At 37.5% G+C, this 72,089-nt stretch overlaps 2 protein-coding genes and 1 non-coding gene across 3 annotated transcripts; 1 reads left to right on the forward strand and 2 right to left on the reverse strand.

The window, feature by feature from the left end:
• Positions 1-8,137: 8,137 nt before the first annotated feature.
• LOC149016335 (uncharacterized) lies at positions 8,138-8,964 on the reverse strand. The gene is made up of 2 exons (XM_089156733.1): positions 8,900-8,964; positions 8,138-8,675 (listed from the first exon to the last, which is right to left on the reverse strand). The coding sequence occupies exons 1-2, from the start codon at positions 8,962-8,964 to the stop codon at positions 8,138-8,140; spliced, it is 603 nt and encodes a 200-aa protein (XP_089012859.1).
• Positions 8,965-20,397: 11,433 nt separating this feature from the next.
• Positions 20,398-22,402, forward strand: LOC149016336 (heat stress transcription factor B-4-like). The gene is made up of 2 exons (XM_089155714.1): positions 20,398-20,761; positions 20,877-22,402. The coding sequence occupies exons 1-2, from the start codon at positions 20,513-20,515 to the stop codon at positions 21,672-21,674; spliced, it is 1,047 nt and encodes a 348-aa protein (XP_089011840.1). The 5' UTR covers positions 20,398-20,512; the 3' UTR covers positions 21,675-22,402.
• Positions 22,403-30,017: 7,615 nt separating this feature from the next.
• TRNAR-UCU (transfer RNA arginine (anticodon UCU)) lies at positions 30,018-30,090 on the reverse strand. The gene has a single exon. It is a non-coding gene; the product is annotated as a tRNA-Arg (tRNA).
• Between the last annotated feature and the right edge of the window lie 41,999 nt (positions 30,091-72,089).

Here is a 72,089-nt window from a genome sequence, read left to right on the forward strand (position 1 = left end):
CGACGAACCCAGTTAAAAACCAAGCCCTCGGGATCGACCGAACGCTTGGTCTGGGGGGCTCGTGATGTGGAGAGTTTATGATCAGACCGGGTTCATACCTGGTCCGACCCCCGACCCCGGTCGAGACGGAGAAAACCGAATAGCTCCTGAGCGAACCGGATCCAGAAGATGGCTTGTTGAAGAAGAAAGATTATTCACTGCAAGCGTGCCCTAATCTTACTTATGGATTAGGGTAATCACCCCGATGACAAAGAGACTCAAACTGACGGCTGCGGATAATCATCATCAAAGGGATAACTATCGCATAACCTAACGGTTATCTCAGGAGTCCTCTACTAGCCCAAACTAGTAGAAGTCTATCGCTCAACGGATCTTACTAATGAGATCCAACGACTACCCGAAGAAGGCTTGAGTGCATCCAACGAAGGAGATTCGAAGGTACACTCTATATAAACCTCACTACCATACAAGGTGAGGGAGGGATCAATCGATCAAGGAGAATACTATCTGAGACTCAAGTTCAGATACATACTGATAGACCTAAACTATCAGCGTCCTGCTATCTAGATCACCTTTCCCGTTTCTTCATTCATTAGCTCTGTGCTTCTAGCAGAGCCGTTTGTGATTAAGTTCATCAACTGACTTAGCCTTCGGAGGTGGACTCCCGACCCCAGCGGTCGGGCCACATCTAACGCTTTCGTTTTGCAGGACATCACGTGGAGATCCAAGGGCTGAGCAGATTTTGGACGCATCACATAGGATACAACCAATTGAACTTGCTAAAGGCATCCACAAAAATAACACAGTACCGAAAACCATCAATAGAAGCAATAGGAGAGGGTCCCCACACATCCAAATAAATCAAATCTAAAGGGGCTTTAGAAATTGAAGTAGAAGAGGAGAAGGGGAGTTTATGACTCTTTCCTTTTTGACAAGCATCACGCAAAAAAACAGAATTTTCTCAGAAGTAACAATTAAATTAAATTAAAAAACAAGACGATGGACTATTTTAAAGGCAGGATGGTCAAGTCTGGAGTGCCACTGGGAGACAGAAGTGCGTTCACCAATGAAAGTTTGTGGAGAAAAGTCGCCCAAGGGCATCTAGTAAAGCCCATTACTAACGGGTCCCTGAAGAAGACAAGTCCCTATTGCTCGATCCTTCACATAAAACATGTCAATATGAAACTCAAAGATAGAATTATTGTCACGAGTAAACTTGGAAATGGATAAAAGGTTCTTTTGAATGGAGGTAACATGAAGAACTTTATTGAGAAAAATAGGAGAATGCTGTGTAGGGAGAGAAAAAGTATCAGTGTGAGTGATTGGCAAGCTTGTACCCTTACCTACCAAAACCTTATTCGAACCTATGTAAGGTTGAGCCAGTTGAAGATTGTCAAGGGCATTGGTGATATGATATGTAGCCCTAGAGTCGAGATATCAAGTGTTGTTTGTATAGGGTCCTCCAAAGAGTTCGGAAACATGCACAGAGGAGGAAGCATTGGATGTACCTTGAATAGCATGATTGTAGCGTTCATAACAATCACGAGCTTTATGGCCGTGACGATCACAAATTTGGCAAGTAATGGGATTGCTATTGTTTGTAACCACCAGTAGGGTGGAGTGGCAAGAAGTGGAGGACAATAGCTAGAAAAATGTCCACGAAAAATTATGCCTTTGTTGTGCGATCGACCCCAAAAGGGAGGACTATAATTGCGAGCATTGCTAGTCCTGAGCAGATTAGCCAAAGGTAAAGATGAGTCATAAGCTAAGTCATCCTTAAGACAATTTTTTTGAATTAGTAACATTCTTTTTAACTCAGCAAAAGTGACAGGGATGCCACAAGTTGTAATAAAAGTAACAAAGGCCGAATAATCCAGGGTGCAATCCATTGAGAACATGAAGACAAATATCATCATCTGAAACAATTTTGCCAGTAGCCGCAAATTGATCGGTAGTATGCTTAATACGAAAAAGATAATCATGAATCATAGAATTACCGCATTTCATGTTTTGTAACTAAAGATGAAGTTCCATAATCTTTGCTGTAGAGGGTGCGGCAAAGGTAGATTCAAGATGAAGCCAGACTGCTCTGGCAGAGAACATCCAACCATTTGAACATGAATGGATTCTGTGAGCGAGGCAATAAGCCAACAAATTAGAGTTGGTCCTGATGAATCCATGAATTGTAAGCAGGATTCGGTTTGCATATAGGAATGGAGTATTCTTCAATGACTGTAGTTGCAGGAGGACAAATTGAAGAGCCATCCACAAGAGAAAATAAGTCATAAGTTTTTAAGAGAGAAATAAGTTGCGACCTCTATAGTAAGTAATTGTTGTCCGTGAGCTTGAAGGTTAGCAGATTGTTGAGAGAGGGAAGTGAAGCAGGGGGGAAGAAAGAACCTAGTGCTCTGATGCCATGTTAAAGAAGGATAGTTGAATAGAAAAAGAGAGAAGAAGAGAGAAACGTTGAAGGAGAAAAGAGAGATATAGAGAGACATGAGGAGAGAGAAAGCGAGCGAGAGAGAGAGAGAGAGAGAGAGAGAGAGAGAGAGAGAGAGAGAGAGAGAGAGAGAGAGAGAGAGAGAGAGAGAGAGAGAGAGAGAGAGAGAGAGAGAGAGAGAGAGAGAGAGTGCATGTAAGAGAGAGAGAGTATTATTCACATTAAAAATACAAGGAGTTAGTACAAGGCTTTATATAGAAATAGAGTCCTTCTTCCTCAGTGTTCTAGGACTCTTGTAGTTGTGGTTCTAGGATTCTTGAGTTACAGAGCTTTGATTTAAATGAAGGTAGGTGTTTCAGATTACATAAAATATTAACTAGGGTTTTGTACCAATCAGCATCAAACTCTTCTTTAGGTTGATTAGAGTCTTTGTGAATACCAATTGTAGAGTTCTTCTTGAATGTAGTAATTAGTGTTTGATCAGCTGTGGGACTTCTAATAGCAGTGGAACTTTTGGAAGCCTTGAATGTAGTAACTGGTGTTTGATCAATTGTGGAACTTCTAACGGCAGTGGAACTCTTGGAAGCAACCCTAGCCGCATAAGCTTGCGATGAAGTGGCAGCTAGGGTTTTGGTTGATTTTCCAAAAATATCCCTAACATAACTTAATCCTATAACTCATTAAGCACACTCATTGGAAGATTTCTTTAAAAAGAAAGGAAACCAAATACATTTCTACTTGTGTATGGATAATATATTTGTGTACCATTTATAGCTACCAGCTCAGTAGCTTAGAAATAAAAACCATGATTGGCAGATGAAGAACTAAAGAATGCCTACCTGCCCACTTGAAACGAAGGCTTAAGAACTGTTGTTGTTACCCACTTACTGCCTTATTGCATATGATGTCCTGACAATCCTTCTATGCTACAGTTTCCCACTGCGTGTGTGTGCGTGCGTGAGAGAGAGAGAAATAGACTACACCCAATGCAAAAGTAAGCAAAGATTCCAAGTGCTTCAAAAGATGCAGACTACATCCTCTCTTTCCGTCTCTTGCTAGATATATGTTTGATTTTTAGAACGATAGTGATGCTATTAATATAATGTATTACTATGATTTTAACTATATTTGAAGATGCACAATTTTCTGCCATCTTCATGATGGAGAAGAAAGAAATAAACACATAGAGACAAAAGGAAAAGGAGCTGAGGAAGTCGGCAATGGTGTGTGGGGCTAGGAGAAGTTCTAGAAAACCCAGGTCTTGATTTCACGTCGTTTTCAAGAATCCTTCTTAGAAGGAGAAGATGTCTTAATCCTTCTCTCTATCTCTCTCTCATAATTCATACACGGTGAAATATGTCTTTTCTCTTTTCTCTTTTGTAACTCTCATCTTTTTGCCATACAGCAATACCCTTCCGGTTTCAAATAAAAATCTGGAACTACTCTACATGCATGTAACTTAGTCATTGCTGAGAAGTACCTGCTACAGAAATTACAGTCGTGCTACGACTGTAAAGTTTTAATTCTGTCTTGTCGCAGTAGACGTGGGGTTTGATATATAACCATGAAATGATGGAAGGAGCGTTGCTTGTGGGTCGATCTGATAGATGGAAATCCCTTGGATTGAGGGCCATAATATGTTTGTGGTTGTTCTGAGGGAATTACCCCACCTTCTTTTGACGTTACTGGTTATTTAGAATATCAAAAGAAGAGAAGAGAAAGAAGAAAAAGAAGGTGATGTGCATGTGATCAACAGCCTTTTGTGCTTCGAGAAAAAAAGACATTCTTAAGGCCAAATCTGCAAACCACCAATTCCATCTGTTGCTTTATTGACATTCCATCTCTATCATCCCACTCTTTCTGATCAATTTTCCTTCTTTTTCAAACTCTAAGGTCTTTTTCAGATTGCACATACAAAAAGGGTGGTGCAAATGCCTATGATTTAAATCATGAATATCCATGGACCTTCCATGGCCCTCTTCAGATATCCACTCACAAAGAGGTGTGCAAGAAGGCACTGAAGATCCACTTTGGTGATGGCGATGCTGATAATGATGTGATGAAAAACACAGGGAGCAATGTTCTCATGAGCTAAAAGCTGAGCCTCACTTGCAAAGATCAACCATTCATTTGGTACACACAGCAAGGTTACACTAATACATGTTAATTGAAGTTCCTAGGGTCAGGTTGGATCTAGGTTTATAAAGATCTATGATCTAGCTTGACCCAAGTCAAGATCCTCTGTCTAGATAGAGAGAAAATTTTCTATCCTACATGGTTAGATTGATCACACGTCATCAATCTAAGATGAAACATTTTCTTTCGAGTGAAGGAGAGAGAAGATTTGGGTTCTTACATTTTAGAAATTTACTAGAAAAACAAATGTTTAGTTTATAGATTAGACACATATTATGAATCTAAATTTTCCCTTCATGTGAACGGAAGATCTAAACTTGATTTTGCTTCTGCTAAGCCAAGCCAAGCCAAATTAGGTCAATCAGTCACCCTGGTCTTGATCTTGACCTTGGTCCTGAAATTAGACCATAATCAACCGCAAACAATCTAACAACCCATTATATATCTCTTATAGGTTCAAGGCCACTATTTTTAACCAAGATTTCACTCAAACTCTTGACATGGTAAAGAAGGTACAGTCCATCAGAACCAAACTTGCATTCAAGAATTTAGAAGAAGCCTTTTGAAATCTTTTATCTCTTTGGTTTGTCAAGCCAAAGAAAAATGATAGGGGACGAATTAGGAAGAAAAGACACCTATTGTAGGTGCTCTCTCCTTTTAATGTGTCTCATTTCTGCCCCCAAAAAAAAGTGTATTAATTAAATTGCACTTTTCTTTTCTGATAGGAAACTATAGGTCTTGGCTCGAGCTTAGCTTTATTCTTTCTTTAGTGCGTGGAAACCTGTTTGCACCTTTAGCAGAGTTGCATGGATGCATTAATCTCGAAGGTGCTCTTTTAAAATGTTTCCAACTCTCTTTAACAGAAACTTTAAACTTTAGCATGCACATAGGCCCTCTATTATTGTAATCAATCTCTGACACGTTAATCAACTGTCTCTTTCAGTTAAACAAATAGTTAAATTACTTCTTGCCTGTATGTCTTGGTTATATTAGGGTTTGGTACTTCTGAACATCTTTGGTATAGAAAGCCATGCATGCTTTCCATATTGTTACTTGCTAGGTGGTCCATCATCAAGACTTTCCCAGCTAAGTTTTATAAAGCTCTAAGACATGCATACTTCATATCTGGGAATGTCAATTTGTAGATGGATGAGGAGAAAAATAAATTGCAATGTCGAGGGGAAATGTGGCGTATCATATCCAAACTTACAGTGAAATACTAAATTTGTGTAGCTTTCTCTCTCCCCCTCTCAATTGATAAACTATGTTCTCTCCATCAACAGAACATGCATGTGTTAGGTGCTTGGTAAAACAGTTTTTATTCTTTAAAAATGGATCAATATAAAAAGTGGTCTGAAGAATGATTTTTGCAGAACATGTAAGATATGATTGTTGAGTAAATAGTGTTAGAGTATTGATAGTTGAAGAGAGAAAGAGAGAAGAAGAGAGAGAGACAGAGAGTGCATGTGAGAGAGAACAAGTATATTATTCACATTAATTTTACAAGGAGTTAGTACAAGGCTTTATATAGAAAGAGAGTCCTTCTTCTCAATGTTCTAGGAGTCTAGTAGTTGTGGTTCTAGGACTCTTGAGTTATAGTGTGGGTTTACATAAAAGATTAACCAATATTTTGTACCAATCAGTATCAAACTCTTCTTTGGGTTGACTAGAGTCTTTGTAAATACCAATTGTAGAATTCTTCTTGAATATAGTAACAAGTGTTTGATCACCTGGAGAACTTCTAATACCAGTAGAACTCTTGGAAGCCTTGAATGTAGTAACTGGTGTTTGATCAGTTGTGGGACTCCTAATAGCAGTAGAACTCTTGGAAGCAATCCCAGCCGCATAAGAGATGAAGTGGTGGCTAGGCTATCCCTAAAAAATAGGAACTTGATAAACTGGTCCTATTGATGAAGGATCTCTCAAGTCCGCTTACACCTCTGCTCATAAACCCCCTCCCATCTTGGTCTCTGCACTGCATCCATGCTTGAAACAAGATCCTCCATATTATGTGTGAAACTAAGAAATATTTCTAAAATGAGTTTATCAAAACTTCCATTTCTAAGTTATAAAGAACAATATCCTATCATATAAACATTTAACATCAATTGTGATGGTAAGATATGAGAATCTAGGATCTTCTAATGTGATATTACATTACTTTAACTCGAATATGATGGAACTTTTTCTAGTCTTGATAGAGATGCTTATGGGTGTGCCAGCCAAAAAAGATTGGCACTCGTGGGTGGATGCATGTTGAAAGATCTCAATCATCAGGACTGGTCGGGCCAATACCCAATTATAGATTGTTCTAGACCATCACCTGGACCCAGCAGATATGATTAAACAGACCCGGTCCAGGCCTGGGTCAGATTTGAACCAGCAACAAAAGACAATCTCTTGATATGGGCACTCATAGACCAGACCCACACCATTATATTGACACCCCAAATGATTAATGGAATCGAAACAGAAATCATTCTACCTTGGACTAATGCACATTTGAGTTTTAAATTATGGAGAAAACATCAACCCTTAATTATTGTTAAACCTTTTGCCTTTGGAAAGATGATTTAATTAACTTTATGTAAAGGAAAACAAATACCATTACTTTTTCGGTTAGCTTCTTTGAAAATTGAGGAGAAACTAACTCTGTGGACCTATGTGGAAGACTATTTCTTGGAGAGTGTTGATTGCCGACATTAACATTTTCTTATTATCTAATCCAAGATATTTATGAGAAATCTTCTTCTATAGTCTAATTATTAGAGATGCACTTTTTATGATGGTCATAATTTTATCATGAATACAGCCTGAGAAGTTACTTAAAACAAAAACCACTAAAATTTAAGGACCTTTTGCAATACTTCTTGTTTGTGCTAATAGAAGAAAGAATATTCTTCAATAAAGAGCAAAAAAATAATAATAAAGAAAAAGATTTTCATTTTGGGAGTTCGTTATCTGCAAGGATAAAGTATTATAAGCAGGTGGTATATTTTCAAAGAAGGTATACATCAACTTTATCGAAACAACCCTTAAGATAAAGTAGTGCATGAATATCAAAAGCTAGCAACTAAATAAAGTGACTGTAAAATGCAAAACTTAAAATGATGGAGTAGCCGTTTTGTTGAGGGTCTTGTTAAACTCTATAGTATTTCCATTGATTATGAGATATGTTAGATGTTATATATGATATATGGTTATTCTAGGAGGTTTATACATAGAGATATTGAAATTAGGATCTCTATCTTCGAGGTAGAAAATAACCTTTCTTTCTATCAAGATGTTATATATGATATATAGTTATTCTAGGAGGTTTATACATAGAGATATTGAAATTAGGATCTCTATCTTCGAGGTAGAAAATAACCTTTCTTTCTATCATATTTTCAGGAAGGACGTCTACCTCTAAATACCAATAAGTTGGATTTTTTTAATTTTTTTGGGGTAAGAAACTCATCCATTCATTTCATTAAAAGAAAGTCGCAAACAACACATGAGGACATATGACTCATCCAATCACGGAGTGGATAATAGCCAACTCATCCATTGCGGCATTGACTATGTCTCCTTTGCTAGTTTATCAACCACACTATTGGCCTTTCTAGGAACAAAAGCAAAATTCAACACATTAAACTCAGCGGTGATCAGATATCCTATATCAAACACAATAGGTTGTAGGTTTAGCGGAGCTGCCTTTCTGACATTTGTTAAATAGGATATGAACTCTTGATTATCCAACTCCACCATCACCTGAGAGATTCCCAAGGCCCAAACATCTCTTAAGCCTTCATGTACAGCCAATGCTTCCCCTTCAAGAATGTGATCAAATTGCATTGGAATGGATGTAGCTCCTAGAGTAGTACCCAATCCGTTTCTCACAATGAATCCCAAACCAGAGTTGCTGTTAACTTTACTTTTTGCTAAGTCCACATTTACTTTATACCCACCCATTTGAGGAGGCACCCACACATCGTTCATCTGTATGCTTGGCTTAAGATGTGAGTCGGTTACCACCTTGCTGTCCAGAAATTCCTGTGATGAACGAAGAGCTTTTTTAATTACATCATCTGGTTGCATAGTCCCCTTGTTGAAGACCCTGTCATTTTCATGCAAGCCATAAAAACCACACAAGGAAAGAAGCTAAACATTCCAGCCTTTCCCCTTCCTTCTTTTCCAGATCATAGAAATTTTTCCATTTGGAGAACAATTCAGTAACAGTCATATTTGGGTTATATCCAAATGTGATTGACAAGGGACTTCCAAACCAAGTGGCCTATGCGAAAGGGTAGTGCATAGTTACATACTCAATAGTTAACATACCATCTCCACAACAAACGCAAGCAGGGTCTATCTTCATGTTTTGCCTTTGGAAGCCCTCCCCACATGCTACACCATTTGCTAAAGCCCTCTATATAAGAAGTCTCTCGCTTTTGGTAAGGTGGGACATCCCTATAGGCAAACGAAGTCCAAGTAACATTCACTCATATTCATATTGTAGGAACCTAACAATAACCCTATTATTCCTGTCTGGCCAAAAGCCAAACTGAATATAGTCAAAATTTGGCAGAACAGTAAAATCCAGAGATTTCTTTGTTTCGTGTTTGACATGGCACATGTGTTACTTTCATCCTTCATATGAAGGCTTCCATGGGATATATGATTACTACATTCTGGTAAAGCAACAGTTGCAAGTGAAGAGGGTATTTCTCCTGTCATCTCTTGTTGATACATAAATAAACATCTCACACGAATCAAACTAGCTCAGTGACTCTCCTTGTTATTAAGATTTTCTTCCTACTGTATCATCTCTTACTGCACGAACCTAAGCAGTAAGAACATGAGTTGTGCTTTTCTAACTGATTTTTATCAGTGCTCTATTGCTCAATTTTAGCAAAATAATACAAGAAGGAAATATAGATGTTTTATTTCCATGAAAGACAAATTAACTGGTCTCCTCTCCTGTCTGATCGATTAAATCAAGGTGGACATCACCTCGTGACCCATGTATATAAAGTTTCAGATGAAGCGTTTGCAGAAGATGCTCAACATGTTTGACTGACACCCACATGAACATCTATCAGAGAGTGTGTGAGGCTGAATATAATTAAAGACAGATACGTATATGAGTCAGGTGTTTCTGGCCTTACGCAGGAGGGGATCATTGAAAGAGACAAACAAGAGTGAAAGAAGAAAAGGAAGCTAGAAATTATTGATTCCTTCTTGAGAGAGAGATTTCTGTATTATAATGTGTGGCAGAAGAGACAGTCCTTGGGGGAAGGAAAAAGAGAGAGAATTGTTTTATCTGTTTTTGATTGATCTATGCTTTAAGTTGTCTCTCCTTGAAATCCTCACTATTTTAAATCTGATTTAGCTTATCTTATTACTTTATGTAGAGTTCTTTATAGCTTCCTTCTTTCTATTTGTTTACCTGTTTATGAAACAGTGGTCATGTGAGGAGGTGGGTACGTTCACCTTGCTGTGATTTAGAAATTAGAATAGAATCTTCTTGATTTCTTCAGCGACTTGGAGGTGGAGGGGGGCAGTGGGCTCTGCAGGACCTCTAGGGGTTTATGGTGTGACTATGAAGATCTTCAGCCGCCTCAGCTCAATGGACAACAGAAGAAAAGAAAAAAAAGGAAAAAAAAAAACATAAATTGTCTCCTAATGGGAAGAGGATCCTCTAATCTCCCTCCATTAATCATTACCTTTCTGGTAAGAGAATACAATAAAGCTCAACACCATTTTTGGTGTGTTGATTATATACAGCAGAACTGTCGAAGATGGGAAAATACAATAAAAAATCACAATATTCATTCAAAATTTATCAATTTTATGAACTTGGGTGACCCCATTTTGGAAAATGAGAACTTAAATTACATAGAAAAGAAATGTAAGTAGTAGACCCATCTAATGGACTTATGGACGCAAGGATTTGCATGGTTGGACATGCTTGTTTCTGTTTATGATAAGATGAAATATCTATTTATGGAGAATCAAGTTTCAACCACTCGTCTTCACCCTTTTTAAGATTGATTACGAAGAAGGAATCTTATCTACAAAAACTGTGGTGAAACCCAATAAATAAATATGGAGTATATCAATAAAATACCCATATCCCCTGAAAGTGTCCTTCATAATTAGTTTATTTTGCGAGTGAAAGGATACAAGAGCTAGCTGAAGTCCCAAGATATATATATTGGATCCTTGACAATATTCAGATCAACACGACTTTGGTCTAACTAGCAAGGATCAAAATATACACCGCTTTACCTTTAGGTTCAATTCAAACCCACAACCATTATAATATTATATTATAATAGAATAATTTTATTAAAAGAAAAATCTGTCTTTACTATGTGTAAGAGATTCGTGAAAACCTGATAGTCAGTAAAGTCGCATGCACAGGGAAATACTGATGGCTAAGACTTCACGATTTAAATCTCTTACAATATTAATAGGACTTGCGATTGTAATGTGAACTTGTGGTGTTTGGCATTTAATATAGAGCACGGATTATGGTGTATTGTTGTTTTTCTAGGTACAAATGTTCAACTAACATGCAGCCACTGCATACAAAATGCTATGTGAAGCCACTGAATGGTGTGACACTGTTAAAAGTACTTCAAAATATTTGATAGAAAACAATGAGAATCACGAGAATGGTCATACAACAGAACCCTACAACACTGTTTTCATGTCAGACGCCGCATCTCTGCAGGGTACACAGGGTATGAGCTGTGAAGGAAGGTGGTAGAAGAAAATGGAAGAGAAGAGAAGAGAAGGGAAGCAGAGAGAGCAGATCTAGAAGATGTGGAAGCAGTTTGGAACAGCATTTGAAAATTGGGACTCGAAGGTCTGACATAGTCATTTTCTCCCCTAAAATATTTTCACATTCAAGTGAAGAACTTTTAGTGTTTTCTGTACATCAATCTTTTTTGGGAACTTGGCATATAAGATTTGAGATAAGTAATTCATGGCCTGAGGTGTTCTTTAAATACATGGATGACTGGAAAACCATACATGCAAGATAGAGAAATAAAGATGGATGCATTTTTCCCTTTCTCCTAACTAAGTGTTTCATTGGCACTTACAAGTGAAAAATCACTTTAGAGATGAAAAAATACCAAAGATGTATCTGTTAATGCACCCTCTCAAGATGGACAATCATGATAATGAATCTTCAACCTGTTAAGTAAGACTCGGAAATAAGATGTGATCAAGGATTCAATGAAAATATTTTAATCTTTGAGATGGAGATATATTGAAAATAAATTGCCATTTTGCCACATTATCATAAACAAAATTAAAATTAATTTGTATGGGTTTGAAAAATGTAAGTGCTACCAATGTTATTACACCATGGCAACTTGGAAAAGAGAAACGAGTTCCTGGAGCTTCATAAGGCATGTCACGAAGGCAAAATTGAATATAAAACAAAGAGAATCATAGATATCTTTACTTCTTGATGATGAATAATAGATATTTTGGTAGTTACTTTGCAGATTGAGTCCTGATCCTCTAAAGTACTCAAGTAGCAGACTGTTCATCCGTCCTCTCACCCTCACAGTGGGTTTGACACAAGCTTGTCGTGATATACAGGTAAGCCCAAGTACGGGGAGAAGCCGGGAAGACAGGGAGGGGGGGGCCAGGGGCGCGCCGATCCGGTGAAATTGTTCAATGTAATTTTTTCTCTTTCCAATTACCTTAGTTATGTTCTTTAGGGCGTGTCCTTAGCATCATGTTCTTTACCATTGGTTATACATAACAGGTGGATAGAAAAAACTATCTTAGAGTCTAACGAGAGTAAGACTTAGAGATCAGTTAATCCCTTAAGAAAGAATTATCAGTTTAGAATTTGAAATTTCATTTCACATTCTATAATGGTGACGAAATTAGAATAAGCACCTTATATATGTATTTTATCTTTTCCAAAAAATTTGGTGAACATGATTACCCAACTAAGATTTCAAAAGTAGAATTTGTTAGTGTAGGTGGAAAGTATTAGGAATAGGATAAGATATGATTACTTGCCAAGGATTTCAAATTTTCATTGAAAGTGGAAAAGAAAATGAAATCATTAATCATTCTAGGGTTTAGGGTCACTACAGTTTAATCTTTTTCCTTTAATAATTGGTATCATAGACATATGATCAAAGTAACCACTTGGGTATCTTTGTGAAATAATTAATCATCATTTTCCTAATGTGTTCTTTGAACCTAGTAATCGCCCCCACCCCCCACTACAGAGAGAAAGGGTGAAAGCAAAAGCCCAATACTCAGTAACATGTTTGTGTTTTTTTGGTGGATACTCAATCATTGATGATGATTTTTTTTTTTTTTTTATCTTGTCATGGCTACATAATTTGTACTTTTTTATTTATTAATAAAAATTTCAACTTTCTAGCCAAAAAAAATGAAGATATATAGTTGTTAGAAACAACACTAATAAATTTCTAAAAGAAAAAAAAAATCAAGAAATTATAAATGAAAACAAGAAAATTTAATTGAAGAAATACAAAATTTTAATATTGAAGAACAACAACAACAAATTTCATTATGTAGGAAGAAAATTATAATAGAAATCTTTCAACTAATCGGTCATCATTATTAAAACTCTCACAAAATTTCTAAGATAAAAATTCAAAATATCTCACAATGACCTAATATGAGAACATTCATATATATATTTATAAATTTTAATCTAGTAAACGGGTTGATTCACTAGATAAACGGGTTGGTCCAAGCCCTTTATCTCCATCATAGACCTCACAAATCGGATCATTTTGATTGCAACTAAAATATGTTATATAAAAATCTATCTTAAATCAAATACTATCTACGGATATCTATATTCTATACACATACTATGCCATTCGGGAAGCCATTCCCTCTCAAAGATACACGAAAAGAAGAAAGGAGGGGGTGAAAGCAAATCTTTCAACTAATTTTCAGCATTATTTAAACTCTCATTAAATTCCTAAGATAAAAATTCAAAATCTTGCATGACCTAATAGGAGAACATAGAATACATAATTATAGATTTTAATCCAGTAAAGGGTTGATCCAAACCTTTAATTTCCATCATAGACCTCACAAATCAGATCATTTTAATCGCAACTAAAATATAGATACAAATCTATCTATGAATATCTATATTCAATGATTGAGAACACATAAAAGGTCCAAGGTAAACTATCCCAGAATAAGATGGTGGAATTTGAAAGGAGAGTACTCTAATTCCTTTGTTAATGAAGTAGTCAAACAAGGAAAATGGGATTTTAAAGGGGATTCCAATGCAATGTGGAATGAGATGGCTATGTGTATTAAGAAGGTAGCTAAAGATGTTTTAAGTGAATTAAAAGGAAAGCTCCATTCTTATAGAGAGACGTGGTGATGGGATAATGAGGTTCAAGTTGCCATTAGGAATAAAAAAGCTAGTTTTAAGACATGGCAAAGAACAAAGGATGTTGAGGATCTTCAAAGGAATAGGTTGGATAGAAATGAAGCTAAGAAAATTGCGAGAGCAAGGGAAAAGAAGTATGAAGAGTTATACAATAAGTTGGGCACAAAGGAAGGGGAAAAATATATTTATAAAATAGCTAAGATGAGGGATAGGAAGATTAGTATTAGTTTGTGAGGAGGACATTAAAAAAATATGGGAAACCTATTTCTCTAGTTTACTAAATGAGCATTCTTCAAGCACTTATGTTTTGAACGATTAAACCTTTCACCAAGGCACCAATGTTCGAACTTATATACGTAGAATTTCAATGTCCGAAGTAAAAGGAGCTTTAAGGAGGATGAAACTCGGCAAGACACAAAGTCCTGATGAAATCCCAATTGAAGTATGGAAGAGCTTAGGAACCCATGGACTAGTTTGGTTGATTAAGTTGTTTAATAAGATTATAAGCACAGGAAAAATGCTAGATGAATGGAGAAGAACTGTTGTGGTTCCAATTTACAAAAATAAATGAGATATTCAAAGTTGTAATAACTATAAGGGCATTAAATTAATGAGCCATACGATGAAGTTATGGGAGAGAATAATTGAAATCCGTTTGAGACACTTAACTATAGTTACAGAGAATCAATTTGGGTTTATGCCGGGAAGATCTACAACGGAGGCTATTTACTTAATTAGAAGACTTATGGAAAGGTATAGAGAATGTAGGAAAGAACTTCATATGGTATTTATTGACCTAGAAAAAGATTATATTAGAGTCCCTAGAGCGTTAATTTGGCAAGTACTAGAGAAAAGCAGTTTTGCAAGTAAATATATAGATATAGTTAAGGATATGTATGATGGTTCGGTGACTAGTGTTAGAACAGTGGGGGGACAAAGTAATGAATTCCCGATAACAGTTGGGCTACATCAAGGGTCAGCTTTAAGCCCATATCTATTTGCACTGGTAATAGATGAATTAATCAAAGACATTCAAGATGAGGTCCCCTGGTGTATGCTTTTTGTAGATGATTATGTGTTGATTGATGAGACCCAAGTGGGGATTAATACCAAATTAGAATCATGGAGAGTAGCTTTAGAATCAAAAGGCTTTAAACTTAGTAGATCGAAGACAGAATATGTAGTTTGTAACTTTAGTCATGATCGGGTAGATGGTGAGGTGGTGATACTTGACGATAAAGAGATTCCTCAGAGTGATTATTTTAGGTACTTAGGTTCAATCATAAGTAAAAGATGTGATTTAGAAGATGAGGTTTCCCAAAGAATTAAAATATGGTGGATGAAGTGGAGAGGTGCGTCCAGGGTCTTATGTGATCGGCATATTCCATTAAAGCTTAGAGGAAAATTTTTATAGGACCGTTGTTCGACCAACTATGATGTACGGTGCAGAGTGTTGGGCTGTTAAAAAGAATCATATAGATAAACTTAGTGTGACAAAAATGAGGATGCTAAGATGGATGAGTGGCAAAACTAGGATAAATAAGATAAGAAATGATCATAATAGAGTTGGTCTAGGAGTTGCTCCCATAAGTGATAAGCTTCGAGAAAGTCATTTGAGGAGGCACAACCACGTTCAACGGAGACCTATAAATGCCCCTGTACGGAGATGTGATATAATCCATATTGAAGGAACTAGAAGAGCTAGGGGTAGACCTAAGATAACCTTAGGAGAAGTGGTGATAAAGGATATGTATAGTTTAGGCCTTGTATTTAGCATGGCCTCGAACATAACTGATTAGAGGGCAAGAATCCATGTAGCTGACCCCATTTAGTTGGGACAAGGCTTATTGTTGTTGTTGTAATGATTGAGAATACGGCGATATACATACTATCCCATTCAGGAAGCTTCCCTCTCAAAGAAACACAAAAAGAAGAAAAGAGGGGTGAAAGCAAAAGCTGAATATTCAGTTATGGTATAAGAAACTTTTAGTTCACATTTCAAAACATCTTATGTGCATGCTCATCTGGGATCTAGGTAATGGGAGAGATAAAGTGGAGCCGATCCGAAACGCTTACGTGAGGTTGAAGGAGAGGAAGGCAAAGAAGCGAAAGTCACATATAGTCAGTAAAGCTGAATATTCAGTTATGGTATAAGAAACTTTTAGTTCACAATTCAAAACATCTTATGTGCATGATCATCTGGGATCTAGGTAATGGGAGAGATAAAGTGGAGTCGATCCGAAACGCTTACGTGAGATTGAAGGAGAGGAAGGCAAAGAAGCGAAAGTCACATATAGTCAGTAAAGAACATTCAATTTTATATGGCATAGAAGTTTGGAACATACAGCAATGGAGGCGAAGAACGAGGGAGAGAGAAGAAACGTTGGGAAGGTTGCACGAAGAGAAGAAATGCCCACACTATTATCACGGTGATCAATGTTCTGAAACCTGCAAATAGAAAATGATGGTGATTCCTTTGCTGGGGAACTGTGCTTCTGTGGAGACATTAAACAATAAAGTGAAACCCTACGAAATGAAGGTGTGAAGAAATTTATCTCGGTTGACGTGAAACCATTCATACAATGATACAACACGAATTTTGCTTCAGTTGCTTTATCAATGGCACTGGTTTCGGCCATCGGATCAAGATCTCTGTCGAGATTTCGTCAAACCCAAAATCTGAACTAAAATATCGATCCAATGATTCAAATTATGTTGCTTAACAGTTTAGCGCAATTAATCACACTGAATGGAATCAAACCCTAGCCATACATTCCCTCAGCCTTCACTCACATTCATGTGTCTTTGTTATCGATAATGTTACTTTTCTATTCTTTTTATCACATATTTAGGATAGGTGAAACAGTTTTCCAGTCCAAAATTGTTGGGTAAGATTGGGTAGAGAATTGTTTTCAATAGTGTGTTTGTGGAAAAGCCATTGATATTTAGAAAGAACACTATTTTAAGTATTAATAAGTAGGGTGTAAATAGATAATCGAAATACGCTTCTAAATTCTCATTCGAATCTGTTTAGGGGTATCTGAATCGGTCCGATTACTAATATTATGCGGATATGGTATACCCCTTTCGTACCGATTATTATCCCTCATTGATAAAATTATACAATCAAGTTACTTATTTAGATTTATTTTTCTTATTTTTATAAACTTTTACGTATGATATGTGACTATTTTTCTAGACTTTCTACTAAAATAGCTACCAAAGTTGCTAAATTATTAAATTTCAAATCCGGCCCTCACAAATAAAATGGTAAAGATATAAACAAGTAGTCAAAAACTTATATTCAATTGGTATTCATGCTCATTTAGAATAATCTACTTAAGAAAACAACTATCTGATTATCATCTGAATCCGCTCGAAAACCAATAGGATGATATTATCCGAATTCGTCCAAATATAATAGGATGTGGCTATGGTATTACTACTATCTGATCCGAATCCGATTTGTTTACACCTCTACTAATAAAGATTTACCCAAAAAATAAAATTTATGATAAAGAAATACAAAAATAGTTAGACGATCCATACTTCATGTTGTCTTGGGCGATTTTCATGCACATAGATAAACTCTTTTGATCTCTAGTTAAATCTTTATTAACCAGTGAGTGAAGACTACATAGACTGTTGTCAAATGATGCATGCGCATTGTTAAAATAAACACCAAGAAATCACGAATTGAAATAGAAACATAATGAAAACACTGAGATTTAATATGGTTCACACATCAATACGATGTGCTACATCTACGAGTGAAGAAGAAGAACAACACAAAGACCAACCAATCTTCAAAACCACATTACGAGAAAGCGAAAACTTCAAATCTCACAATGACCTCGTAGACAATCATAAGGTGGAGATTTTAGTCGGGTAAACAAGTCGATGCATCGGGTGGAGCCCCATACCGAGGGGGCTACGCGCCTACACCACCACACCCTTTTGTAAACCCAGACTTGCGATGGGCTCTGCCCAAAGCCTCTATTTTGGATCTCCAGAATCAGGTCATTCGAACCGCCCATCAAATTTGTCAGTGTTGGTTTATCTTTAAAGTCAAATACAAAAATTCGAATCACAACACAACATGCATGCCTATGCAATTGGCATGTAGCTTGGAGCATCAAGTTTTAAATTTTCATAGGATAAGGGCGAGGTGCAAGGATGAGAGAATGGTGTTTATATGCATATAAGTATTCAAGCTATCGTGTCTAGTGAGATGTGTTTCTCATGCATTAACCCCAATTTTCTTGAGGGTGATTTGGTACTTTTTTAAATTACCTTTCCATAGGTTTAAATCTCTAGCCTTCTAGATCTTTTTCTTCCCACTCTTTGTCGAATCTAGAGCACCTCTCAATTAGACCTGTAAATGGATAACCGAAATCCCCTCGATTCGCTCAAGGGTATCCGTATCCGAAAATTTTCTTACCGGAAAATCTCCCACCGCCCCTAAGCAACCGGATTCGGATTCGGATAATTGCTTATCGGATCGGATAATATCCGAATAAATTTTTCCGATCCGGAGTAGATTAAAATTTTTTCTTTAAAAATAGATGATAATCGGATTCGGATACCGGTAACGGAAAAGGTAACGAAAATAGAAATTATAGTAAAAAAGAAAAAGGACAAACAACAAAACGGAAATGAAGGAAACAAAAAAAGGGAGGACCAAAGGGACGAAGGAAGAAGAACGGATGGATGAGGAGAGGAACAACGAACCTACCTCAATTGGGGAAACACAGACATATTTAGCACACATTTTTGTATGGAATCTGTATGGGATCTATGTAAGAGTTATAAATGATCCTATCTCTAAATCTTGGGTCCCACTGCAAATGTGTGGAAGGTGATTCGGGCTCCTCCTTCCCATACTCTTGGGCCATTCGCTTGGCTTATGGGTCCCAACCCTTGCGACTAGCTAGGTTGACGACAACAAAAATACTGAAAGGTGGGAAATAATCAAATAATGGCGTGGATGCTGAAGTAGCGGTACGTAAACAAAGAAAACAACCTGAAAGTGAAGGGGTCTTATCAGATTAACGGCCTGGATATTCGAAGAGAGCAGAAGCAAGTGATGTTGAAATGAAAAGCTAAATGTAGAAGTGTAGGAAGAAGAAAGGGCATCATGGTCAAATTACTACTGCACCCGGAGTAAGTAGCAGTAGTACAAACGTATCTCCGTGAACCGTACTCGCATCCTTCTTATTTTGTCTAAGTCTCTCAGACGCTCAGGCTCTCGGCGTCTCTGCGTCTTAATTGTCGTGCGGCTTCAGCCTTCAGATCCAGCCAAGCTGAGGTCACGGACTTTCTCTTGAAACTTACCTTTTCTCCCACTCCAAGGTAGACAGACACTTATTCCCTCCCCTCTCTCTCTCTCTAGATACAAAACCCAAGGGAGAAAAGATATGGAGATTCAAAGAGAAAACAAAAGGGTTAATATTTTTCAGTCTCTCCCCTGAATTATTCATTAATCTCATTCTTTGAATTATTTAATTAATCAATTAGATTTTTTTTTCTTTTTGCAAATTAGACCCTTTATTATTAGCATCTTTAATTTTAATAAATTTTAATTTATATAATTTTAATATTACCTCAAAGTTTTAGTAAAAACCCATTTATAAACAATATATCTCTGGAATTTATAGGGATTTATGAAGGGTTGAGCACGGACTCCCTTAATATCGAAAATTCTATTATTAATACTCTTTTAAAAAAAAAAATTATTAAATGCTAACTTAAAATTTATACTAGGTTTTATGAAAATAACAATAATAAAAAGTCACAAAAAATAATAATCTTTCAAGAACTATATCTAGAGTTGGAGATGATCCTTCAAGCTGATTTGCTAGCTGAGCCTACTTAGTTTTGTTTCTTGTTTTGTTGCTTTAGGTCTTGTGACTCTGTTCTATGTACTAAAAAAAAAAAACCAATAATCTTTCTATCCAATAATTTTACCATAAATTTATTTTTTCAGGAAGAGGTAAGGCAAGATTAGTATTTTACATATGAAAAGAGAGTCAAAAAGTCTTTCTAAGAAAAATTAAGAATAAAAAGAAAAAGTTTCAAAAAGTGAAGGAGAGAAGAAGGGCCATAGTCCCTTGCCCTAAAGATGTGTTGCCCTTGAATTTATGATTGGGAGAAGAAGATTGTAAATGATAGATAGAGCCAAAGAAACTAATCAGACGTGAGATTTTCCATTCAAGATTATTTTTTGTTCTTGTCAAATATTTAACTTAATGACATGAGCACTTAACAGTGGTTTCTAAGGCAAAAAGTGTTTTTTTTCATCTTAAGTTTTCATCCTATGGACCTGATTGATAAATTGAATAATTTAAGGGATAATATTAAATATAAGATAAGTTAAGGGTGGCGCAGAAAATTTCCCAAAACAAAACCCCTCCTCACACTACAACAAATCAACAATCACCACTTGCTGCTTGACCATCACTTCATCACTCTCTCTCTTCATCTGCTTCTCAGTCTTCTTCTTTCTTCTTCTTGTGGGTAGTGATCATTTGATGGCTCTGATGTTAGAAAATTGCGAAGGGATCATGTTGTCTCTGGACTCGCAGAAATCTATGCCGGCTCCCTTTCTCACCAAAACCTATCAACTGGTCGACGATCCAACCACTGATCATATCGTCTCTTGGGGAGAAGACGACACCACCTTCGTTGTTTGGCGTCCACCTGAATTCGCTCGTGATCTCCTACCCAACTACTTCAAACACAACAACTTCTCCAGCTTCGTTCGTCAGCTCAACACCTACGTAAGTTTAATTTGTATATGAGAAGAAAATTTTACTTCCCCAGCTTCATCTGCTCTACTTCCATGGCCGTAACTAATGAGATTTGATTTGGGTTTGGTTATGTTTGGAAAAATAGGGATTCAGAAAGATAGTTCCTGATCGCTGGGAGTTTGCCCATGAGTGCTTCAAGAAAGGAGAGAAGCATTTGTTATCCGAGATCCACCGGCGAAAGACTTCTCAACCTCAAGTTTCCATGAACCACCACCACCATCCACATTCGCCCGTTGGTGGTGGTGGTGGTGGACCTGGTTTCTTCCCATTTACCAACCGAGTTAGCGTTTCTTCTTCAGACTCAGATGAACAAGCTAATTGGAACGATTCATCGCCACTTTCGTCTCCCAGTGGAGGAGCAGTAACAGTTGGAAGTACCAGCAGCTCGGTGATGGCACTTTCGGAAGATAACGAGAGATTGAGGAGGAGCAACTCAATGTTGATGTCCGAGTTGGCTCACATGAAGAAGCTTTATAATGATATCATCTACTTTCTTCAAAATCATGTGAGACCTGTTCCTCCTAGCAACTCTTATCCTTCTCTTCCTACTCCTCTACAGCCACCTACTTCTGTAACTAATCATGCTGCACAAGCCATGGTGCAAAAGCCTCTGCATCAGCTGCTTGGGTTTTATCACACTGCACCTAAACAAGCTCAACAAGTGAAGGATCTCTTCGGTAACTCCGTTCAAGATCGAGAACCCAACAACAACAACAGCACTAGTAGATTAACTAAGCTTTTTGGGGTACCTCTTCAATCTAAGAAGAGACTGCACCCAGAACCCACTTCTCCTTCAACCATGACAATGGAGACAAGCAAAGCTCGATTAGTGTTAGCTAATGATGAGTTAGGGTTGCATCTCATGCCTCCCTCTTTCTGCTAGTTTGGTTCCTTGCCTTCATTTCCATTTTTTTCAAGAAGCTCTAACCCTATCCCCCTAGCTAGACCCATCTTCTGTTTCTCTCTATTGTTTGATTTGCCCAACTTGTTCTTTACCTTTTGGGCTTCAATGCTGTCTATTTGCGTGTGTGCGCGTGCTATCTGTGGGGATTATGGGGTTGTGTATATAAGTATTATGCTAGTATTGGCTTGTTCAGATTGAAGAAACACAGTAAGTATAATTCATCCACAACCATTGCTTTCTCTCTTCGCTTCGTTAATTAATCTCCTGGAGCTTGTATGAATCCAAAAATCTACTCTCTAGTTTGGGTACCAATGATGTTTTTTTGAGATTTAAAATAGAGATCAGAGAAATATAATCCTTGTAGTTCCTCCGCAGTTTCTCATGAAATGGCTGAGATTTTCCAGATCAGATAGATTTTCAGACTGCATCAGCCTACTTGCCTGTATGATGCGCTCTAGGTCTTTCCCTGCCTAATCTCATTAATGGAGGTACAAAAACTGAAAGCAGCCAAACACTCGATGATAATTTTGTCTCAAAATTTTATAATTACCAAGATATTCTCAAAGCGAAATTTACTCCATTTACCTTGAGAAAAAAGTCCATCTTGGTGATCATGAATGTGATAATCTTTTCTTTGTCGTTTTAAGTAAAACTATCAGTGCATCCATGCAGTAAGGAAACCAGCAGACACACATAAAGAGAGAGAGAGAGAGAGAGAGAGAGAGAGAGAGAGAAATCCATCTCGATTGCTAAAACAATGTGGGTTTTGGGGTAGGAATGTTTCTAGCAAAACCATTCTCCAATTAACTCTCTCTCTCTCTCTCTCTCTCTGAACATCAAAAACCTTTGCTTTTCCTACTTTCAGTGTCTGATGTTCTGAGCAAATCCTTCTAACCTCTCTTTAGATCACTTCTCACACTCCTTACAACTTTCACATACTCCGAGTTTATACTCTCTTTTTCCTCGAGCAAAAAAGAAATCTATACGGATAGATAGGGTTTTAGAGCGTGTGTACACCTTTTGACTGTTTGGTAACCAAACTACTTTCTCCAAAGAACGTCTTTGTACGGCTTTGTTTAGCTTGTCTCAATCTTCCAATCCAATAATACAAGAAAAGCTCATGTAAAGTTTGACCAGTCATTTTAAAGTGGGTCTATTCCTCTACTGACCTTTTATTTTTATTTTTTTCTCTTTACATTTACCCAAAAAAATAGATCTTTTATTTCTTTTTTCTCTCCCTAAAGTTGTCGCTTTTTTCTTTATAAGCCAATTGCTAAAACCATAAAAGGAGATTAGAAGATGGAAAAAAAACTAAGTCAAGAATAGAAGGCTAGGCTTTCATGATGTGGAAGACTCGAGGAAAAGTAGAGTGGTTCTTGGAATATCAAAAAACTCTCAAGCACAAGAAATACTACAATGTATGGTAGAATCCTTACCCTTTGGGCTATCTTTACATCCTTCCATCATAGATTCAGAAAGAGGATTTAAAAGTGAACCCCTCTGAATATATGGTGAAGAAATATGAAGATAACATTATCCTCAACTCTCTCATATTGAAGATTCCAACTCGTAAGTTTTTATCCATTCAATCATTTCTCTACCCAGAAAGAAGGAATGAAAGGAAAAAGCTTTAACCCTAATTTGAATGCTCAATAGACGTAATTGCCTTGCACTTTCAGCTTTCTCTTTTGGTTGGGGTTTGGCCCTAGGCGAGGGAGAAAGTCATAAGAATATGGGCTTTATACACTGTAAAGGTCGCAGAGAACACATTAGGGAAAAGGATCTTTATCCTTTTTGAGGAATCAAGAGGATGCTTCCCCAGAAGTGTTGCGCAACAGCCGTCTTGAACCATGGAGTATCTTAGAAATTTGTGAGAATTTTGAATTTGTCTTCTTTGAGGATTAAAGCCTTCAACATTCAAAATTAGGGTTAAATAATATAGCAATGTGGGGTCACAGTTTCACAGACATAGAACTGTAGAACTTGGACTTTGAAGGCCAAGATATTGGCCCACAGAAAGCCCATTTAAAGACTTAGATTATGGACTAGGCTAGCCCATGGCTTCATCTGACCATAAGCTCATTAGCTTCCAAAGTATTATTAGAAAATTATCTGGGTTTCTAATACCATGGCCATGTCAAGAGCCCAAACAGTATAAGCCCATAAAGAGTGATCTATTTCCTAGGCCACAACTGATAATCATGGGTAGACTGAGGATGCCTGAATTGGTTTTACCAACTATGAAATACATAACCACTCTACTCCTCTATTTCTTGCATTGGATAGTTGTGTGCTTTTTAGCCTGGGCATGAGTGCTACCGGCTTCTGTGGACTATGCTAGGCCTCTGGTGGGGCTCCACTAACTGTGGGTAACTGGGCGCGCTAGGTCGCCGCTACTGCATCCCCTCTTTTATTTACCGAAAAAAAAAAAAAAAAAACAAAAAAAAAATTCCTTTTTTTTTTAAATAAAAAAAAAGATGAGTGATTCTTGTCTTTCCGCCCCCCCCCCCTGGGCTCCCCCCCGCGGCGGAAATAAAATTAAATAAAAAAAAAAAACAAAAAAAACAACCCACCCCCCCCCCTTTTTTTTTCTTGGTAGAATAAAGAATGGGGAAGTTGAAAAGAAAGGAGCTATGGATTCTTGCACAATTCATTTTTATGGTCAAACTTCAATGGTTCCTTCAAGTCGTGCCTGTCAATAAACAACTCCCCCGTAAAGAAAAAAAAAAAGATAAAACTTGTTATTTAATTGTTCCCCTATCTCATCAAGTCGCCCGACGAAAGACATCAACGCTCTAATTTTCTTTTCATGATTCTGCTCGGATCCTATCTTTATGACGCCAATTTTATTATCGACAAATGGACCTTTCATGTACAATAATGGCATTGTACGGTGTAGCGGGTATAGTTTAGTGGTAAAAGTGTGATTCGTTCTATTAATTAAATAGTTAAGGTTCGATTTCATTCCGATCAAAAACTTTATTTCTTAAAAGGATTTCATCCTTCACTCTCGATGATATATTTGAGGAAGAATATAAATTCTCGTGATTTTATCCAAAAGTAAATTATACATTGAAAAGTTGGATTATGGAATCGCGAAGCATAATTTTGTTTGAATTGGATCAAGACTTGCAATTGAATGAGTAAAAGATCCATGGATGAAGATAGAAAAGTTTATTTCTAATCGTAACTAAATCTTCCATTTTTTGGTTTGTAGAGAGGAGATTGAAGCCAAATAGCTATTAAACGATGACTTTAGTTTACTAGAGTTATCGACATATTGTTTCAGCTCGGTGGAAAGAAAATGCTTTTCCTCAGGATTCTCTCAACTAGAAGTAGAAATAGAGAACGAAGTAACTAGAAGTAGAAGGATTGTTCTAATCTAGAAGGATCATCTAGAAAGCGAGTTGTTGCGAGTTGTTTTGGATGCATTCAGACAGAAAAGCTAACATAGATGTTATGGATCTAATTTTTTTTTTTCAAATTTCATTCACGCCTTAGATCAGGGAATCTATCCACCTTCCATAAAGGAGCCGAATGAAATCAAAGTTTCATGTTCGGTTTTGAATTAGAGACGTTCAAAATCATGAATCAACGTCGACTATAACCCCACCCTCCCACAACCGTCCCTTCCCCCGGGGCCCCCCCCAAGAAGAAAAAAAAAAGAGAAAAAAAAAAAGAAGGGGGAAGGGGGGGCCCACGGAGGGGCCCCGGAGGGGGGGGGGGGGGGGGGGTGGGGGGGGGGGGGCCCGTACAAAAAAAAGCAACCATGGAGGTTTGGGTCTTCTTTTTCCCCACCTCCCCCCCCCCCCCCGCCCCCCCCCCCCCCCCCCCCCCAAAACAGGCCCGAAGGAAACCAACGGGCCTGGTCGGGTTTGGGGCCACCAAATCATGAATCAATGTCGACTATAACCCCTAGCCTTCCAAGCTAACGATGCGGGTTCGATTCCCGCTACCCGCTCCATATTAATTGGGTTATACGATATATCCGGTGTAGAAGTAGGCCAACATTTCTACAAAAAAGCAAGCACGACAACCGGTCGAATCACATAGGTCACCGAGCGAACCACAAACCACCCCACTCAAATCTTGAATATGTCCTTGAACATCGAGACGAGCAAAACCAGATTGAGAAGAAATGGTCGTCCCAGGAATATGCCATATGTCGAACGGCAGGGCCTTACCGGAAAATCATACAGACCCAGGGGAGTTAGCCCACCACAAATGAATAAATACTACAGTTGCAGCACCACGCAGTGCATATCTACGCAGGTCACCAAAAAAGGATTGGGTTTTCGGTAAATACACAACCAACCCCAACCACCAATTAACATCCTAGAAGATTTCACAAAACCATCACTTAGTTTTCACTCGGAAATATTGGCGGATGAGTTAGCAGTTGTTGTTCTGTCTTTAGTACCTTCGGTGGTTCCTATACCGTATGCTCCTTGGACTATTTACAAGTGGTATTCAAGCTCTTATTTTGCAACTACCCGGCTTATATAGGCGAATCTATGGAAGGTCATCATTGACTCGCGAAATAGTACTTTAACTATACCAACACGCGTGGTTCAAGATCAAGATAATGTATTTTGATAATATACAAATACGGTATATACGATCTAGAAGTAGTGACAAAAAAATTACAATATGATATTAGGATTAGGGAATTGTAAAAAGGAAAGAGATCTAAAAGATCCCAAGATTCCCCCCCAAACAACCCTCCAATCCAATAAATATGGGATAAACTACCCCCGTACGATATATTAATGTATCCCCGATCAAAATACTAACCAACCAACTCTATAAACTAACCCCCCTAAGTTCCGTAGTACCGATGATGTGGCACCATAAAAAACCAAACCCACTTACCACAACCCCAAGTACAATACCCTAATTAATTAGAGAAAAAAAAATCATAACTGCACCAAAAAAAAATCACCAAAATAAAAAATAATAATTAAAAAAAAAATAGAAACCGAAGAGGAGGGAAGATAGAATCAACCAAAGAAATGAAACACAACGAACCCCCAAGAGTGGTCCAAGGGAGAAACAAAAGTAAACCCCAGGAGGTGTACCTCAAAAAAAAAGCACCACCCCCCCCCAAAAAAAAAAAAGTGGCCCCCACGATCAAGGAGAAGGTGAAACCAAATCGAATGAACCAATCTTAATTCAAAATAAATAAGAGTAAGGTGAAAACCAATAAAGCAAAATAAATGAAGTTAGGGTAAAAGACATTAACTAGATAAATGAGGTAGTATCGCGATCTAAAATGAAGGACAAAGTGACATACATATCAAACAATGGCACAACACCTAAAGGAAGGAGGCAACAAATTTGAAAAGAGGATAGTAATAAAATCAAAGACCAAAAGAAATATCCCATAAATATTCTATTCTAGTATTGCAGCAATTACAATACAATTGTAATAATATTACGCTACGCTTTTAATTGGAATAAGAATTTGGATCTTACTCCCGATGTGCTAAACAAAAAAAGACGTTTGCTCTAAATTCTTATTCATTTCATTTGATTTCATTTAATTCAACGATTGATAAAAATTATCAAAAATTAGAATTAATTGCATGCAATTAGATCAATAAAATCCGATATGGATATGTAATGATTCAGGTTAATCCGTTTATTGGGGAGATAATGATAAAGAAAAATAAGAGAAGAGTTTACAAAGGAGATTAATAATAGGGTAAGATTAGGAAGTTGAAACTAGATATTGTAATGGTTATAAGCCAACTCATGTTGATGTTTCAAGAATTATTTAGAACCCAATTGAATAGAAGACGCGAATGATCGGTTTACGTTATGGAAGAAAGACATGTATATGTGATATTAGATATTGACTAGTTATATAGAATTTTTTGGATTAAAAAAAAAAATTAATAAAATAATAAAAAAAAAACAACGCGACAATCAGATTGTGGTGAAGAGTCCTGAATATCTACTCTTGAATCAGAGATCATTCGATATTTTGAATTTGGAATCTAATATGAAGAGAGAAAGAAGATAGGCTCATACAGAAAAAAGGGGGAATGCCTCATAAGAAATGAGCGTGAGAGCCAAATGAATCGAAAGGTTCATGTTTGGTTCGGGAAGAGATTGTGGAAGTTTTAGAAGATAATCTACTTCATTAAGTGATTTATTAGATAATCGAAAAAGAGGATCTTGAGTACTATTCAAACTCAAGAACTACGTGAGGGGGCCGTTGAACGGTTGGAAAAAGCCGGCCCGCACAAAGTAGAAATGGAAGCAGATGAGTTCGAGTGAATGGGTACTGAGATAGAACGAGAAAAACGGAATTTTATTAATTTGACTTATAAGAATTTGGAACGATTAGAAAATTACAAAAATGAAACTATTCAGTTTGAACAACAAAGGGCCGTTAATCAAGTCCGACAACGAGTTTCCAACAAGCCACAAGGAGCTCTAGGAACTCCGAATAGTTGTTTGAACAATGAGTTACATTACGTACCATCAGTGCTAATATTGGTATGTTTGGGGCGATGAAAGAAATAACCGATTAGTCCTAGTACTGTAGGCATATTTTGCCCGAAAAAGAATTAAGAAAGACTCATGGTCGTAACCATTCGAGCCGACAAATTAGTAATATTATCGTGAACATATTGTGCAAATAATAAGAAGTAAAGATTGTGAATACCCACCGTACCAAGAGGCGACCATTGCCGTATTCATGGTCTTGATGAAGTAATGCAGGCAATTAGTAGAATTCAAGAGGGTACAACGGTATTGCCAATTGGAATCAAATAATGTTGGTGTTGTATAATGGGTGACGGTTTGATGATACAGAAGGAAGCAAAACAACAGAAGAATCCCAAATACCACAGTGAGTCATAGCCGGATAAATCCCGCAAACCATATGGAGGCAAACCAACTCGAAGAACCCCCCCGGAACAGAGCGATATGAACCCTCAAACGGGGCAGCAGATCAATACAGGACCCACAGAAAATAGGGGACAGACAGAGGAAAACCAGAGCACAGATACTATCTCAATCAAAAAGGGCAAAAGTAATAGTGTAGAGCTATGGTCAAAAAGCATCTCGGGCCGGAGTGACTACTCCGGAAAGGGGGCGATGGAATACACTATTGGGTAGCCAACGGCGACTCGCACATACAATACCTAGCTCTATCGGAGCCGCGCCGAATATTTTATGTATCGTGAACGACATACTTCAATCATTTATGATGATCCCTACAAACAAGCACAAGCTTATGGCCAAATGTCTATAGTTGTGTGCTTTTTAGCCTGGGCATGAGTGCTACCGGCTTCTGTGGACTATGCTAGGCCTCCGGTGGGGCTCCACTAACTGTGTGTAGTTGGCGCGCTAGGTTGCCGCTACTGCATCCCCTCTTTTATTTACCGAAAAAAAAAAAACTACAAAATACATAAATGTTCTATTTCTTTTAATATCAACGAAGAGTGATTCAAGTTTAGATTTTCTAGCTACCTAGCTTTTGGTGCTCATCTGTGGGAATCTTATATAGATTTTTTTTCTTTCTTTTTTTAACCAAAACACCATGACATAAGAAGGGTTCCCAGGTGAAGGACCTAGAAAAACAAAGAGTTTTGTACATTTTGTACAATGGAAACTAGGGGAGAGCCAAGTCAAACTTTGGATAAACTAAGCTTATGAGCTTCAACAGTCTAAAAATCTGTTCGATGGTTTAGAGACATATCAACAAAACGAAAACTATGAAAGTCAAGATTGGAAACAAGCGACAAATTTCAGAACCTAGTTTTTGAGAAGCACAATCCACATGAACAAGGGAAAAAAAAAATTCAGCAACTGCTTGTAGACAGTCAGACTTGGCAAATGTGCTTCAACTACAAAGAAGTGAAAGAGGATAACATCCCTAATCACTTGTGCATTTAGCTACCAAAAACCTTTCTCTAGGATCCATAGAATTCACTTTGTAGCTCCTTCGCTGAATTTGTAGACCAAGCACCATGTATATATAAGATAAAAACATCATCAAGTAAAGGGAAATCACTGCCTAAGTGACGCAACATATAGCATAGAACAAGAATTTTGAGAACTCTGATAAGTTGGAAATTATTATTTAAAAGTAAAAAGTACTTTACAAGATATCATTGACGTATATTTATAACTAATTGACAGGAAAATAAAATAAAGCGAAAACAAAAGCCATTATTTATCCATATGGGTTTGGGGGGGGGGGGTCCCCGGGGCCCCCCCCCCTGGGGGTGGGGAAAATTTTTTTTTGAAAAATTAAAAAAATTTAAGGGAAAAAAAAATTTTTTTTTTTTAACTGCTGAAAACGAAATACACGCCCGGTGGGACTCGAACCCACAATCGCCTGATTAGAAGTCAGACGCCTTATCCATTAGGCCACGGGCGCTTGCTTGATGTAAAGGTTCGATAAATTATTTATAATATATTTTGAATCTAGTCACACTCTCCTCTTGCTCTCCGCTGCTCTTTTTTTTCAGGAGCTAATCAGATCTTATGACAACGAAGAAATCATACAAAACAAGAAACTCAGAGCTTCTTGAGCGATGAGGGTACTTGGCTATCTAGTGAGGGTGCAAGTTGCAGCCTTAAGGCTGAATGCAGAAGCTTTCCTGAGTCAATTTATCCACTTGTTGCTAATAGAGAGGCGGAAGATTATATGGGGACATTTTGTTTTGGGAGGTGAGCTAATATTGTTTGTTTGCTGGATGTGTTGTGTTCTTTCAAAAGCTGGTATTTTTAGGGAATTTGAAATTATGGAGACTTTCTTAATCGGTTTCATTTTTTTCCCATTTCAATCTGTTGACTGCAATATTATCTATGTTAAAAGTTTAATCTTGCCTTATCTTTTCTAAAACCTGTACCAGGGCATTCACTGAACTGTTTTCAGCTACTATACGATGCTTCTCCTTGTGCTATGATTTGGTAATGAACCACATTGAAAAGTTCTTCCTTTTCATATGTCATCTTCTACTACTGATTGCTCTTTCTCACTTTCTCAATCCAAACAATGTCTATAACAATGGGCTTGGAATTTCTGGCATAACATTTTGCCCCTCGAGAGATGATTGGTAGTAAGGCTCAGATTCACGGAAGGTAACATCCATACTTACGAAGTGGCGACTAAAGGGATGGTGGTAGCATTTGTAAAGCTTCTGGGAGGCAGGGTATCCAGGGAAGATACAGTAAAAAGATTAGGAATCAATAATAGACTCTGGGTGGGTTGAGTTTTGAGCAAGACAAGCACAATTAAACACCATAGGATCCAAGGTCATTATTCTTGTTGGATATGGTTTAAACTCCCAAGAAAGAAAGAAAGCATATAGGGTGCTTGGATAATTGCAATCATTGGTTGAACGGGTTTTCCTAGAAGATTTAGTTCAATATCTCTCATGACACAAAAATGCATGACAAGGAACCAATGATAAAGGATGAAAATATGGAAGGATTCATGAACTTCAAACACTGAATGCAGGATCCATAGGGACATCATATATGTGGTGCTAAATATTTTTTGACTATTGTGGATGACTATTCTCGCTATATTTGGGCTTTTCTAATGAACTTCAAATCTGACGCTTGGTCTTATTTGCATGATTTTCTTGCAATGGTTAAAACTCAATTCAATTTTCAAATAAAAAAAATTCGCATTGATAATGCTCTTGAATTTTTTAATCACTCTATCACCTCATTTTTTCCAACCATGGAGTTATCCATGAACATAGTTGTGTTGACACCCCACAACAAAATGGTGTTGTTGAAAGCTAAACACCGGCACCTACTCAATGTTGGTCGGGCCCTTTTATTTTAGGCCAATCTTCCACAAGATTTTTGGGATGATTGCATTCTTACAGCTACATACATCATTAATAGGTTGCCTACCAAACTTTTAAAAGAAAAAAAATTCATTTTGAACTTCTTTTTAATAAAACCCCCACATATGTTCATCTTCGTACTTTTGGTTGTTTGTGTTATGGACACAACCACTCCATCATCAAGCACAAATTTGACCCCGTGCTTCTTCAGAAATTTTCATTGGGTACCCTTTTGCTCAAAAAGGTTATAAAATTTTTGATTTCACTTCTCACAAGGTTTACACAAGTAGAGACGATGTTTTTATTGAACATATTTTTCCTTACCACCTAAAGACTTCTCCTTCATCTATTAACCCTACCCTCTCTGTTCCGGTTCCTAATTTTGAATCCTCCTCTATCCCAACCAACCCAATTTTCCCATCTCCACCATTGGACCTACAAACCCCACCACACAACCCTTCCCCACCTCCACTTGTGTTGTTGCCACGTCGCTCCGCCCGGTCGCATAATCCCCCCTCCCATTTGAAGGACTACATATGTTCGGTACTCATGCCACATCATCTTCTTCGGATGCCGGTAAACTCTTTCCTCTTGATTCTTCTATATCTTATAAAAAGATTTCACCTTCTTATCTTAAGTTTATCAGGTCTCTTTCCTCTTTTGAAGAACCCACTAGCTTTGCCAAAGCAATGTTGTCACCTGACTGGAAAGATGCCATGCAGTCAGAGATTGAGGCTCTTGAAACCAATAACACTTGGTCACTTGTTCATTTGCCGCCTCAAAAGAAAGCCATTGGTTGTAAATGGGTCTACAAAATTAAATGACACTCTGATGGTTCTATTGAACGGTACAAAGCACGTTTGGTGGCCAAGGGGTACACCCAAACTGAAGGTGTTGATTTTCATGAGACTTTTGCTCCTGTGGCCAAACTCGTTACTGTACGTGTCTTGCTTGGTCTTGCCTCAATTAAAAATTGGTCACTTCATCAACTTGACGTTAATAACGCCTTCTTACATGGCGATCTTGACGAAGAAGTATATATGACTCTACCTCCGGTTATCATCGTAAGGGGGAGAATGTTGTTTGCCGCCTCCACAAATCTCTCTATGGTTTAAAGCAAGCTTCTCGTAATTGGTTCGCCAAATTTTCTACTGCCTTAATGAGTGTGGGTTTCATTCAATCGACTGGAGATTATTCCATTTTTTCTAAGGGCCACGGGAAATTCAACCATCTTTGTATTAGTATATGTGGATGATATCCTTCTTGCTGGTTCTAACGCTTTGGCGATTTCCACCTTAAAGATTTTCCTTCACCAACAATTTCGTATCAAAGATCTTGGGCCCATGAAATATTATCTTGGTCTTGAACTGGCTCGCTCACAAAAAGGTATTTTCCTCAATCAACGAAAATACACTTTGGATATATTATCGGATGTCGGCCTCACCGGTGCTCACCCAACTTCATTTCCAATGGAATAAAATCTCAAGCTTACGGACTCCGATGGTGATATCCTTCCTGAACTTGCATCTTATCGTCGTTTGATTGGACGGTTGATTTATCTCACCATCATTCGTCCAAATATTGTGCACACTGTCAACATTCTTAGCCAGTTTATACACCAACCTCGCAAACCACATATGGACGCTGCAACTCGCCTTCTCCGATACCTTCACAACTCACTTGGCTAGGGTATTTTACTTCGCTAATAGCACCTTATCACTTTGTGCTTTTTGTGACTCTGATTGGGCCAGTTGTCCCATGACTCGCCGCTCCACCACCGGTTACTGTGTTTTTCTTGGTTTTAGCCCTATCTCTTGGAAGACTAAGAAACAACATACAGTTTCTCGATCCTCTGCCGAGGCGGAATATCGAGCCATGGCAATGGCCACTTGCGAGCAAATTTGGTTAACTTCTCTCCTTCAAGATTTTGGTGTTCATTTGAAGCAACCTACCCCTCTTTTTTGTGACAATCAAGCGGCCATCCACATTGACACCAATCTTGTGTTTCATGAGCGCACCAAATATATTGAAATTGATTGTCATGTCATTCGTGATAAGATACGCTTTGGCCTCATCTACACCGTTCACACTTCTAGTTCTACCCAAATTGCTGACATTTTCACCAAATCCCTTGGCAAAGATTCTTTTCTTTTTCTCAAGGACAAGTTGGGAGTTCTTGATATTCACTCTCCAACTTGAGGGGGAGTATTAACCATAATATGATCGTTGGAGATCTTTGGAAAATTTGATCGTTGGAGATCTTTGGAGATAATGACCGTTGGAGATCTTTAGAGAATATGACCGTTGGAGATCTTGGATCATATGACCGTTGCAAATAATTTCTTTCCTTATGTATAGCATGCTACATTTATTTATTCTTTACTTGATTGTATTATATATACACATGAAGAAGTAATACAAAATCACTTCTACACAAAATCATCTTAACACATAGACAATATCCATCATATAAATGGTATTATTTCTTTGAAATTGCTTATTACAACGATATTGTAATTGTAATCATTTTCTTAGGTTTAGAGGTGGCAGAATAGTCCAAACATCACGAGTCATGTTAAGCTGTAATTCTATCTTTTGTTCTCGCCTCCCTAGGGACGCATATGTAACAGCAAAAATTTGTTCTTTTTTTTTTTTTTTTTTTTTTTGAGGAGACTAGGGATCCTATGCAGGGGCAGGCGTTGGGTAGTGCTCTGTGGACCACATGTTAGTTTGAGGTCAAGGCATTGATATAGCCTCCCAACAAAAATTGCTAGGGTAAGGCTGTGTAAGAAAATTTCCCCTTGGACTCTGTTTTTGTGGAAGTCTTCAACACCAGATTGACCCTTTTAGACTAGAGACCCTTTGCATTGGAGAGCCACCTAAGCCCTTAGGCAACCCAATGCACAAGCCTGCAGTTTGTAGTAGGGTTTGGGGAGGGCTGAGTATAAGCAGGCTAACCACTATTTTCAGGATTTTTTTTTTTTTGGTTTTTTAATTATGTTGCAACTGAAGTAATTTTCTACTTATGTACATGTTAGTATCTGTTCCTTAAATTAAGTTCTTTCCTTTTTCTTTTTCTTTGTTAATTGATGCTTGTATTTGGTGGTCATTTTCCATTTAGCAAATATAATGAGCGACTTGTAAGTTCATAGGTTAGAACTTTTCAAGGTAAATCTTTTTGTTTGGATAAAGAACATCTGTTTATTCATCAGGTCCTTTCAACAATGGTTTCAGTATTCAGCAAATGCATTTTAAATCAGTTGGAAAGTATTCAATACTCAAGCTTCATCATCTAGAATGCCCGTATCATTACTACCTCCACCATTGGACAAATATCTCAATTCATCAGATGATTTTAATGAACTCAAACAGCTGTAACTGCTCCTCTGCCTAATTGCTATGAACCCTAGATGCTCTATACCATATTTCTCTTTTTCAATTTTGTATTGGCTGCACTTAATCCATGGTCTTGACTTGTTCTCCTTGTGTATTTGGTAGAATGGCTTGTAGATCAATGATCTCAAGCCCTCTATTTATAATTAAGTGGAAAGTACACTATTACAAGGAATAGAATTTTACATGAATACAAACTCTAATTTAACTCTTATACAAACTCTAATTGACCTCCTAGTAGAATCCAACACTCCCCCTCAAGTTGAGGCATAGATATTAGTCAAGCCCAACTTGCTACAATAGGAAGGAAATCTCTTTCTTCAAACCCTTAGTGGAAACATCTGCTACTTGGTCTCCAGATCTTACAAAAGGCATGCCGATAGGAAGGAAATCCCTTGTTCCAACTTTCCTTTGACAAAAAACCTGTCAATTTCAATGTGTTTAGTTCGATCATGTTGCACCGGATTATTAGCAATACTAATAGCAGGCTTGTTGTCACAATATAACATCATAGGGTTTGGAACTAGAACTCTAATATCTTGCAACAAACCTTTCAACCATAGTAGCTCACAAACTCCACGAACCATAGCTCTATATTCAGCTTCCTTACTAGATAAAGCTACCACATTTTGTTTCTTACTTCTCCAAGTAACTAGATTTTCTCCAACAAATGTACAATAGCTTGAAATTGACTTCATGTCTGGAGATCCAACTCAGTCTACATCAGTGTATGCTTCTACTTTTATATTATCAGTGAATGACTGAAGTATTTCTTTTCCAAGAGTTCTCTTCAAATACTATAGTATTCTAGTAACTGCTTTCATATGAGCTAAATATGGATTATGCATGAATTGGCTCACTATCCCAACAACATAAGCGATGTATGGCCTAGTGTGGGACAAGTAAATAAGCTTCCCTACCAGCCTTTGGTATCTTCCATTGTCCAATGGTTCTCCCTCTTTTTCTTTAAGTTTAGCTCCAGCTTCAATAGGGGTATCAACTGCTTTACACCCCAACATTCCCACTTCTGATAATAGATCTAGGACATACTTTTTTGGGATAGGAATATACCTTTCTTTGATCGAACCACCTCAATCCCTAAGAAATACTGTAACTTCCATAGATCTTTAATTTCAAACTCTTTGCCAAGAAAGTCCTTCAACTTTTGAATTTCTTCACCATCATTCCCTGTGATGACAATATCGTCTACATAGACAATGAGAAGTGTGATGTTATTACCTGACTTCTTAACAAATAGTGTATGATCAATATTGCTTTGCTTGTATCCAATAGAAGTCGTTGCCTTCAGGAGGCGTCCAAACCAGCATCTAGGAAACTGTTTTAACTCATAAATTGACATCTTCAACCGACAAACTTTCCCTGCAGTATTGTCATCGGAAAAACAATGTGGGATTTCCATATAGACTTCTTTGCTAACTCCCCATGTAAGAAAGCATTCTTTATGTCTAGTTGGTGCAAGTTCCAGTTTTTGTTCACAGCTACAGACAACATAATTCTGACAGTGTTAGTTTCACAACAAGGGCAAATGTCTCCTGATAATCAATCCCATAGATCTGGGTAAACCCCTTTGCAACTAGTCTAGGTTTCAACTTGTTGACTGATCCATCCATATTTTGTTTAACAACAAATACCCATTTGCAGCCCAATGTTTTTTTTCCTGGAGGAAGTGTAACCGGCTCCCAAATGTCATTTTCCTTCATTGTCTACATTTCCTCTACCATAGTTGCTTTCCATCTCTTGTCAACATAGGCTTCTTGCCAACTTTTAGGAACAGATATAGATGATAGAGAGGATATAAAAGCATGGTAGGAGTCAGACAAAGAGTTATAAGAAACATATTTAGCTATGGGATGTTGAGTACAAGATCTTACCCCTTTTCTAACAGCAATAGGAAGATCAGAAGAAGATACCTTAAGGGAAATAGTAGAATTTGATTATGGAGTTGGAGACTCATGGTAACGTATCACCTTTCTCCACCTGCTTTAGCCGGTTGTAATTCTTCCTCTGATGAGTCTGCACCTCCTTATTCTGGTCAATCAAGTTTTGAAAGACCTCAATAGTGTGTCTCACAGGAGTGGTCTCCCCCTGGCGAGGTTCTTCACATGGTTCAGAGAAACGAAGGGGGAGGGTTAGAGTCCTCAGGTATACTGGCTGAAGTCTCCCCCTAGTTAGGAAACTCTTATGGGACTCTTAAGTTATGTTGGTGTGTGATAAGAAGATCTAGAAAGAACACCTCTCTTCTAGGACTCTCCCCTTGGAGAGGTGTATAGTAAGGGCAAAATTCATGGAAAATTACATCCATGGATACAATGGTTTTCATGAAAGGAGGATGATAACATTTGTAGCCTTTCTGAATAGCAGAATCCCAAAAAATATGTAGCATAGGCCGCGGGGAGCCAGCTTACTCTAGTGGGTTGTGAATCGGGCATAACACACGCATCCAAAAACCTTTGGGAGAATAACAAAAGAAGAGGCTCCCTGAAGAATCTCATTAGGACATTTAAAACCAAGTATCCAATTGGGCATCTTATTCATAAGGTAAGAAGCAATGAGTATAGCATCACTCCAGTATTGGTCAGGTACATTCATAGCAATCATAATGGAACGGGCTATCTCTAAGAGATGTCGATTCTTCCTTTCGGCAACCCCATTTTGGGCAGCCGTATCAACGCAACTGGTCTGGTGTATTATGCTAGAGTCAGAGAGATATCTCTTAAATTCACCATCAATATACTCTGTGCCGTTGTCACTAAGAAGGATCTTCATAGTGGCATTGAACTGAGTTTTAATTATATTATGAAAATCTTAAAAAACATCGAAAAACCTCATTTTTTTTTTGTTTTAAAAGATAAATCCATGTAGAACGAGAGTGACAATCAATAAAAGTAACAAAGTACTTATGGCCAGTAATAGACACACGTCGATAGGGACCCCACACATCAGTATGAATTAGCATAAAAGGAATAATTTTTCTATTATGAAGAGAAGGCAAATAAGTAGAACGAGTCTGCTTCGTAAAAATGTAGGCTTCATAAAAAAAATTATCCTCATTACAAGAAAATTCTAAAGGAGGAAATATTTTCTTAAGAGTTCCTAGAGGAGGTGACCTAGCCTACGGTGCCATTGATGAAGGTCAGATATTACCGAATGGACCTGATTAGAAGATGTAGTCAGAGCAGAAGTAGATCCTTCAATTGGCTCGAGCAAATAAAGTCCATTGTCTAGTTTACCACGTCCAATCTCCTTCCCCGTGACCAGATCCTTGAAGACACAATAAGATGGGGAAAATGTCACTGTACAATTCAAGATGTATCTGATAAATCAGCTACTACAACTTTATAAGATGGTTATCCAGTTCTTCTATCATTAATGAGTACATGACTAATTGTTCTATTTAACTCAAAACTCTTGAATTAAAGCTTGATCCTAGGTGATATGGATATTGTAGGTTACCTGATTCGTATAAATCATCTAGCAAATATAGGGTTACACCATACTTAATGACAATAAAAAGTACCGCAAGAACAAAGGGTTAGATTGTTACCTGAAAGCAGAAGGGTTGAGGGTTTAGGAAAAGCAGCTACCCTCGTTGCCGTAGCCGTTGTCGTTGCCGTCACCTGAGAATGAAGGTCTATCATAGCGTTTTCTTGATTCAACGAAATAGGGTTCCCTAAATCTGATCGAGAATAGTTTCATCGATTTTGAGGGTTTTGTTTGTAAATTTAATTACTTAAACCCTAAAGTGTAAAACCAAATAATTATTTACATTCATACCCCCGTGTTTTCGTTTCTAGCCTTTGGATTTTAAGTAGACAAGTGTCACATTCGTGGCAGTGAGCGGATGATGTCCGCTGTGCCGCGAACAAAAATCCGTGCTCTTCCTTGTGGAATCAAGGAGTTACTGGAGTGAACCTAACTGACACCTTGCATCGGGAAGACTCTGTGCCATTATTCTATGTGTTCTTCCGTTACTCAGTCATGATTTTGATTTTTCCATTCATCAATCCTTGTCTCAGAAGATTTTCTATATTGGAGATGATATACGGTTCTGATTTCAGAATTTTTCCAATCTGTATTGCACCCTTCATTATTTGTTTTGAATTTCCAGACCTGATTCCATACCTATTGTAACAACTTAAGAAAAGCTTTGATGGCATTCTTTTTGCCAGCATACTACCATAAGCCAAGAAAATGTTGAGAGATTGGTCTAGAAATCTTCCTATGGTTCTTTTAGGTCTTCTAAGCCAGTGGAGTTGGCAAGGAATGCCAGAGCAGTGTAGTTAGTGCACTGCTTTCTGAGCTTTACCCAATCACTTTTCCAATTGAAGTCCTATGCCAATTAGGATTGCTTTAAGGTCTTGACACTTGAACTTGATAGAGGTTATTTTCTATTCTGTTCAATTTATAATCATTACCATATGCTGACTTCAATATTCCTGCACTTCCATTTCAATCTGAATTGTGGTTTGCCAATTCAACCTTTATCCTTGACAGATTCAACTTTGAATCAAGTTTGGTTTTTCAGCAAAATTAACACCGGCCCCTTCAAAGAGCAACTCAACCAGGCATTTTAGCCTTATCTGAAATTTGACATCTCTGTTTTCGATTTTGTTTTAACTGTTTCTCTTAACATCAAGTCTTAATTGTGTTCATGATTCTGCAGTCTGATGAGGAGCCTGATTGTAGTTTTGAAAAATTCGATCCTGTCCAAGTGTCGCTTGCAATCCTCTTATTTGCTGCATTCAGTAATGATCATGGATTTTCTTGGTTATTATCCTAGTAAGAAATGAGAAAACAATAACCAAACTTTAATCTTGTAATAACAAAATGTGGGTCAACAAGAATCCCAATAAATATTCTCCTAACAAGAAAATTAGAACTGGTTTTATCATATTATGTTAGAATCAGAAAACTGTTTTATTAAAATTTAGTTGTATTGAAAAACTTGGGAACTTCGGACTATGGCTGAAAGCTTCTCTTTTTGGCTTAATCAGCAAGATGGTTCTTTTGTGAATATTGATATGGAGCCAGAGAAGCTGAAGTTTGATTTCAAAAGATCACTAGAAATGGTCCAAAGATGGAAGAAATATGAAAAAAGAGCATAGTTATAACCACAATTTCCATGGCCAAACTTCTATATTTTTTGGAATATCACTTAATGATAGCTCGATGGGAGGAGGATATATGAAGAAAGAAGTACATGTCACCAACATTTCCCAATATGAATACCGCAGATGCTAGGCCAATGCACTACAAGAAAAGAGGGCAGATGCGACACTCTTTTTGCCACAGTAACAAATTACCGTATTAATGAGTAACCATATAGAAATGATATTGACAACCATGGTATAAGAGTAACTATTTGCGACTTTGCCTGTTTCCATAGCATATAGTCACGCTTAACTGTAGTAAAAGTGCAATTGTCCTTAACCATGGTAAAAGCTTCGCTATCTTAACCGTGGTAAAAGCTTCGCTATTTTCTATAGTTGCCTTTACTTTAAATGGTGGTTTTTTACAATGGATAGTTTTAGCCATGTACAAGTTTCACTATTTGCCCACTCAAGCCCACAAATCTCTTTTCGACTTTCTCCCTCTCATGAAGTGAAGCTCTTTCCGAAAAGATCAGCCTTTCTTCAGACATCATCGACTTCACACGACCCGTCCTCGATCCTCGTCGATCCTTAAGCATCCCTTGAGCCCCATGTCTTCCGGGTCTTCTCTTAGAGTTGATGATTTTCGCTTGATGGCCCCATGGTCTTTTTCAGGGTTCCTGTTCAAGATTGGGGTTTTTGTGGGGGATTTTTTGATTGATTTTTTAACAAGTTTGATGGATTTCAGTTGGATCTTTTTCCAAGGGTTCTTGTTCAAGAATTGGGGTTTTTGTGGGGGAGTTAATTCACTTGTTGATCAAGTTTGATGGATTTCGTGGATCTTTTCCGGGGGGGGGTTTGGGGGGGGAACGGGGGTTTAACAAGTTTGATGGATTTCAGTTGGATCTTTTTCCAAGGATTCTTGTTCAGGAATTAGGGTTTTGTGGGGGAGTTAATTCCATGCTTTGATTGATTTTTTAACAAGTTTGATGGATTTCAGTTGGATCTTTTTCCAGGGGTTCTTGGTTTTTGTTGGGGAGTTAATTCCGTGCTTCAATTGATTTTTTAACAAGTTTGATGGATTTCAGTTGGATCTTTTTCCAGAGGTTCTTGTTCAGGAATTAGGGTTTTTGTGGGGGAGTTAATTCCGTGCTTCGATTGATTTTTTAACAAGTTTGATGGATTTCAGTTGGATCTTTTTCCAGGGTTTCTTGTTCAGGAATTAGGGTTTTTGTGGGGGAGTTAATTCCGTGCCATTGAATGTTTGTAGTTTGATTCCAGTATTCTATTAATTGAAGAATTTTATAAACTTTTTATTTAGATTTTATTCAGAAAAATCCCAAATATAGTGTGTTGATCATCTATTGGTTATGTTATTGTGCCGGAAGTTAACCGCTTGCTTCAAGGACTAAATTGTGGCAAACCTCTTAAGACTCTTACTCTTCCAGATCCTGTGACTACATCTTCTTGGGGAGTTAGTCCAGTAGGTGCTTTTATCATTTCCTCGGAAAACTATGTCTTTTAACCAAGCATCATATTACAACCGTTCGTCTTTGTGCAACTTCTTCCATCTTGTATTATCGTAATTTTCTTGTTCTTTTTTTTTTTCTTGAGTTTTCTCTAAGGTAAACCTAATGGCTACTTTCTCTTTAGAGCATTTCGTTTTACAATGGTACATTACACTTCTGGCAACACCATTACTGTAATTATTTTCCCCCTGTTTTTCAGCCTCTTCTCCTTTAGATTCTTCTTCTCTGTTGTATCCCGACCCCCTCTATTTTCTGGTTCCTCTATTTGGAAGTGATGCAAATAGATAGGACTGACCATTTGGAACACAATCATATTTTCTCGAAAGAACACAGAATTAGTTCACAATAATATTTTCTCATTATCATTATCTTAGTTCTTTTTTCCTACGTTAGCATAAGATTTAGAATTTGTAATTCAAGGTAATAATAATAGAATTAAAAAAAATAAAACATAACTCAGCAAGAGAGAGGAATGTTGGGGGCAAACCAAATAGGAAGTAATCAAAGCTTTTGTTGGGTACAAACTCAAATATAAGAATCTTTTTTTCTCCTTCCAAGCAAAATCTTAATAGCTTAACTAAATTGCGGTGTTGAAGCCTTACCACTACCGAAACCTCATTCTTGAATTCTTTTGCACTCTGCCCTGAGTTTCTTGAGAGTCTCTTGATAGCAATTTCTTGTCCATTAGGAAGTGTACCCTAATGACATAATTAGAGAGGGATTTATAAATTTTCATAGCTTCATGATTAGATGAAAGTCGCTTTCAATTATTCTAAACTCATAATTAATCAGAAATTTTTATTATTTTTTCACAAAGAAATTTGACACAAGACTTCTATTTAATTTACTATAGTTTTGAAACTTCTTACCTCATAAACATCACCAAGTTGATGAGATAAGAAAAAGTTATAAAGCAATAGTAAATTAGTTAGAATTCTTGGGTATCAAATTTCATTATGATAGAAAATAAGAATTCTGATTAGTCATGAATTTCCAATGACTGAAAGTGCCTTTCATTTAATTCTATGGAAGTTTATGGGCCACTTTCTAATTATGTCATTAGGGTGAACCTCCTAATGGACAAGAAATTGCTGTCAATGGACTCTCAAAAAACTTTGAGCAAGGTGCAGAAGAATTCAAGAATGAGGTTCTGCTGGTGACAAAGCTTCAGTACTACAATTTGGTTAGGCTGTTGGGACTTTGCTTGGAAGGAAAAGAAAAGATCATTATCTATGAATTTGTACCCAACAAAAACTTTGATTACTTCCTATTTGGTTTGTCCCCCTCACATCTCTCTCTTTCTAAGTCATTTTTTATTTTTCTTATTCTACTATGATTTCCTTGAATTAGAGATTCTTAATTTTATGCAAATGCAAGGGGAAAAAACTAAGCCTATGACAATTCCTGATAAGTTCATTGCTGTTGAGATCCTCCAGGTAACTCAAATAATGTTTCCTTTTACATGTCCTGATATCGAATTTGCTAGTTCTGGATATTTCATAAGCATTAATTTGAATTCTATGTGCTGGAAAATTTTGCAAATTGATGAAGGTACAAAATTTTTTTATTCTTATTTTTGGGGCATAGTCCAATATAACTGAAATTGTGTCAGTAACTTAGAGAATATTTGAATCTTGATGAGAGTTGTATTACATCTATAAGAATTTTTTGAAGTACATCCCAACTCCCAAGGGTTGTCAGATAATGTAACTTGGTGTTTTGTAATATTAATGTGCTTCAGTCCCTATTCGTTTAATCTGTATTTACTCTGGTGTGTAATGAGAAAAATGATCCTGATCATCAATGGGCATGCATTTCAAGGAAAATTCTGGGGAAGAGTATTTGATGCAGCAGATCAGCAGTAATTTGAATTATATAGTTTTGGGTTGTGAGATGGAAAGGCACATATTGATCATAATTCAGTCCTTGTGTCGTCTGTTCCATAAGCCAAAGCTGTACTTATCTAAGAGCCAAATTTTAAAGGTCCAAATGGGCTCCTGTTTTCTTTTTCTCCTTGTTGGATCTGTTCTTTTTTTTTTTCAGTGCATGTTTACTTGAGATGTAAATTTCAATTATTAGAAGAGTTTGGTTGTTGCTTAAATATTGAAAGTTGGAATTGTTGATAAATCTTGTTCAAAGATGATTAGTAGTTTAGTTGAAAATGACTGGTTTTGATAGTTATTTAAAATGTTAGCAGCTCTGTGTTTAATTACAGGTGTGTTGCAAATATTGAGAATGATATTGTCCAAACAGGTATCTTGAAAATTTAATACTTGGACTGTTGGTATTTTGATTCCACTCTCTAAATTAAATTTTTTATGTTGGTTCAGATGATGGAACAATCAAATTTTCTGTATCCTTTTTTAGTGTCTGCTTCACTTTTATCTGTAGTACCCTTCATATTTTGATGGAGGCCAACCTAGCAGATTTGTGTTGCATGGGGATTAGGATGGCAACTGGGATTTTGTATTATGGATTCCTTGTGTTTCGCCTGTGGGTGAGCCTTGGGGCAACGGCTAATTTATGCTTTTTTGAACTGTTGGTCGTGGGTCCAGAACTTGGAAACAACCTCTACGAAGCCAGGGGTTTGAAGCTGCATGCAGTTGGTCCTCCCAGTCTCTGTAGAAGCAGGAAGTCCATGCACTGGGACACTCTTTTATTTACTTTCATGCTGTTTACTACAATACACTTCTTAATTTGTTTTTGTCTTTATTTTATGTTATTACATGTGGTAATGATATTATGAAAGAATAGTCTGATCACAGACGGCGCCAAATGCTGCGTCCAAAATCTATTCAGCCCTTAGATCTCCTGAGAGTGACCTGCAAAATAAAGCGTCAGATGTGGCCCGACCGCTGGGATCGGGAGTCCACCTCCGAAGGCTAAGTCAGTTGATGAACTTAATCACAAACGGCTCTGCTAGAGCATAGAGCTAAGGAATGAATAATAAGAATATAATTCAGATAATAAGCATCTAAGTGTTTTCGTCCGTCCCTACCTTGTGGGTAGGTGATGTCTTATATAGAGTGTACCTTCGAATCTCCTTCGTTGGATGTATTTGAGTCTTCTTCGGGTAGTCGGATGATCTTAACAGATAGATTCGTTGAGTGATAGACTTCTACTAGTTTGGACTAGTAGATGACTCCTAGGATAACCCGATTGTTATCTGATGGTCATCCGTATGATAGCGATGAGTGATAGCCGCCGAATTCTGCTAGCCGTCATTAGGTTGATTAACCTATTCCGAAAGTATCGGATTCGGGTGTGCTTGTGACTGAGTTAGTTTTCTTCCTCAGAAGCTATCTTCTAAACCCGGCTCCCTCGAAAACGAGTCGATTCCTTTCGTCCCGACCGGAGTCAAGGGTCAAACCAAGAATGAACCATGTTCGATCATATTTTCTCCATATCAGTATGTAACTGTTGTAATATTGGGATTCAGCTGGTTAAACCCATCTTATTGTTAGAACAAAAAAATTATTCCATTCAAGTGTAAAAATTTGAGAAGTCCAACAGGGAAGTAGAGGTTCTTTCTCTTTCTCATTATGAGATGATTTTGAGTGGATGGAAATAATGGGTTAAATTGTTTAGTTAATTTCAGTTCATTGTCTCTTGGTTTTCTTGTCTGTTTTTTTCTTCTTATTTTCTGTACTAAATGGATCTTTTTACAGGGAGAACGTAGTATTTACAAGAAAATTTGAAATATATATAATGTTGAAAAAAGAATTTGCGATAATAAGGTATTTCTCTAGCGAAAGCTAATAGGTCTAATGACTTCATGCGATGGAAAATTAGCATCGTAATAAGAGGTAACTAACCCATGTCACATGCCAATGCACTTGATGCGACTAATGTTTTGTCCAAAAAATAAAAATCTTAATGCGACTGATGTAATGGATACAAATAACTGTTGCATTTAATGTCTTATGAGTATTTTTCATTTAGGCCCTTGAGGTTTGGTCCAAATCACTTTTAGTTCACACAAAGTTCTTTGTATCTAGCTTCTCACCGGTTTTGAGAAATGATAAAATAAATTAAGGTGCAAACTCTCGGCTAACTTTGCCAGTTCGTTGATTTCCGAAACAAGCGAAACAGCAAAATCTCAACAAGATTTTGCCGATAATTTGTAGTTCCTTCGTCAATCCACCCCTTTGACTCATCATGTCTTTGGCTGTTTTACTGAGTTCGTCGATTGAGAAATAGGTTCGTCGGCGGTATCCACAGTGAGTTCGTCGGCAATTGAAATCGTTCTAAATATTCTTATCTATATATTTTTCCCCTTTTCTTCACAAAGCAGGAACAACAAAATCCAAAACCAAAACGGGATGAGGAGTGGCAAGAAATAGTTAGATTTTTCGAAATATGTTATGTTGTTTCATTAGATCTCTACAAATAAATGTCTTCAACTCAACGGAGATGACACTCCTCCGTTTGGCTTCCTTTGTATTTGCTTTCATCAAAAGACAATGTAATGTAAAAAATTAATGCAGACAAGACAAGTTAAAACTTAAAAGAAGATTCTTAATGGTAGTAGATAAGAGAAGGAGAGAGAAAGGAGAATTAAATAAGGTGAATAACAAAGTAAACCCTTGGGTGAAGTGTACATTAATTACATTAGTCACGTTTGAATCCTCAACAACACACATTCTTTTCTTTCTTTTTTTCTTTTTTGTGGCACCCAACCCGAGATGACATGAGAGAGAGAGAAAGAAGGAGAGAGGGGTTGGTGAGAAATTGTGAAAAATCACTAAAAGTCTTGAAAATTCGATAAAAAAGCGAGATATCGTCGAAAAATCGGCAATATCTAGCATTTTCAAAATTCGACCGTTATTTTGGATCGCTACTTACTAATTCAGGCGAAATTCACCGAAATGTTTTTATCTTGAAATAAAGATATCATAATTTTTATGACCAAAATACCCTTGTGGTGCAACAGTTAAGATTGTATCCATGTATGCCATTTCGATCTAACGGTTCATATTAAAAAGACACATTATAATTGCAATTATAATCTTTTTATTTTATATTCAAGGGTTTTAAGATTTCAAATTACAAAATTATGCCCTTGATTGGAACTCAATGAAATCGCATTCCCATTAGAGAAATTCCTTGGCACCCCTCACCAAAACATCCGCCATTATTCTCCCAGTTTGTTACACTCTCCTCTTCATTTCCTCTCCACAACTTTCTACTGCTCGTTCTTTAAAAAGAAGTTAAAATTCCTGATTTTGTTTGCTTAGTTGACCAAAAATGCTGCAGGTGTTACTTGTTTCCCATCTTTAGCCCCTCTACCGAAGAGGTCATAGGTTGTTAAACTTTGCTTGATTCAAATTTTTTCGATTCTTTTACCTTTCCACAACTTTTAAATGTTGGACACGTGTATCCTATGCAGGGGCAGGCGTTGGTTAGTGCTTTGTGGACTACATATTAGCCTGAGGTCAAGTCATTGATACAGCCTCCTAGCAAAAATTGCTAGGGTAAGGCTGTGTAGGAAAATTTCCCCTTGGACTTTGTTATTGTAAAAGCCTTCGACACCAGGTTGACCCTTTTAGACTAGAGACCCTATGCATTGAAGAGCCACCTAAGCCCTTAGGCAACCCGGTGCACAAGCTTGCAGTTTGTAGTAGGGTTTGGGGAGGGCTGAGTATAAGCAGCCTAACCACTATTTCAAGGATTTTTTATTTTGGTTTTGTAAATATGTTGCAGGTTGCAACTGAAGTAATTTTCTACTTATGTATATGTTAGTATCTGTTCCTTAATTAAGTTCTTTTCTTTTTCTTTTTCTTTGTTAATTGATGCTTGTATTTGGTGGTCATTTTCCATTTAGCAAATATAATGAGCGACTTGTAAGTTCATAGGTTAGAACTTTTCAAGGTAAATCTTTTTGTTTGGATAAAGAACATTTGTTTATTCATCAGGTCCTTTCAACAATGGTTTCAGTATTCAGCAAATGCATTTTAAATCAGTTGGAAAGTACTCAATACTCAAGCTTCATCATCTAGAATGCCCGTATCATTACTACCTCCACCATTGGACAAATATCTCAATTCATCAAATGATTTTAATGAACTCAACAGCTGTAACTGCCCATCTGCCTTATTGCTATGCACCCCTAGATGCTCTATACCATATTTCTCTTTTTCAATTTTGTATTGGCTGCACTTAATTCATGGTCTTGACTTGTTCTCCTTGTGTATTTGGTAGAATGGCTTGTAGATCAATGATCTCAAGCCTTCTATTTATAATTAAGTGGAAAATACACTATTACAATGAAGAGAATTTTACATGAATACAAACTCTAATTTAACTCCTATACAAACTCTAATTGACCTTCTAGTAGAATCCAACACTCCCCCTCAAGTTGAGGCATAGATATTAGTCATGCCCAACTTGCCTATAATAGGAAGGAAATCCTTTTCTTTCAAACCCTTAGTGAAAACATCTGCTACTTGGTCTCTAGATCTTAAAAAAGGCATGCCGATAAGCCTTTGTTCCAACTTTCCTTTGACAAAAAACCTCTCAATTTCAATGTGTTTAGTTCGATCATGTTGCACCGGATTATTAGCAATACTAATAGTAGCCTTGTTGTCACAATATAACATCATAGGGTTTGGAACTTGAAACTCCAATATCTTGCAACAAACCTTTCAACCATAGTAGCTCACAAACTCCATGAACCATAGCTCTATATTCAGCTTCCTTACTAGATAAAGCTACTACATTCTATTTCTTACTTCTCCAAGTAACTAGATTACCTCCAACAAAGGTACAGTAACCTGAAATTGACTTCTTGTCTGGAGATCCAGCCCAGTTTGCATCAGTGTATGCTTATACTTTTAGATTATCAGTGGGTGACTGAAGTATTCCTATTCCAGGAGTTCCCTCCAAATACTGTAGTATTCTAGTAACAACTTTCATATGAGCTAAATATGGATTATGCATGAATTGGCTCACTATCCCTATAGCATAAGCGATGTCTGGCCTAGTGTGGGACAAGTAAATAAGCTTTCCTACCAGCCTTTGGTATCTTCCTTTGTCCACTGGTTCTCCCTCTTTTTCTTTAAGTTTAGCTCCAGCTTCAATAGGGGTATCAACTGCTTTACACCCCAACATTCCCACTTCTGATAATAGATCTAGGACATACTTTCTTTGGGATAGGAATATACCTTTCTTTGATCGAACCACCTCAATCCCTAAAAAATACTGTAACTTCCCTAGATTTTTAATTTCTAACTCTCTGCCAAGAAAGTCCTTCAACTTTTGAATTTCTTCACCATCATTCCATGTGATGACAATATCATCTACATAGACAATGAGAAGTGTGATGTTAGTACATGACTTGACTTCTTGACAAATAGTGTATGATCAACATTGCTTTTCTTGTACCCAATTGAAGTCATTGCCTTCAGGAGGCGTCCAAACCAGCATCTAGGAGATTGTTTTAACCCATAAATTGACATCTTCAACCGACAAACTTTCCATGCAGTATTGTCATCGGAGAAACCATGTGGGATGTCCATATAGACTTCTTTTGCTAACTCCCCATGTAAAAAAGCATTATTTACGTCTAGTTGGTGCAAGTTCCAGTCTTTGTTCACAGCTACAAACAACAGAACTCTGAAAGTGTTTAGTTTCGCAACAAGGGCAAAGGTCTCCTGATAATCAATCCCATAGGTCTGGGTAAACCCCTTTGCAACTAGTCTAGATTTCAACTTGTTGACTGATCCATCCATATTTTGTTTAACCACAAATACCCATTTGCAGCCCAATGGTTTTTTTTTCCTGGAGGAAGTGTAACCAGCTTCCAAATGTCAATTTTCTTCATTGTTTGCATTTCCTCTACCATAGCTGCCTTCCATCTCTTGTCAACATAGGCTTCTTGCCAATTTTTAGGAACAAATAGAGATGATAGAGAGGATATAAAAGTAGGGTAGGAGTCAGACAAAAAGTTATAGGAAACATATTTAGCTATGGGATGTTGAGTACAAGATCTTACCCCTTTTCTAACAGCAATAGGAAGATCAGAAGAAGATACCTTAAGGGGAATAGTAGAATTTGATTCTGGAGTTGGAGACTGAAGTGGTAACGTATCACCTTTCTCCACCTGCTTTAGCCGGTTGTAGTTATTCCTCTGATGAGTCTGCACCTCTTGATTTTGGTCAATCTAGGTTTGAAAGACCTCAATAGTATGTCTCACAAGAGTGGTCTCCCCCTGGCTAGGTTCTTCAGATGGTTCAAAAAACGAAGGGGGAGGATTAGGGTCCTCAGGTATACTGGCCGAAGTCTCCCCCTGGTTAGGAAACTTTTTGGGACTCTTAAGTTATGTTGGTGTGTGATAAGAAGATCTAGAAAGAAAACCTCTCCTCTAGGACTCTCCCCATGGAGAGGTGTATAGTAAGGGGAAAAACTCATGAAAAATTACATCCATGGATACAATGGTTTTCTTGGAAGGAGGATGATAACATTTGTACCCTTTCTGAATAGTAGAAAACCCAAAAAATATGTAGCGTAGGCCGCGGGGAGCCAGCTTACTCTGGTAGGTTGTGATTCGGGCATAACACACGCATTCAAAAACCTTTGGGGGAATAACAAAAATAGAGTCTCCCTAAAGAATCTCATTAGGGCATTTAAAACCAAGTATCCTACTGGGCATCCTATTCATAAGGTAAGAAGCAGTGAGTATAGCATCACTCCAATATTGGTTAGGTACATTCATAGCAATCATAATGGAACGGGCTATCTCTAAGAGATGCCGATTCTTCCTTTCGGCAACCCCATTTTGGGCAGCCGTATCAACGCAACTGGTCTGGTGTATTATGCTAGAGTTAGAGAGATATCTCTTAAATTCACCATCAATATACTCTGTGCCGTTGTCACTGTGAAGATATACTGTGCTGTTGTCACTGTGAAGATATACTCTATTCCGTTGTCACTGTGAAGGATCTTCACAGTGGCATTGAACTGAGTTTTAATCATATTATGAAAATCACGAAAACATCGAAAAACCTCATTTTTTTGTTTTAAAAGATAAATCCATGTAGAACGAGAGTGACAAATAAAAGTAACAAAGTACTTATGGCCAGTAATAGACAAACGTCGGTAGGGACCCCACACATCAATATGAATTAGCATAAAATGAATAGTTTTTCTATTATGAAGAGAAGGCAAATAAGTAGAATGAGTCTGCTTTGCAAAAATGCAGGCTTCGCAAAAAAAAATCATCCTCATTACAAGAAGAAACTAAATCAGGAAATATTTACTTAAGAGTTCCTAGAGGGGGTGACCTAGCCTACGGTGCCATTGATGAAGGTCTGATATTACCGAATGGACCTGATTAGAAGATGTAGTCAGAGCAGAAGTAGATTCTTCAATCGGCTCGAGCAAATAAAGTCCATTGTCTAGTTTACCACGTCCAATCTCCTTCCCCGTAACCAGATCCTTGAAAACACAATAAGATGGGAAAAATGTCACTATACAATTCAAGTCATGTGTAAGACTACTGATAGAGAGCAAGTTAGTAGAGAAAGAGGGAACATGTAAAACTTTAGACAAAGAAAGTGATGGAGAATGTTGAATGGTCCCTTTTCTAGCAAAGGAAGAATAGGAGTCATCAACAATTTGAACTTTATATTTTCCGGGGGGGGGGCCCCCCCCCCCCCCCCCCCCCCCCCCCAACGTTGGAGAATATTGGAAGAAGGGGGGGGAAAAACCGCGTTAGGGGGGGGGGGGCGCCGTGGATCGGGGCCAAGGGGAAAAAAAAAAAAAAATGGGAGGCCGAAAGAATTTTTCCAAAGAGGGGGGGGGGGGGGGGGGGGGGGGGGGGGGGGGGGGGGGGGGGGGGGGGGGGGGGGGGGGGGGGGGGGGGGCGCGCCGCGGGCGGGGCGCCGCCCCCCCCCCCAGAAAAGGGGGGGGGGGGGGGGGGGGGGGGGGGTTTTTTTTTTTGGGGCCCCGCGCCCCACCAATCCTACGATGTGCAATCTCATGTAAGGAGAAAGTATTGATCAAGGATCGACGTATTAGGTAGTGAACCAAAATACACTAAGAGGGTTTCCATAGACAATGTGAATAATAAAACCACAAAACTACAAATGATCGAGCGGAAAATATTTAAATATAAATCAAAATGCTCATGAATTGTCTCATAATTTTAATGAAATCCAAATAAAGGTCTAGAATCCAAGATTTACAACTAATAGGAAATTTCAATATTTATCTATCCTAAGAGATGTAGTAGACATGATCTTGATCTTCATCCTGAATATCCACATCCCGATCAAGTCCATCATCGTAGAAGTAAGGGATAAGTTTGGAAGAAACTTAGCAAGTACAACCTAACACATATCAACAGTTTCTTTCTTTTTATATTTAATATTTAATTAAATAGAATCTTATACAAATAAAATTAACTAACATGTATAAATGAGAAAATAAAGTCATGACATGCCAATGATATGAATGAGACTCAATGATGCCAAAAAGATAGAAAAAACACACCCCATGGCAGGGTGATAGGATGTCACATGCCGTACATGGGGGGTAAAGAACATCCATCTACCCTAACCCAAATGTTCCAAACTCAATGTATGTTCAACACAGCCTAACATACATTCTCATCCAAAAACACAACTACCATCTCTCAGCATACATGGTCTAAGGTAGATCGGATGTCCCATGCGTTACAGGCGGGCGTACAAGCCAACATCCATCTACCTTAACCAAATGTTTAGAATCAAGTATGTTCCATGCGTACATGGCGGCGTTACAGCTTAACATACATTCTCATCCAAAACATCTACTAACTCAACATACACATAATGCTAATATGACCATGACATGTCTTGATGAATCATATGCAAACAATGCAAGATCATATGAAAATGATGAATTTTGGATATAGTCCATTATAAAATCAATGCATAATACAATAATAAATAACCAAATAAAACACAAATATAAATATACATTCATGCTTATAGAAAAGATTAATAAATTCAAGGGAGAGATTAGTTATTGATAGATCATAATAATTTCATAAAATATAATCTAAAAGAATAGATATTTATATACTCAAAGACAAGATACTAATAAATCAAGATAGACAAAATCTAAAACGTATTCATACTCAAAATCAAATTATTAAATCAAAGAAATAAATCATATACCAATAAACTATGCAAATCATATAAAACGTATTAATAATCAAGATAAGTTATAAATTCAATAAAAGAATTAATCATTAAGAAGTCACGTAAAATTATAAATTAGATCATAGAAAAAGAAGACAATAACATATTGAAAGTGTGAAGATTGTACTTACTGTGGAGAAATCACAAAAAGAATATCACCCTTCGATAGAGGGCCTTCAACGCTCTAAATTATCTTCTCCGACCTGTCCTTTCTATTCTGCATAACCAATATAGGCTCTCAATTTTTCTTAATAACAATAAGACTCTAATCTTTCTAATATACACGTTCTCAATCTTTTTCTCTCCCCTCAATACCCTCAAGATCTCAAGATTGTCTCTTCAAACCACCTAAATCCTCCAAACAGTTTTTCACCATCAATTCTCTCCCCAAACCCTCCTCACCATCCATTTCCCTCAAACCCTCCTCCTAACCTCACGATTCCATCAACCACTCCTCCTGAATCCAGTTTCTTCATATCCCAATAGTGCTCTCAATACTTGATTCCTTCAATATTAGATCCCCATTGATTACATATTTTATCTCTCATGCAATATTTGATTAGTCTTTATTCCCTATTTATGCAATATTTTCTTTATCATTTAATCATTCTTTTATTTATTTTGATTACATATTTTATCTCTCATGCAATATTTGATTTGATGTTTTTGACTTCCACGCATGAAATCCCCAAGATTCTAAAGTAGATCCGGATGGGGTTAAAACAATATCAAAATGTGTAATATAATTTATGTAGCTATGAGGCATTGAACCCGAACCTCTTTCTTTATTCAAGGAGCTTGTTAACCATCTAGCTAATTCTCAACCTATGATTGAATTTAGCAAATAAATCCTAGTAAGTATGTTAATCCCATACTAGTTCGGCTTTTAATGGTAATTATTTGAATATCAATACAAAATGCCAAGACTACCCCTATGTTTTAGTTGCGGGTGTTACATTCTTCCCCCCTTAAAAATTCTCTCCCCCAAAAATTTCGATTGGAGAAGGGGGGGGGGGGGGAGAGCCCCCCTAGAAACCAAAAAAAAAAAGGGCAGGCCGCCTCTTTTCTTTTTTTCATTTTTCTTTCCTTCTCTCCCCCCCCAAAAAAAAAAAAAAAAGAACAAGGGGGGGGGGGGGTTTTGTGTGGGTTATGCCGTGTGGGCTGCGGGGAGGGGGGGGGGTGGGCGGCGTCCCCCGCCACCAGAGAGGGGGGGGGGGGGCCGGCGCCTCCCCTCCCTTCTCCCTTCCTCCCGACTCAAAAACACCATGGTTGTTCAAGTACCTTCACATACGGAATGGTACGCTACGCAACACTTGTTCCTTACGGTCTATAATCTCCATTGGTATTTCCTCATAAGTCAAGTTCATGTTTAGCTGAAGTGTTTCATAGCTCAGAACATGGGACGGATCTGCCACATACTTGCGAAGCAAAGAGACATGGAAGACATCATGAACATCCGATAAAGCCGGTGGTAGGGCAAGTTGATAAGCTACTATTCCAACCTTCTTTAGAATTTCGAAAGGTCCAATGAATCTTGGGCTTAGCTTGCCCTTCTTCCCAAATCTAATTATGCCTTTCATGGGTGAGACCTTCAAGAACACCTTGTCGGCAACTGAGAGCTCCAACTCCTTCCTCTTCATATCTGCATAACTTTTTTGACGATCTTGAGCTACCTTCATTCTCTTCTTAATCAAACTAATCTTCTCTTGGGCATCAACAATTAAATCTGGACCAATCACCTTTCTTTCCCCAACCTCATCCCAATATAGTGGAGAGTGACACCTTCTACCATAAAGAGCCTCGTAAGGAGCCATACCAATGGTTGTTTGATAACTATTATTATACGCAAACTCCACTAGAGGTAGGTATTTCTCCCAACTCCTAAAACTAGCAACAAGCCTTAACATGTCCTCAATGATTTGGTTCACCCTTTCTGTCTGCCCATCTGATTGAGGGTGGAAAGCAGTGCTGAAGTTCAACTTGGTGCCCATTGTTTCTTGAATGCTCCTCCATAATCTAGAGGTAAACCTAGAATCTCTGTCTGATACTATTGTCAAAGGCACACCATGTAATCGAACAATCTGGTCCACATACACTTGTGCCATACGATCCACAGAATATGACATGGAGTAGGGCAAAAAGTGGGCTGTCTTTGTCAGGCGATCGACTACAACCCATATAGCATCATGTCCCTTTTGAGTCTTGGGTAAAGCAGTTATAAAATCCATGCTGATAGAGTCCCATTTCCATTGCGGAATTTCCAATGGCTGCAATAAACCGGATGGTCTTTGATGCTCAGCCTTTACCTATTGGCAAATCAAGCACCTCTCTACATAGCTGGCAATGTCCCTCTTCATATTCTCCCACCAATAGTGCTCCTTTAGATCACGGTACATCTTGGTACTTCCGGGGTGTACAGAATATGGAGTTGTATGAGCTTCTTCTAAGATTTTCTCCTTTACCTTATCATCATTAGGCACACAAAGTCTCATGCCATATCGCAGCATCCCATCATCGCTGATGTTGAACATTGACTCATTCCCTTCTTGTAATGCCTTGCCAACCTTACTCATCAATTTTTCGTCCTTCTTTTGTCCTTCCTTGATTGAATCCTTCAATGCCCATGCTCGAATTGATAGACTACAAAGCAAGGCAGCTGGCTTTTCAACAATCAGGCCCAGCTATAGACTTTCAATCTCCTCTTTCAGCTTAATTTGAGTAGTCAACATTGCTGCAAACAAGCCCTGTGATTTTCGACTAAGTGCGTCTGCAACAACATTTGCCTTGCCTGGGTGATACATAATATCACAGTCGTAATCTTTTATCAACTCTAACCATCTACGTTGCCTCATGTTTAACTCTTTCTGAGTAAAGAAATACTTCAGGCTCTTATGGTCATTGTAAATCTCACATTTTTCCCCGTACAAGTAATGTCTCCAAATTTTAAGGGCAAAAACTACCGCTGCCAACTCAAGATCATGCGTCGGGTAGTTCTTCTCATAATCCTTTAGTTGTCGAGAGGCATAAGCTATAACCCTTCCATTTTGCATCAAAACACAACCTAAGCCTTTCAATGATGCATCGCTATAGATTGTCATTCTTCCTATGGCTGAAGGTAGGGCTAGTACTAGGGCGGTTACTAGCCTAATTTTTAATTCTTGAAAACTCTTCTCGCACTCTTCCGACCACACAAACTCCGTTCCCTTCCTTGTTAAGGCTGTCAAGGGTGAGGATAAATTGGAAAAGCCTTCTATGAATCTTCGATAGTACCCTGCTAATCCCAAGAAACTTCGAACATCAGCCGCAGAGCTCAGGCTAGGCCATTCGGTCACTGCCTTGACCTTTGCCGGATCTAGAGAGATCCCTTGAGATGAAACAACATGACCCAAGAATATGACTTGATTAAGCCAAAACTCACACTTGCTAAATTTGGCATATAACTGCTTCTCTCGAAGTCTCTGTAGTACAATCCTCAAATGATCCTCCTGTTCTTCTCTACTTCTGGAATAAACTAGGATGTCATCAATGAAAACCACGACAAACTTGTCTAAGTACTCTTGGAATACCCGGTTCATAAGGTCCATAAACACTGCAGGTGCATTGGTTAACCCAAATGGCATCACAACAAACTCGTAGTGCCCATACCGAGTTCTAAAGGCAGTCTTGGGTATATCCTCTGCCCTTATTTTTAGTTGATGATATCCTGAGCGAAGATCAATCTTAGAGAACACGCTTGCCCCTTGTAATTGATCAAAGAGATCATCTATTCGAGGTAAAGGGTAACGGTTCTTGATGGTGACTTTGTTTAGTTCACGGTAATCTATACATAACCGCATTGTCCCATCCTTTTTCTTCACGAACAAGACTGGTGCACCCCAAGGTGATACACTAGGCCTAATAAAACCCTTGTCCAACAAGTCCTGTAATTGGTCTTTCAACTCTTTTAGTTCTGCAGGGGCCATTCTCTAGGGCGCCTTTGAGATGGGTGTTGTACCAGGAACAAGGTCTAGGGAGAAACCAACTTCCCTGTTAGGAGGTACTTCGTGACATCGATTGGAAAAACATCGGGAAAGTTTCTCACTACCTCAATGTCCTCCACATTCCCTTCTTTCTTCTCTTCCACGATGGTAGCCAAGAATCCTTGACATCCCTGTAGGAGGAGTTTCTTCGCTTTCACTGCCGAGACAATTGGTATGGAAGCCTTGCCTCTATTCAAGCCAGAAAACTTAATCTTCTTTCCATTGTCAGGCTTAAGTACTATCTCCTTATCATAGCAAGAAATGGTTGCTCTATTAAAGGAAAGCCAGTCCATACCAAGGATTACATCCAGATCCTTCATTTCTAATAGAATTAGGTCTGCGGGAAGCATGTTTCCTTCTACTATTAGAGGACATGACCTATATACTGTGTCAGCAACTTTTGTAGATCCTGATGGTAGCGACACTAACAGTTTCTGACTGAGAGGTTCCGGTTTCACACCTAATTTTTTAGCAAAACTATTGGAGACGAAGGAGTGGGTGGCTCCCGAATCGAATAACACACAAGCAGGTTGGGAAGAGATATGTAAAGTACCTAATAGATTTCAAAATAAATAAATAAAGAGTTTGCATGCTTTTAAATATCTATTCGTAAAAGAAAAGTTTTCTTAGGCGTAAAACTATGGGTACCTGTCACCACATCATTGACATGCTCAGCCTCTTCAGTTCCGAGGGCAAAGACTCGAGCTTGGCCCTTTGGTGCATCCTTCCTAGCCACTGCATGAGGTTGTGTGACATGTGCAGTTGAAGGTGGTCCTTGTTGGTTGAAAGTCTGTCCGGTAGGCTGAAATGATCGTGTGGTAGGTGACTTAGTTGGTTTCTGGCAGTTCCTTGATGTGTGGCCACTTTGCCCACAGTTGAAGCAGATAATGGTGGAGAATCGACATGCTCCTTGGTGAAACCGTCCACAATAATGACATACAGGAGTAAGTGTTGGTGATGCCTGAGTCCGAGCCACCTTCTGAGGTTGGTCGCCTTTGGTTGAAGAGGGCTCCCAAGGCCTTTTACCTTTCCCTATAATATCCCCTCAATTCTTTCCCCAACTTTCTTCCAACTGAAGGGCCTTTTGTAGTAGACCCGCATAAGAAGTAATATCCAAGACGGTGAGGGTACCCTTCAGTATGGAGTTAAGTCCTCCTAAAAACCTTTTGATTTTTTTTGCTTCAGTGTCCACCTGGTCTGGTGCAAAAAGGCTAAGATCTTCAAATTTCCTCCGATAGTCCATTACTGAGTTGGACCCCTGAACCAAATATAGGAATTCCGCTTCCTTAGCTGCTCGAACACCCTTGTCTTTCTTTTCTATTCTTGCATAACCAATATAGGCTCTCAATTCTCTTCTTTAATAACCAATATAGACTCTCAATTCTCTTCTTTAATAACCAATATAGACTCTCAATTCTCTTCTTTAATATACCACGTTCTCATCATCTTTCTTCTCTCCCCTCAATATCCCTCAAGATTCTTCAAGATTGTCTCTTCCTAAACTCCACCTAAATCCTCCTAAACTCCACGTTTCTTTCACCATCAATTTCTCTCTCTTCTCAATATTCCCTCCTCTTACCATCCATTTCTCTCTCCTCAATATTCCCTCCTCTTACCATCCATTTCTCTCTCCTCAATATTCCCTCCTCCTAACCTCCATGATTCCATCAACCATCTCCTCCTGAATTCCCATGTTTTCCTTATATTCCCATACTTAGTTGCTCTCAATACTTGATTCCTTCAATATTAGATTCCCCTTTTTATTTGATTACATATTTTATCTCTCATGCAATATTTGATTTGTCTTTTATTCCCTATTTATGCATATCTCCCTATTTATGCAATATTTTCTTTATCATTTAATCATTCTTTTATTTATGCAATGTTTTTGACTTCCACGCATGAAATCCCCAAGATTCTAAAGTAGATCCGGATGGGGTTAAAACAATATCAAAATGTGTAATATAATTTATGTAGCTATGAGGCATTGAACCCCGAACCTCTTTCTTTATTCAAGGAGCTTGTTAACCATCTAGCTAATTCTCAACCTATGATTGAATTTAGCAAATAAATCCTAGTAAGTATGTTAATCCCATACTAGTTCGGCTTTTAATGGTAATTATTTGAATATCAATACAAAATGCCAAGACTACCCCTATGTTTCAGTTGCGGGTGTTACATATGATATGGTAGGTTTTCCCTTTCTTTGTGCTCGTTTTTGCTTAAAATCAGCAGGCTTCCCATGCAATTTCCAACAATTTGACTTGGTATGATATGGTAGGTTCGAGATCCATTTATCCTGTGAAACGCCTGTGATAGTAGGTTTGATAGTGGTGCCCGTAATGTATCCAACAAGTTATCTTCCGACAATAGTCAAGTTATCAGATCAGGACCAAATCAAATAATTTGTCCCATCAAAGCTGACCGAAAGAGGATGAAGAGTGGGGTAATGTTCGGAACCAATGGGAGCAGGAGTACCATCAATAGTTGTCATGTTGACAAAATTATCTGGTTTGATTCAAAGCAGAGCAGCTTCTTCTCTTCTACTTTTCTCTATTTTTCTGATTCAAAGTAGGAGCAAGACAGCATAAACAGACAATTTCTCTTTTTTCCCTTTTTTTTTATTTTTTTCTTTCCTTCTTCTTCTTCCTCTTCTTCTTCTTCCTCCTTTTTTTTTTTTTTTTTTTTTTTTTTTTTTTTTTTTGTCATTGTTTTTCTCGGATCGAGGCAGTAGATGCAGCAAGCAGCGATAGTTGCAGGTGTTGTTTGTATTTTTCTCTTTTTTCTCTTCTTCGTTTTCTTGAACCCAATGTAGTGCAGCGGAATTAAACAGAAAAAAAAAAAAAAAAAAAAAAAAAAAACTGAACTAACAGAAAAAAAAAGAACCAATAGTTGTGATGGGTGTAGCAGAACTGAAGAACCGAAAAAAGGAGATGGAACTGTCAGAAAAAAAAATAAGGAGCCGATTGGTTGCGATGGGTTTGTGAAAAATTAGAAGCGAGAGAGAGATTTTTGTTTTGTTCTATTTTTCTCTCGTCCCTAATCGAACTAAGGCTCTGATGCCATGTTGGTAGAATGGCTTGAGATCATTCGCCCTCTATTTATAATTAAGTGGAAAGTACATCATTACAAGGAACAAAATTTTACATGAATACAAACTCTAATTTAACTCCTATACAAACTCTAATTGAACTCCTAGTAGAATCCAACATATCTCAATTCATCATATGATTTTAATGAACTCAACAGCTGTAACTGCCCCTCTGTCTTATTGCTATGAACCCCTAGATGCTACATACCATATTTCTCTTTTTCAATTTTGTATTGGCTGCACTTAATTCATGGTCTTGACTTGTTTCTCCTTGTGTATTTGGCTTTGCATGTTAAGTACACAGTTGACTGTTAAGTACTCTTACAGATGATCATATTTAAGGTTTTCATTGATTGGCTATCTTTCTATTCTAATATTCACTATTCTTTTTTTTTTTTGGCCAAATAATATTTACTATTCAATTTCAGTTAGAAAGAGCCGTAAAAAGCTGACCCGGGTGCATGAGTGGAAAAGCAATGCAGTTACTTCAACTAAAGGTGCTTATTTTTAGTAGTTATTAAGTTTAGTGTCAAGTTATTTATGTATGGGGCTTTGATCTGACAGGTTATCTTTGTGATGGGTCACTTTAATGAGAGTATAACATGGGTGTAGGAAAAGTTTGCAAGAGTGGTTAGTTGTCTTTGTTCCTTTATTTAATTATTATTAAATGTCTATTTAAACTGGATTAGGGTTCTATAGGCCATTCTGTTTTCTTTATTATTTCAGTTTCTAAGTTGGTTTATATTACCTGTAAGTTTGTTTTTGATTCTTCTATAAGTTAGTAAGAGGTTCCAAAATAGTACATTAACTTTGATTAATGATGTGATGAAATGAAATACTTTTGCCAGAATCTGAAGAAGAGAAATCTGTTAGAGGAAGTGGAGACTGCGATAGACCAGTATAGTCTACTGCCTGAAAACCAATCATAGTTATTATATGGTCCCTTAATGAGAAGCTTTGTCTTGGCTGCCTATCATGGTATGCTCTTCAGATTTTTGTTCGCGGCAGAGCGGATATCGTCCGCTCACTGCCGCGAACGTGACACTTGTCTACTTAAAATCCAAAGGCTAGAAACGAAAACGCGGGAGTATGAATGTAAATAACTATTTGGTATTACACTTTAGGTTTTTAAGTAATTAAATTTACAATCAAAACCCTCAAAATCGAAGAAACAATTCTCGATCAGATTTAGGGAACCCTATTTCGTTGAATCAGAAAAGAAAACGCTGTGATAAACCTTCCTTCTCAGGCGACGGCGACGGTGACGGCTACGGCAACGAGGGTAGCTGCTTTTCCTAGACCCTCAACCCTTCCGCTTTCAGGTAACAATCTAACCCTTTGTTCTTGCGGTACTTTTGATTGTCGTTAAGTATGGTGTAACCCTATATCTGCTAGATGATTTATGCAAATCTGGTAACCTACAATATCCATATCACCTAGGATCAAGCTTTAATTCAAGAGTTCAGAGTTAAATAGAACAATTAGTCATGTACTCATTAATGATAGAAGAACTGGATAACCATCATATAAAGTAGTAGTAGCTGATTTATCAGATCCATTGCAAAGGGTTGTGCAGTCACTGAAGAAATTGAAGAACTCCGAAGATTGTCAACTGCTGAGTTGAAACTCTAGTACGTCCCAACTGCATTTGGTTTCTAATTCTAATATGTTTTATGTGTTTTTTTATTAGCGTTTATCGTATTATGGGTAGCAGTACATTCTAAGAACTGGCGGAGTGGGGTAGGTGGTGAAGGAAGCTCTTGTATTAGTTGAAGGTGATGCATGGTGATATTTACGAAGTTCGGGGGTAGATTAAACCCCCTCATAAAAGGCCGAAATTGCTTTAGAGGGATTCCAAAGCTGGAGCTTGAGTCCTTGAATTCAATGGAGCAAGGGCCCTACTCATGCCCTATGATACCACAATAATACCAGAAAAGTAGGAGGCATTCATATTTTATAATAGCTTCATAACTCATACCTAACTTTCACTTGACAGAGATGGAAGTTCTTAGGGCTCTTGTGATATCCAGCTTCACACGACGGCCAAGGTGCTGCTAGCATTCTTCCAAAGCGAAGGCCTGAACTGTCATCACCTTATTGGGGGAACTAAATTTTGCACCAGCATAAAGCAGGCCTCAATAGAGATGAATTCCTGAAGGAGAGAGTGGAACTGGACCCAAATATCACTGTACTTGAACTCTCAAGTCCCTAACCTGTTCCGTCCTTCAAGGACTGGTTTTATCATATTATGTTAGAATCAGAACACTGTTTTATTCAAATTTAGTCGTATTGAAAAACTTGGGAACTTGGGACTATGGCTGAAAGCTTCTCTTTCTGGCTTAATCAGCAAGATGGTTCTTTTGTGAACGTTGGAATGGAGTTGGAGAAGCTGAAGTTTGATTTCAAAAGATCACTAGAAATGGTCCAAAGATGGAAGAAATATGAAAAAAAAAGCATAGTTATAACCACAATTTCCATGGCCAAACTTCTATATTTTTTGGAATATCACTTAATGATAGCTCGATGGGAGGAGGATATATGAAGAAAGAAGTACATGTCACCAACATTTCCCAATAAGAATACCTCAGATGCTAGGCCAATGCACTACAAGAAAAGTGGGCAGATGCGACACTTTTTTTGCCACAGTAACAAATTACGGTATTAATGAGTAACCATATAGAAATGATATTGACAACCATGGTATAAGAGTTACTATTTGCGACTTTGCCTGTTTCCATAGCATATAGTCTCTCTTAACTGTAGTAAAAGTGCAGTTGTCCTTAACCATGGTAAAAGCTTTGCTATCTTAACCGTGGTAAAAGCTTCGCTGTCTTAACCATGGTAAAAGCTTCGCTGTTACTAGAGTTATCCATAAAAGTGGTAAATAGTTGCCTTTACTTTAAAAGGTGGTTTTTTTTTAGAATGGATAGTTTGAGCCATGTACAAGTTTTACTATTTGCCCACTCAAGCCCACAAATCTCTTTTCGACTTTCTCCCTCTCACGAAGTGAAGCTCTTTCCGAAAAGAACAGCCTTTCTTCAGCACATCATCGACTTCGCTTGACCCTCATCCCTCGATCCACGAAGCTCCGCCGTCTCTTAAGTTCCTCCCTTGAGCCCCATGTCTTCCAGGTATACTCTTCTTTCTTATTAATTTGATTGATTTTTTAACAAGTTTGATGGATTTCAGTTGGATCATTTTCCAAGGGTTCTTGTTCAGGAATTAGGGTTTTTGTGGGGGAGTTAATTCCGTGCTTTGATTGATTTCTTAACAAGTTTGATGGATTTCAATTGGATCTTTTTCCAGGGGTTCTTGGTTTTTGTGGGGGAGTTAATTCCGTGCTTCGACTGATTTTTTAACAAGTTTGATAGATTTCAGTTGGATCTTTTTCTAGGGGTTCTTGTTCAGGAATTAGGGTTTTTGTGGGGAAGTTAATTCCGTGCTTCGATTGATTTTTTAACAAGTTTGATGGATTTCAATTGGATCTTTTTCTAGGGGTTCTTGTTCAAGAATTAGGGTTTTTGTTGGGGAGTTAATTCCGTGCTTTGACTGATTTTTTAACAAGTTGATGGATTTCAGTTGGATATTTTTCTAGGGGTTCTTGTTCAGGAATTAGGGTTTTTGTGGGGGAGTTAATTCCGTGCTTTGATTGATTTCTTAACAAGTTTGATGGATTTTAGTTGGATCTTTTTCCAGGGGTTCTTGGTTTTTGTGGGGGAGTTAATTCCGTGCTTCGATTGATTTTTTAACAAGTTTGATAGATTTCAGTTGGATCTTTTACTAGGGGTTCTTGTTCAGGAATTAGGGTTTTTGTGGGGGAGTTAATTCTGTGCTTTGATTGATTTCTTAACAAGTTTGATGGATAAGTTTGATGGATTTCAGTTGGATCTTTTCCCGGGGTTCTTGGTTTTGGGGGGAGTTAATTCCGTGCTTTGATTGATTTCTTAACGAGTTTGATGGATTTCAGTTGGATCTTTTTCCGGGGTTCTTGGTTTTTGTGGGGGAGTTAATTCCGTGCTTCGATTGATTTTTTAACAAGTTTGATGGATTTCAATTGGATCTTTTTCCAGGGGTTCTTGTTCAAGAATTAGGGTTTTTGTTGGGGAGTTAATTCCGTGCTTTGACTGATTTTTTAACAAGTTTGATGGATTTCAGTTGGATATTTTTCTAGGAGTTCTTGTTCAGGAATTAGGGTTTTTGTGGGGGAGTTAATTCCATGCTTTGATTGATTTCTTAACAAGTTTGATGGATTTCAGTTGGATCTTTTTCCAGGGGTCCTTGGTTTTTGTGGGGGAGTTAATTCCATGCTTCGATTGATTTTTTAACAAGTTTGATAGATTTCAGTTGGATCTTTTTCCAGGGGTTCTTGTTCAGGAATTAGGGTTTTTGTGGAGAAGTTAATTCCGTGCTTCGATTGATTTTTTAACAAGTTTGATGGATTTCATTTGGATCATTTTCCAAGGGTTCTTGTTCAAGAATTAGGGTTTTTGCAAGGGAGTTCATTCCATGCTTTGATTGATTTCTTAACAAGTTTGATGGATTTCAATTGGATCTTTTTCCAGGGGTTCTTGGTTTTTGTGGGGGAGTTAATTCCGTGCTTCGATTGATTTTTTAACAAGTTTGATGGATTTCAGTTGGATCTTTTTCCGAGGGTTCTTGGTTTTTTGTGGGGGAGTTAATTCCGTGCTTCGATTGATTTTTTAACAAGTTTGATGGATTTCAATTGGATCTTTTTCCAGGGGTTCTTGTTCAGGAATTAGGGTTTTTATGGGGGAGTTAATTCCGTGGTTTGACTGATTTTTAAACAAGTTTGATGGATTTCGGTTGGATATATTTCTAGGGGTTCTTGTTCAGGACTTAGGGTTTTTGTGGGGGAGTTAATTCCGTGCTTTGATTGATTTCTTAACAAGTTTGGTGGATTTCAGTTGGATCTTTTTCCAGGGGTTCTTGGTTTTTGTGTGGGAGTTAATTCTATGCTTCGATTGATTTTTTAACAAGTTTGATAGATTTCAGTTGGATCTTTTTCCAAGGGTTCTTGTTTAGGAATTAGGGTTTTTGTGGGGGAGTTAATTCCATGCTTCGATTGAGTTTTTAACAAGTTTGATCGATTTCAGTAGGATTTTTTCCAAGGGTTCTTGTTCAGGAATTAGGGTTTTTGTGGGGGGAGTTTAATTCCGTGCTATTGAATGTTTGTAGTTTGATTCCAGTATTCTATTAATTGAAGAATTTTATAAACTTTTTACTTAGATTTTATTCAGAAAAATCTCAAATATAGTGTGTTGATCATCTATTTGTCAATTATTGTGCCGGAAGTTAACCGCTTGGTTCAAGGACTGAACTGTGGCAAACCTCTTAAGACTCTTACTCTTCCAGATCTTGTGACTACATCTTCTTGGGGAGTTAGTCCAGTAGGTGCTTTTATCATTTCCTCAAAAAACATTCTCTTTTAACCAAGCGTCATATTACAGCTGTTCATCTTCGTTCAACTTCTTCCATCTTGTATTATGGTAATTTTCTATTTTTTTCCCCTGAGTTTTCTCTAAAGTAAACCTAATGGCTACTTTCTCTTTAGAGCATTTCGTTTTCCAATGGTACATTACACTTCTGGCAACACCATTGTTGTAATTCTTTTTCCCCTGTTTTTCAGCCTCTTCTCCTTTAGATTTTTCTTCTCTGTTATATCCCCACCCCCTCTCTTTTTTGGTTCCTCTATTTGGAAGTGATGCAATTAGATAGGACTGACCATTTGAAAAACAATCATATTTTCTCAACAGAACATAGAATTAGTTAACAATCATATTTTCTCATCATCATTATCTTAGTTCTTTTTTCCTGCATTTGCATAAAATTTAGAATTTGTAATTCAAGGTAATCATAATAGAATTAAAAAAAAAAAAAAAAAAATTACTTAGAAAGAAAGAGGAATGTTGGGGGCAAACCAAATAGAAAGTAATCAAAGCTTTTGTTGAGTACAAACTCATAGATAAGAATCTTTTCTTCTCCTTCCAAGCAGAATCCCAATAGCTTAACCAAATTGCGGTGTTGAAGCTTTACCACTACCGAAACCTCATTCTTGAATTCTTTTGTAGTCTGCCCTGAGTTTCTTGAGAGTCTCTTGATAGCAATTTCTTGTCCATTAGGAAGTGTACCGTAATGACATAATTAGAAAGGGATTTATAAATTTTCATAGCTTCATGATTAGATGAAAGTCACTTTCAATTATTCTAAACTCATATGATTAATCAGAAATTTTTATTATTTTTTTCACAAAGAAATTTGACACAAGACTTCTATTTAATTTACTATAGTTTTGAAACTTCTTACCTCATAAACATCACCAAGTTGATGAGATAAGAAAAAGTTATAAAGCTATAGTAAATTAGTTAGAATTCTTGGGTATCAAATTTCATTATGATAGAAAATAAGAATTCTGATTAGTCATGAATTTCGAATGACTGAAAGTGCCTTTCATTTAATTCTATGGAAGTTTATAAGCCACTTTCTAATTATGTCACTAGGGTGAACTTCCTAATGCACAAGAAATTGCTGTCAAGGGACTCTCAAAAAACTTTGAGCAAGGTGCAGAAGAATTCAAGAATGAGGTTCTGCTGGTGACAAAGCTTCAGCACTACAATTTGGTTAGGCTGTTGGGACTTTGCTTGGAAGGAAAAGAAAAGATCCTGATTATGAATTTGTACCCAACAAAAACTTTGATTACTTCCTATTTGGCTTGTCCCCCTCACATCTCTCTCTTTCTAAGTCATTTTTTTATTTTTCTTATTCTACTATGATTTCCTTGAATTAGAGATTCTTAATTTTATGCAAATGCAAGGGGAAAAACAAAGCCTATGACAATTCCTGATAAGTTCATTGCTGTTGGGATCCTCCAGGTAACTCAAATAATGCTTCCTTTTACATGTCCTGATATCGAATTTTCTAGTTCTGGATATTTCATCGAATTTGCTAGTTCTGGATAATTCATAAGCATTAATTTGAATTCTATATGCTGGAAAATTTTGCAAATTGATGAAGGTACAAATTTTTTTATTCTTATTTTTGGGGCATAGTCCAATATAACTGAAATTGTGTCGGTAACTTAGAGAATATTTGAATCTTGATGAGAGTTGCATTACATCTATAAGAAATTTTTGAAGTACATCCTATGGGTTGTCAGATAATGTAACTTGGTGTTTTATAATATTAATGTGCTTCAGTCCCTATTCGTTTAATCTGGATTTACTCTGGTGTGTAATGAGAAAAATGATCCTGATCATCAATGGGCATTTCAAGGAAAATTCTGGGGAAGAGTATTTGATGCAGCAGATCAGCAGTAATTTGAATTCTATAGTTTTGGGTTGTGAGATGGAAAGGCACATATTGATCATAATTCAGTCATTGTGTCGTCTGTTCCATAAGGCAAAGCTGTACTTATCTAAGAGCCAAATGTTAAAGGTCCAAATGGGCTCCTGTTTTCTTTTTCTCCTTGTTGGATCTGTTCTTTTTTATTCAGTGCATGTTTGCTATGTTTGCTTGAGATGTAAATTTCAATTATTAGAAGAGTTAGGTTGTTGCTTAGATATTGAAAGTTGGAATTGTGGATAAATCTTGTTCAAAGATGATTAGTAGTTTAGTTGAAAATGACTGGTTTTGATAGTTATTTAAAATGTTAGCAGCTGTGTGTTTAATTACTGGTGTGTTGCAAATATTGAGAATGATATTGTCCAAACAGGTATCTTGAAAATTTAATACTTGGACTGTTGGTATTTTGATTCCACTCTCTAAATTAATTTTTTATGTTCGTTCAGATGATGGAACAATCAAATTTTCTGTATCTTTTTTTAGTGTGTGCTTCACTTTTATCTGTAGTACCATTCATATTTTGATGGAGGTCAACCTAGCAGATTTGTGTTGCATGGGGATTAGGATGGCAACTGGGATTTTGTATTATCAGTATACTTCGTCATGTATTATGGATTCCTTGTGTTTCGCCTGTGGGTGAGCCTTGGGGCAACGGCTAATTTATGCTGTTTTGAACTGTTGGTTGTGGGTCCAAAACTTGGAAACAACCTCTACGAAGCCAGGGGTTTGAAGCTGCATGCAGTTGGTCCTCCCAGTCTCTGTAGAAGCAGGAAGTCCATGCACTGGGACACTCTTTTATTTACTTTCATGCTGTTTACTACAATACACTTCTTCATTTGTTTTTGTCTTTCTTTTATGTTATTACATGTGGTAATGATATTATTAAAGAATAGTCTAATCACAATAAATATAGTTCCTGAATTATTAACTTCTTGAATTTGCATTTTCTGTTGCAGCCCCCTGTATGGCTGGATTTCTTATTAAGAGTTTCGCATGGATTTCTGAGTCAAGAATTTCTTGACCATTTTGGTATACATATTGGAGGATGAAAATTTAGTTCACAAAGTATTGGCTTGCACTTCTTGTTTCATTTATTTGACACTGTGAGCTATCTCCTTTTTCTTTTCTTATTTGTTTTTTACTACCTCAGGACTAAAGAGTCCTAAAGAATTGCAGGGTGGATATTTTTTATATGCTATGAGGAAGACTGCTATGAGGTATTGACTATTGTTGCAGTGTCCCCTCTTCTTCCTGCAATCCTCTTCTTCTTATCTCTTCTTCAGTTGTTGCAGTTATATGTTTTTAGTAACTTCACATTATATCTGACACTCTTGGTCAGCAATTACAATCACTAACTCTCTGTTTTGAGTGTGTGTGTGTGTGCTGTGACTACAGATGGGCAGCCTCTTCAGTCAGCATCTCAGGACAGCATGGAAGTGCCAAGATTAGCCAAACACTACAGCCACGTCATTCTCAGAGGGTGGGAAAGAGCCCTACTTATCTGGATGGGTATGCGCTTAAGAAGACAAGCACATGGGCATGCTATACCAATTCCCTTTGTGTTATGCATTCTGTTTTGATTGCTTCTGCTTTTTAGTGATCCTCTCTGATATTCTCTCATTCAAACGCATAATGACCATTTTAGATGTATAGAAGGCATGCTGCCCTAGAGAGGCAATGAGAATTATCAAGTTTCCCTAATCTGATCTCTATCTCTGGTCTCTATCTCCTCTCTTTTTCTAACTTCTGGCTTCTTCGTCTCTGTTCGTATCTCCTCTAATTGAAGATCACAGCAGTGTGAGTGTCATCAAGCAATACACATAAACAAACAGATCTTGAGTTTCATCTCATCTGAATATAAATATTCTAGATATTCTAATTCATTGCTGTCTGTAATATATTGTGCAGCATGCACTGCATGGGTCTATGCTTCACTGTATACACATACATTTTCAATGATCATCTCTATCTTGTTGAGTATACTTGCTATGGTGAGAGTATTTATTGGTTTTACTGTTGCAGCTAATTAGTATGTGATGCTAGATGTTTAATCCTGTACAGAAAAGAACCTGAGAAAGGAGTTGTCTGTTGTAATCAAGGCACGATGGAGTGGAGATGGCTAGGGAAACTGAATAGAAACCATCCGACCCAATTTTGTGGCCATTAGAACCATCAACCATGGGTTGAGTTGGTTCCTGCCTTTGGCGTGTGTACAATAGTGTAGAGCTACTTTCACTGAACCTTGGTGAGTAAATCTTAGCAACTGTGATGTAATTGGAACTTACATTCATTGGATGGAAATTATTGAGTGCCTTGTATCATGAGTCTCCTTACAGTTTGTTCAATTATCTCTTCCCCATCAAGTCCCCTAGCATACTCGTCAAGGGAATCTGAAATACAGGTGGGATAAGAAATTATACTTATCTTTTGGACTAGAAACTTGGCTGTAATATTCTTGAGGATCACAGATTCTATGAGGTTATCATTTATGGGATTTGAATGCATGTATGCAATTTAGTTTCTTCAGTTTACAAGAACTTATAAGTTGTCTTAGCATTTTGAAATATTAATGCAGCATGACTAAGCTCTACTTCATATTTCTGTAGGTAGGTGAGGCTGCCGATGACAGTTTCCATCTTTGCCAAGATCACATTGTTAGGTTTGCTAGATCACATTATCAAGATGGATGTTAACTAATGCTGGTTGTATTGTTTATATCTACCTTTGTATGTAACTGTTGTAATATTGGGATTCAGCTGGTTGAATCCATCTTATTGTTAGAACGAAAAAAAATCTTCCATTCAACTGTAAAAATTTGAGAAGTCCAACAGGGAAGTCCAGGTTCTCCCTCTTTATGAGATGATTTTGAGTGGATGGTGAAATGATGGGTTAAATTGTTTAGTTAATTTCAGTTCATAATCTCTTGGTTTTCAACCTCCTTTTTTTAATTTTTTTTTTAATTTTTATTTTTTAATGAATAGATCTTTGCACAGGGAAAACGTATTATTTACAAGAAAATTTGGAATCTAAATAATGTTTAAATTTTTTTTAGCAACAATAAGGTGTTTCTCTAGTGAAAGCTAATAGGTCTAATGACTTTATGTGATGGAAAATTACCATCATAATAAGAGGTAACTAAACCATGTCACGTGACACATGCCAATGCAATTGTAGCAACTAATGGTTTGTCCAAAAAATAAAAATCTTAATGCTACTGATGTAATGGATACAAATAACCGTCGCATTTAATGTGTTACGAGTATTTTTCATCCGGACCCAAGTTTGGTCCAAATCACTTTTATTTCAAAAAAAAATTCTTTGCATCTAGCACCCCAGTGGTTTTGAGAAATGATAAAATAAAGCAAGGTGTGAACTTTCGGTGAACTTTGCCAGTTCGTTGGTTGCTGAAACCAATGAAACAGCAAAATCTCACCGAGATTTCACCGGTAGTTTGTAGTTCCTCCATCAGTATGCCCCTTAACTCATTGTGTCTTTCGCCGTTTCGCTGAGTTCGTCGATTGAGAAATAGGTTCATCAGTGGTATCTACAGTGAATTCGTCAACAGTTGAGCCCATTATGAATCTTCTGATCTATACATATTTCTCTTTTTCTTCAAAAAGCAGGAACATGAACCAAAATCCAAAACCGGAAGGGGAAGAGGAACAGTAGAGGAGCAGCAAGAAATAGTTAGATTTCTGGAAATTTGTTCTGCCATTTCATTAGATTTCTGTAAACAACTGTCTTCAACTCAGCGGAGATGACACTACTCGGTTTGGCTTCCTCTGTAGTTGCTTTCGTCAAAAGACAATTTAATGTAAAAAATTAATGAAGACAAGACAAGTTAAACTTAAAAGAGGATTTTAAATGATAGTGGATAAGATAAGGTGAGAGAAAGAAGAATAAAATAACGTGAATAAAAAGAGAAGGTGAGAGAAAGGAGAATACAATAACGTGAATAACAAGGTAAACCCTTGGGTGAAGTTTACATTAATTACATTAGCCACGTTTGAATCCTCAACGCCACACTTTTTTTTTTTTTTTTTTTTTAATTCGTGGCACCAACCCGAGATGACATGAGAGAGGAAGAAGGAGAGAGGGGTTGGTGAGAAATAACGAAAAATCGCTAAAAGTTGCAAAATTTCGATAAAAAGCGAGATATATATCGTTGAAAAATTGGTGATATCTTGCATTTTCGAAATTCGACTATTGTCTCAGTTCGCTACTTACTGAAGCAAGCTCGTTGAGATGTTCTTCCTTGAAATAAAGACATCATAATTTTTATGATCACAATACCCTTATGGTGCAACCGTTAAAATTGTATCTATGTATGCCATTTCGATCTAACGATTCACATTAAAACGACACATTATAATTGTAATTATAATTTTTTTATTTTATGTTCAAGGGTTTTAAGATTTCAAATTACAAAATTATGCCCTTGATTGAAACTCAATGAAATCGCATTCTCATCCTGCAAGAAAACCCTACTTTGAAAATATATACCCCTTAAAAGGGCCATTATCCAAATCATCAAGGGAAATTCGTCTTGAGATGGCAAGAACTGGTGACCTCATCCCTCTTTTGCTTGAGCTTTGAGGCTGAAGATAATCGGGACTGACATCCAAGACCAGAGTCAGATGACTCAGACCCAACAACTCTCAACAGCAACCAAATAAATCTCCCAAACAAAGTTAGACACAACATAGGTGAGGAGACTTGGTTACCCTAAACCTTAAATCATCACCACTGCCTGGAAGTCAACTAGGGAGAACACAGCAAGTAAACAAAATTAAGACCTATCGCATTTACAGTCAATTAAGCAAACATAATCGGAAATAAATGCAAAGGAGTCTATTTTTCAACTTTTCTCGAAATCGTAAAGGAAAAA

Source organism: Hakea prostrata, chromosome 5 (genome assembly GCF_041222555.1).
Source record: "Hakea prostrata isolate BN-2017 chromosome 5, UWA_Hpros_2, whole genome shotgun sequence".
NCBI classification, from domain to species: Eukaryota; Viridiplantae; Streptophyta; class Magnoliopsida; order Proteales; family Proteaceae; genus Hakea; species Hakea prostrata.

Bases quoted from the DNA above. Each gene is read 5' to 3' on its own strand.
- LOC149016335 (XM_089156733.1), bottom strand. From the start codon at position 8,964: ATGTGGGGAGGGCTTCCAAAGGCAAAACATGAAGATAGACCCTGCTTG. The intron at 8,676-8,899 runs GTATGTTAACTA...TGAAAATGACAG, and splicing joins TTGCGTTTGTTGTGGAGATG to GGTCTTCAACAAGGGGACTA.
- LOC149016336 (XM_089155714.1), top strand. From the start codon at position 20,513: ATGGCTCTGATGTTAGAAAATTGCGAAGGGATCATGTTGTCTCTGGAC. The intron at 20,762-20,876 runs GTAAGTTTAATT...TTGGAAAAATAG, and splicing joins TTCGTCAGCTCAACACCTAC to GGATTCAGAAAGATAGTTCC.